At 43.9% G+C, this 71,361-nt stretch overlaps 2 protein-coding genes, 5 long non-coding RNA genes and 1 pseudogene across 20 annotated transcripts; 6 read left to right on the forward strand and 2 right to left on the reverse strand.

Moving 5' to 3' along the window:
• Positions 1-3,432: 3,432 nt before the first annotated feature.
• On the forward strand, positions 3,433-7,270 carry LOC123077924 (uncharacterized). 7 transcript variants are annotated; one of them, XR_006436915.1, is made up of 5 exons: positions 3,433-3,813; positions 3,979-5,229; positions 5,327-5,730; positions 5,841-6,005; positions 6,224-7,270. It is a non-coding gene; the product is annotated as an uncharacterized lncRNA (long non-coding RNA). The 7 variants fall into 7 exon arrangements; XR_006436916.1 differs by having other exon boundaries at positions 5,327-5,416; positions 5,518-5,734; positions 5,841-7,270; XR_006436912.1 differs by having other exon boundaries at positions 5,327-5,416; positions 5,518-5,730; positions 5,841-7,270.
• Positions 7,271-11,283: 4,013 nt separating this feature from the next.
• On the forward strand, positions 11,284-13,850 carry LOC123076206 (UDP-glucose 6-dehydrogenase 2-like; annotated as a pseudogene).
• Positions 13,851-18,155: 4,305 nt separating this feature from the next.
• Positions 18,156-23,467, forward strand: LOC123077925 (uncharacterized). 3 transcript variants are annotated; one of them, XR_006436918.1, is made up of 5 exons: positions 18,156-18,647; positions 18,737-18,836; positions 18,939-19,531; positions 19,623-20,772; positions 21,363-23,467. It is a non-coding gene; the product is annotated as an uncharacterized lncRNA (long non-coding RNA). The 3 variants fall into 3 exon arrangements; XR_006436919.1 differs by having other exon boundaries at positions 18,939-19,186; positions 19,322-19,531; positions 19,623-23,467; XR_006436917.1 differs by having other exon boundaries at positions 19,623-23,467.
• A 4,069-nt stretch (positions 23,468-27,536) lies between these two features.
• LOC123077926 (uncharacterized) lies at positions 27,537-30,119 on the forward strand. Its single transcript, XR_006436920.1, has 6 exons — positions 27,537-28,182; positions 28,261-28,360; positions 29,052-29,117; positions 29,528-29,622; positions 29,719-30,034; positions 30,103-30,119. It is a non-coding gene; the product is annotated as an uncharacterized lncRNA (long non-coding RNA).
• Positions 30,120-35,374: 5,255 nt separating this feature from the next.
• Positions 35,375-40,341, forward strand: LOC123077927 (uncharacterized). Of its 3 annotated transcripts, none has more exons than XR_006436923.1 (5): positions 35,375-36,294; positions 36,705-36,780; positions 36,863-37,003; positions 38,256-38,354; positions 38,729-39,207. It is a non-coding gene; the product is annotated as an uncharacterized lncRNA (long non-coding RNA). The 3 variants fall into 3 exon arrangements; XR_006436922.1 differs by lacking the exon at positions 38,729-39,207 and adding an exon at positions 39,555-40,341 and having other exon boundaries at positions 35,376-36,294; XR_006436921.1 differs by having other exon boundaries at positions 35,378-36,294; positions 38,932-39,207.
• A 2,626-nt stretch (positions 40,342-42,967) lies between these two features.
• Positions 42,968-45,378, forward strand: LOC123077928 (vegetative cell wall protein gp1). Of its 3 annotated transcripts, none has more exons than XR_006436924.1 (2): positions 42,968-44,724; positions 45,166-45,378. XR_006436924.1 is itself a non-coding variant. In XM_044500289.1 (2 exons), the coding sequence occupies exon 1, from the start codon at positions 42,981-42,983 to the stop codon at positions 43,668-43,670; it is 690 nt and encodes a 229-aa protein (XP_044356224.1). In that variant the 5' UTR covers positions 42,968-42,980; the 3' UTR covers positions 43,671-43,791; positions 45,166-45,363. The 3 variants fall into 3 exon arrangements, 2 of the variants coding, with proteins under 2 accessions (XP_044356224.1, XP_044356223.1); XM_044500289.1 differs by having other exon boundaries at positions 42,968-43,791; positions 45,166-45,363; XM_044500288.1 differs by lacking the exon at positions 45,166-45,378 and having other exon boundaries at positions 42,968-43,791; positions 44,186-45,127.
• Positions 45,379-53,953: 8,575 nt separating this feature from the next.
• Positions 53,954-55,452, reverse strand: LOC123074373 (dihydropyrimidinase-like). Of its 2 annotated transcripts, XM_044497240.1 has the most exons (7): positions 55,290-55,452; positions 55,029-55,149; positions 54,661-54,748; positions 54,510-54,588; positions 54,194-54,216; positions 54,061-54,101; positions 53,954-53,963 (listed from the first exon to the last, which is right to left on the reverse strand). In XM_044497240.1, the coding sequence occupies exons 1-6, from the start codon at positions 55,449-55,451 to the stop codon at positions 54,095-54,097; spliced, it is 480 nt and encodes a 159-aa protein (XP_044353175.1). In that variant the 5' UTR covers position 55,452; the 3' UTR covers positions 53,954-53,963; positions 54,061-54,094. The 2 variants fall into 2 exon arrangements, with proteins under 2 accessions (XP_044353175.1, XP_044353174.1); XM_044497239.1 differs by lacking the exons at positions 53,954-53,963; positions 54,061-54,101 and having other exon boundaries at positions 54,168-54,281.
• Positions 55,453-60,693: 5,241 nt separating this feature from the next.
• Positions 60,694-61,335, reverse strand: LOC123074374 (uncharacterized). The gene is made up of 3 exons (XR_006435944.1): positions 61,215-61,335; positions 60,848-60,935; positions 60,694-60,775 (listed from the first exon to the last, which is right to left on the reverse strand). It is a non-coding gene; the product is annotated as an uncharacterized lncRNA (long non-coding RNA).
• Positions 61,336-71,361: the final 10,026 nt, after the last annotated feature.

The raw sequence follows: 71,361 nt of genomic DNA on the forward strand, positions 1-71,361 counted from the left end.
GTCTACTCAGGAAGTATGTGACAGGGATGTTTCTCCACTGACCCCTGGATCATGAACGCTAATTACAGTTGCGGATCTGCATATGTGTGACTGGGATTTTATGGCTGCTGCATGGCATTGGGCAATATGGTGGAATTGTTGTGGGATTTTGGATGTCTTTGCGGGTTCACAGAGATAGATGTAGGTGAGTTTCTTCTGTGCTTATGATTGTGTTTGATAATGCCTCGTTCAATGAGCGTGCCATTCGACCAATTGCGATCATTTCATGGCTGATGCGTTGCCACTTGGGCCTCAGCCTGTCTGTGTGAGATGTTCCAGCCCCAGCGAGTGTTTCTGTAATAAAATTTAGAAGATTATGGTTAATAGATAGTCCCACATTGTTTACTTGTAGACAGTCCCACCAATTTAAATGTGTTTGTGAGTTGACGACAACAAGTAGCATCAAAGGAGTTGGTCAAAGATGGAATAAATGGAGCGGGAGATGCTACCTCAAGAATCAAAGGAATTAACAAAGAAAGAGAACAGAGGGAACTCAGGCGATGTCATGGCCCGAGCAGAGGCAGTGGTCGACTGTGGGAGGGCAAAAGAATAGAGGGAACTCAGGCGATGTCATGGCCAGAACAGAGGTGGCGATGGACTGTGGGAGGGTGGGCCGGCAGCGGGCAAACTTGGGCGGCGTTGGTTCACCATCGAGGTCAGGGGAGGGAAGAAAAGGAAGGAGAGGAGGCGCGGAGGAGGAGCTCGCCGGCGGCAACGCCTTGCCAGAGGCGCGGGCAGTGGGGGAAGCGAGGAGATCGGGGCATGGGGGCTAGCGTGCCTGTATGGCGGCGCAAGAGGGAAAGGGTCGAGAGAGAGAGGAGAGGAATTTTAGGATCGGTCTGCTCTAGGTTTTTTTTTGAGCAACTTCTGTTAGGGTAAGAGAAACAGGAGATGGGCCTTTGCTAGACCAGCTAGGCAAGTGGGCCTCTCTCTCTCTTTGCTGTTTTTATTTCTTTCTAATTTAGAATAAACAAAGAACTAAAAGAAGCGAGGAAAATTCCCCTCGAGTTTTGAAGTGAGGATATTTGCCCTGGATCAATTTAAATGTGCTTAATCCAGGAACATATAGGATTTGGTCATGATGGAGGAATTTAAATTTAATTGAAAACAAATGTACACGGATCACTATGCCTCAGAGCTAGCCGAAACGCGGTTCACTCGATAGAAGATGGGCAAGTTTGGTAAAATGATGAATATACACAAAGAAATACTCCCTTCATCCCAAAATTCTTGTCTTAGATTTCTCTAGATACGGATGTATGTAACACTAAAATGTAACTAGATACATCCGTATTTATAGACAAATCTAAGACAAGAATTTTGGGACGGAGGGAGTAGTAGATGGGCAAGTCGTGTACACAAGGAAAAACTCATGAATTTATTTCCATCACGGAAAAATACTCCCATGGTTCCCGCAAGCACATCGGTTGATTTCAATTAGAAAAACACACCGTGTATGTTGCTGCCAAAAAAATAAAGAGGAATAACCCAGTATGGACTCGACGGTGAGTGATGCAATGAGGAAGCACGCCATGCTCCTCAGGTTATTCCTCCAACGACACCTGATAAACGCTAGCTTCAAGACGATAGGAATAGGAATACTCTAGGACCAATCTGTCGAGAAGCATGGTCGGCGGTGAGTGGGAGCCAAGACCACCATGCCATGCACACATACCACCATCCGCGTCAGCAGTTGCCACCGTCTACAAGCGTTTGTAAGAACATGAACATATGTCCATGGGGATGGGAGCCGAGCCGAACACCCATATAAAATTGTATAAAACTCACGGGCACTCACAAAATTGATGTTTGGAGCAACGATTTGAGTGTATTTTCTCTTTTCTAAATTTAAAATTAGATGCAAACAATCAAAACATCTTTAAAGAATAGGTTAAAACAATCAAAACATGTATGCTCTACATGAAAAAAAATAACTGCACATTTGAGTTTTTGTTTTCTTTTTGCAAGAAACAGTCATATTTCGGGTACAAAGACCAAGGAAGACCATGTAAAAAAATACAACTACAAGTTAGAAAATCCACACTAGAAGTAGATACTCTGATGCACCCACCCATACATGTATAAGCTCCAAAAAAATAAAACAATATGCAAAGAATTTTTCAGCTTTCGGGCTATAAGCATTAGACATTTTCAAAAGAAATGCTGAATGTTAGTATCAATTGAATCAATTTGACCTTAACACAGTGCAGGTACTGTTAAATCTGTAGTTGTAATTTATTCATCTGTAACTTGATTTTCTTTTCACTTCTGTTTTTATAAATTCATGTAGTCGGCTATAATAATGATATTTTTTTCTTTTGAGAGAGAAATTGTGTGTCTGCTCTGGTTTCAGTTTTAACGTCAGCTCGTTACAATCCGTAACTACTTATAGACTACTTCATCCGGATTGGTTTGCAACTTTGTGTACAGACTGCTTCAACACTTCTATTTTCTATAGGACTTGGATTAATAATCTCCAACAATATGGTCATGCTTCTTATATTCACTTTCAGTTCTAAATACATTTGTGCTTTTCTCTATGTTGTACTACTAAACTATGTGTGCTAAACTGAACATAAAAATGTGATGGGGTGGTGGTTTCAGCCATAGAAAGAATTGATTTGGAGAACAAAGGAAATTTTCGACGGACGAAGAACTCGCTCGAGATGCTTCAGTGATGATTTTATATAGCATTTTATCTAAACCTGGGTTCCTTCTTTCAGACTGGGCGGTGCCATATGATGTGAAGCCGGTGTAATAACTTTTTCATTTGGCATCAGTGGACAGTGGTGATGTGGCAACCTTTTAGACAATTTGCCACCTGTAACACAATGTAAAACCTCATACGAGCTGGTTGCCTTCTTGGTAGTTGTTGCGGCTTCTGAATTAAGTGTACCACTATGTTTAAAACGCCATGATCAGAAGCTATGGTGGGTGTACCAATTGTGGGTGGCTATTCCTAAGATTGATTCTTATTGGGTCAGGGGCATGTGATTTCGTTCTCCCGGTGCAACGCACGGGCCCTTTTGCTATATATATATATAATAATAATAATAATAATAATAATAATAATAATAATAATCTATCCCTAATAATAAAGCATATTCCCTTATATATATATTAATATTAATATTAATATTAATTTTTAATAATAAAGCACGGATTGACTTTATCGGGTTCACCGTCACAATACGCTTTCTTTCTGTGAATTTACGTTTTCACTTTAAATTTAAAACACCACGTCGCAAAATTTTCGTACGTACTACATGATCTGTCCCGCACTACTACCTGGGCCTTGCCCTGAGATCGTCTCACATGGCTGAAGCATTGCCACTTGGGCCTCAGCCTCATAAGTCAGACCCGAACAGGTACCGAGGAGAGAAAAGAAGAAAAAAAGCCACCAGCGCCTCGCACGAGCACGACCCTGCCCCTCGATCCCATCTACACCTCCTTCCCGCCGCCACCTCCTGCCCCGCGCCGCCCGCCCCACACCGCCTCGATCGGGACCGCGTCCCTCCCCAAACGACGGCAATGATGGAGGGCGCCGCCCAGCTCCTGGCCGACGGATTCGCTGGCTCCCCGCACCTCGGGGCCAGCCCCTCCCCCGTGCCGAGTCGAGCATCGACTTGGAGGCCCCTTGGGGCTGCCGCCGGTGCGGGAGTCCCGCGCGGCCGTGCGGGCTGGGGACCGATTGGCGGGGCCCGTGGTGCGACGCTCGATGGATGGCCTGCACAGCGCGGACGACTGCTTCTCTCCCAGGAGGGCCATAGGCAGGTAAGGACGGACGGCGGCTGAGATTGGGTCTCGCCTTCTTCTCTGGTTATGAAAGATTGGTTCTTTGGTGCGTTTTTCTGGGTGGGCGGCCTCGCTGAATTGGTTGCCTTTGTTTTTCTGTGCCCGTCTGTGTCGTCGGATTGGATGGCGTCGGTGCCGCCGCAGCCACTACATGTCGGAGCTGTTGCAGGAGCACCAGAAGCTTGTCCTGTTCACACAGGTGCTACCAATCTGCATCAAACTGTTGGGCCACCGTGAGAGCCTCGATTCGCTCCCTCGCCGCCGCCCGGTCTACCATTATTGGCCTAGGTCTGATTGCTTATGTTTCTCTCTTGTTGATGCAAACTTGCTCTGCTTGACTCTGTTTTGGCCTCAAGGCATCTCACTTGTCACATATTGTTATCAACTCAGGTATGGTATCTGGAAAAAATTTATTCTACCAAGAGAACATTTCTTACTTTGGTTTCTAGGCAATATGAAAGTAATGAGTAAACATAACCCGCTGAAACAAAAACATGGTGAAGTAGCTGACTGTAGATTTTGCTTGGAGATGATACTGTTCACTGTCCATATTTTGTTTGTATGGTGGCTGTACTTTGTAACGCTAGCATGGATGTCTGTTATAAAATATACAGTATCTAGATTTTTGCTGGGTAAAGAAATTTGCAGCTCTGAATACTTTATATTTCCCAGTTGTTCTTAATTTCGGCAGTATGCATGGGAACGCTGGGATGACGTGTTTCAGAGAATTCAGTGGCTTGGTTCAACTATACAAGGATCATTTCAACGCAAAGGACTCTCGTGTTACATCCTATTGACCACTGCAGTGTGTACTCCTGGAATTGATAGCGAATGAAAGCGCCATAGACATTGCAGGAGAGATAAAATTTCTATATGTTATTAGGTCTCACCAATTTGTACTGCTGTTCACTCTGTAGTCTGGGATTAATTAGCTGTGCTGCAAGGATTCCAACTTTAAAAGTCATGCTGCAAGGACAAGTCCTCTGTATGATTCTTCAGTACAGTTCAAAATAAATCACGATGCAGAGCAGATTCAGTCTTTTGATTTTAGACAATGAAGAGTTTCATTGCTCTTAAGGTCTTTGTTTGCCTTTTTAGGGGAGGTCTTTGTTTGCTTGGATTGATGCGCACGGTTGACACAATTTACAAAAAATTTTGACTGACGGCATAGACCATAGTTTCAGTTTTACAATGTGTCCAAAGAGAGTATAATACTGATGCACCATTTATTTCAGAGAAGAAAAAGGTTCCATGAGGGTGTCTATTACAGAACTGGAGAAAGAGCTCGCCTACCATGCATGTTGCCTGGTCCGATGAGCAGTGCTACGCCAAGTGCCCTGTCAGAGTGCAGCCGCACAACGTTGCCTGCTGTTGAGGACCCCGGAGCCTAGACAGGTAGCCACCACTGATATGATTTTTGTGAACTTGTTTTCTTCAGTAAATCAACCATTTGATGATGTCTGCCAGTTAATACCATCCAAATTTTCTGCAGTTAGCTCGGCAACTTCCAGCCCCCCACCGTCTTTCTTGACAGCCACGGCACCCATCTTTTCGTCTATGCCTCATTGGATGCACTTCCATTGTATGTAATGTTAGATATACACAATCATAGATACATATATGATCTTCCACCTCGGCTCCTATACTGATAAGATTTGTGTTGATACATGATTCTCAACAAAGTGTGCTACCAAACTTTTTCACGAAAAGTGTAGTACCAGTTGGTGTGATATCATGTCCTCAGCAACGCCCCCGATGGATTGACCATGACCATGTTGTTGCCTGGAATCTTTTTTCATGATGATGTCGCTATTCGTCATCCCACAGTTTATGCGGTGGAGCGTCAACGACCTCAGCGTGTTGCAGGAGAAGACCATGAATATCGGCAAGAAAGATGTAGGTGCTGTGCTTGAATTCTTCTAGGATTTTTGAACTAGCGATTGATTTTCTTTTGCCGCTATCTCATGTCATATCAATTTGTGTTGCATTGCACATGTGTCATACAGGTTGATCAAGGAAGGTGCAACACTGTGGTGTGAGTTGAACACAAGCATGGCCTACAATCTCGACGCCCACCATCCATGTGCCTTGCAAGCAGCAATTGTTCACATCCTTGATATTTGTCACTGCCCTCTTCTCATCTATCCCGACAGTCTCGGTGTCCAGGCAAGGTATGTCTATGTCAGTTGAACTGTCACTCGAGTTACAACAATTCCAATCTTTTTTCTATATTTATCTACCATTATCCCAGAAGGGAAACATAATACTAAACTGCCATAAAAAATATTTGAGGGCTTACATCATCGTTGAGGTCAAATTTGTATCTTTATTATCACCCTAATAAAACATGGTTTTGCTAATTGACTTCATCTTATTTCAACTTTGTTAGTTCAGTTCACGTGCTCTGTTAGAGACCAACCCCAATGTGTATGCTACAACCACTGAAAGAAGTATGTTGCCTTGATGTTTTTAATTCAGTTAATTTGTATTAATTGTGTGGCATCATCATGCAAGGTAAATGCAGAGCTATACTTTCTATTCTCGTGCCTTCTATTAAAATCATGCAGATGCTCAGGTCATCGTTGTTCATATGTTTTGACTCTTGTCGAGCCTCTTCTGTGAGGCACACATAGTTTGGGAGTATGCCTATGGCAATTTATCTATTTCCATGATTGAAGAGACATTTTTAAATTGAACAAAACAAATTATATGAGAGGCATATGTTTTGTTTTTGCTGTCCCAAACTACAGAGAGCCTTGCAAATTTCCAGGACTCTGTTTCCTCTTGGAACTCTCCTAACTATGCATTCTTGATCACTGTCGAACATTGATCGACAGACTGCTCTGTTTACAAACTCTATTTTTTCTAGGTTTTCTTGTGAAAATTGATGATACCCCAATGCAGAGCCTTTTGTAGCCTTGTTGCTGGTGACAGATTTTAGACCATAACCTAAATGTAGGCATTAAACACAACAAGGTCAGGATATGATAATGGCCCAAGGTCGTGCCGACAAATCTGGAAATACTCTAGAACAAAATAATAATCTGGCAATGGCCCAAGAGAGCTGTTAGTTCTTGGATTTTTGTACCCTCATGCTAATACTTAACTGTTACAATTTTTATTGTTCTTCTCATTATATGTACCTAATAATGATTTAGTTCATTTCTGGATGCTTGGACTAAGTCACTGCCAACTTTCTGTAACTTACAGCCTTCGCTTCTTAAGGAATTGGAGCACTACACTCCCATTTGTTAATAGTTACACATGGTGTACGCCTGTATGAGTACTCAATGTTGTTGTCTGATGTCTGTACATTTGTTTGAGCACCACACGATCTCATGAAAGATTTGTATTGCTCATCTTAGTCCAAACTGATGATGATGTGTTTTTTTGTATGGCCTAGAGTGTATATGGTTATCAAAAGATAACGGAACGACACAAACAGTAGCGTCATGGCATAAAACCAGAAAAAAGATAGTCTAAAACAATGGTTCAACCAGTTCAGAATAATAATGATGTGTGCTCCACACTTGAGTACAGTTACACTTCTCAAGGTTTCTCTTTGCATGTCAATGGCAGTGACCATTCTGCTGCTGCAACAAGAGAATCTGTCTGTATAAAACTCAAAAGCTAAGTCTTGAAATTCCTGACAGGAATACAAATTTGTGCTCTGAAACCTAATATGGAACTACTTAGTATACACTTTCATGCTCTTTATTTTCTACTCCCTCCGCCTAAATATAAGTATTTTTAGATATTTCAATATAGACTACATACGGATGTATGTAGACATATTTTAGAATGTAGATTTGAGTAATATTCAAACAAAATGGTTTGCAGAGAACAGTGTTCAGTGACTTAGATAACTTTAGTGAGCTGATGGAGTGGTTTACTGGAATTTACAGTTGCACTATTACATGATCTGATGAGGAAGAGAAAAGAGAGGAGGGAATGGCAAATGGAGTGAGCCGATTGGAAGGGTGCCGAGTATGGTGCGTACATGTCAGCGATGGTAGTCAAAACTTGATGCTGAGTGCTGATGGCATGGTTACGTGTTTGGAATTCAAAGTGTGCACGTGGGAGGGTTACGAATGACCTGTTTCGTTGATGGTGATAATGTCCTTTTTTTGCATGTAGATTGTGATAATGTGTTTTGATTGGAGACACATGGACAGTGGGTAAAGGAAGAAGTAGAAGGGTGATTTGTGTCAAAGCACTAGAAGATAATGTCCCCGTGAAATTGGATTAAAAAATTATTGCATAATGGCACGGGGAGTAGGTTATATTTCATTTTTCGCCCGGTGCAACGCACGGGCATTTGTACTAGTCCCTCCCTAATATAATAATAAAGTACGGATTGACTTTGTCGGGTTCACCGTCACAATACGTTTCTTCCCGTAAATTTACGCTTTCAGTTTTTTTTCCGGCTTTGTCCCGCTTAGATGATCTATATTATTATTGTTTTTTATGACGGATTGACTTTGTCGGGTTCACCGTCACAATACGCTTCTTCTCGTAAATTTACGCTTTCAGTTTTTTTCCGGCTTTGTCCCGCTTAGATGATCTATATTATTATTGTTTTTTATGAGGTGGTACTAATTTTTGACGCACCACACCTGATTATATATTTTCGTCAACATTGCCTCGCCAGCAATAATGGGCCTCCGCCCCTGCTGTAATGGGCCTTGGCGCATCTGACCGACAGGGGCTAGCATGGGATTTTTGAAAAGCAGCAAAAAATAGACGCCATGCAGAATACTGGGGTCGAACTCAGGACCTTTCGTTCAGTCTAGGAGACACCAACCACTGAGCTAGCACATGCCATGTTTATTACTTCCACCTCGCTGTCAGAAAAGGATTTGCAGCTGTTCATATACGTTATGGTCAACAAGCAAACGTGGGGAACGAGGAAAGGAACATTGTTGTGACTAAAGGATGTGAGCTAAATAAACAAGATGGGGGGGGGGGGGGGGGGGGTGTTGTGCACGCTCCATGACAAAAAACAGAGGATTGTGTGGGCTGCCCCATCATTTAAAAGAAAGAGGATTTGTAGGCTACCTCAGTAATTAAAGGCAGAGGATTATGGGCTGCATAAAGAGTATTTAAACAAGATGAGGTCCGAAGGTTGCCGCTGCATGCTCTGTCTGTCCGCCCCCACCACACAACGCTCTGACGATCGAAGCTGCATTCCTACTCCGACTGCTAGGCCACGTGTTGCTGCTGTTGTGAGATGCGAGACTTCTGCCGTCAACCCACCCCGCACAGCAAGAGATGTCCCAGTGTATGCTACCACCGCACAACATGAGCCGTCCCAATTTATGCGACCACACGAAGCTAGACTGCAGCTCAACTTGGTTCAACTCTGTCTTTTATGAGAAGTTTTGTTGCTGTTGTCTATATGGGTTTGTGCTGACATGGGATAAATAGAAAATGCAGAGGCCCGTGGTTCGATGTGAAGGGATAAACTCATTGATTTTTATGTTGTGCTATTAGTCTGTAATTTTTTAATAGAAAAAAATAGTGCATCTATTACGTTACCCATCATTTCTTCATGCAAATAATCTGACTTTAGGAGAAACAAAAAATAACTACATTTATCTAGATTTTGGCCTACACCTCCGTGTCATGGCCGGACGCCACCGTTCGGATGTTGTTTTGATGTATAGACTAATTTCTCCCGTTGCAATGCACGGGCATATTTGCTATAATAATAAAGCACGGATTGACTTTGTCGGGTTCACCGTCACAATACGCTTCTTTCCGTGAATTTACGCTTTCAGTTTGAATTTAAAACATATAAGCGAGGTGGTACTAAAGATTGATTTATTATTAGGAAAAGATTGATTGCGTTAAAGATTGTTGGGCCGTCGGTCGCTTTCCAAATTGGGCTGGGCCTTCCTTCTCCTATAAAAAATTTGATGCGTTAACCACCAGACTGAGTCTCCTTCTTCTATTCAACTCAAAAAAAAAGAGTCTCCTTCTTCTATCATCGATCGATCTGCTACTTCCTCTCTACTTTGCTTCTTTCTTTCTGCACGAGACGTCCCCGATAGCACATCGATGTAGTTCAGCAGCAGATCAGGTTTCCTTCCTCGTCTTTGATCCAACCTGTTCTCCTTCCTCTTCTTTCATCCAATCTTTCCACTTTTTGATCTAATCCTCCCTGCACCCAAAACCATCTCTAACACAAACTACTTCGTGCACCCATGGGGTGTCCGGCAGGGACTCCGGCAGGGTCACCTTTCTCCTAATAATGAGTAATAAAAACTGGTATGCCCGTGGGTTCAATCTCCTCACGTAGAGAAGATTTTATTCGTTCATCGTTTTTGTATGGGGTTCGTCCTCCTTCGGTCCTGCAGCGCCGCGTCGTCGTGCAAGCCGGCTTGTCATCAGCCTTGCGGCAGCACAGCTCACGACAGCGCCGCCAGCTTCCTCCACGGTCCGCGGCTTGCAGCAGCTCGCAACACTGGGGGGCGACAACAACCCTCTCCTCTATTGGCCCGCTCGCAGGCGCCGCCGCCTCCTGTTTGTTTTCTCCAGTGTGGATCGAACGCAAGCAACGAGAGCCTCGGGACAGCGAGTAGCAGCCAGAGAGGGGGGTGTCGGTGAAGTCAGACGGCGAGTAAGCAGCCAGCGCCAAAAAGGGCCGCGCTATACCTGCGCGTCGATTGCTCGGATCAGATTCAGAGGGGAGACCTGCAGGTTGCCGGTGTGTGCTCAGATCGGGTATCCATAGTTCCATATGAATCAGGAAGAGGAGGCGGTTAGGAATTTGGACAGGTCTAACAATTCAGTTTTGATGGGATCAGATCGGCGGGTGGCGGCCAACAGGTGATGACAATTAATCCCTCCCTGATATGTCCAATTACACAGTCAACAAGGCGTACTGCTAATCCAATAAATCCAGTGTGATCCATGGTGATCGAAGACCAAAAGCTTCCCTTTGCAGTCTTTCAAGCAAAGAATTCCGTGGAAGTCTAGGACATATATATACCTGTGCAGTTTCTTCCATGTTGATCCGTCAGTTGCTCGGCAGCATATGCGTTGATGGATTCCAATTCTACATGCCAGATCGATTGTTCCAATTCTACATGCGTGCACATATTGACTGCTCTAGGCTTGATCGCTCAATTGGGATTTCCAGAAAAATAAATTAGGATTATGTACAGCAGATCACATATGCTTCACCTTGCATCATCAGGGCAGCGCTGCCGTTGCACTAACTACAGTCATCAGCAACGTCCCATGATGCTATCCAGTGCACAAGGAGAGACACTATGCATGTTAGAATTCTGGTTTCTATTAACCGTAGGCAAGAAACTGGATGGATATGCCTGCATCCATATACGAGCAAATGGGGGGTCGGCAAAAAACAAAAGGGGCATATTGATCACCTGATTAACAACATTGCCAATCCTGTGCTCGAGTTTTATGGATTTCTATGCGTACATGACCATGACCAACGGGATTCAGCAGAAATACAGAAGGTGCACGGTATTAACTAATTCCAGTGTAGATTATTGCGATTGCTCGGAATAAAAGACATAGCTTTTTTTTAATCCTTAGCTGGTTGAATTTCATAAAATATCATGCACATAAAACTACACGTCACTTAAGTGACCTTACAGTATAGTGTGTATTTTTCTTAAACTAGCTGCTTTTTGTAGGTCTAAATTAAATATAAAATGAGGTTGAGACAAGGATTGTTCATGGTTGGATATTGATCCAAATTAAGGCATAGAAAGATGACATATAAAGATGTAGGAAAATGACTGATGACCTTTTCTCTTTTTGTATGTATAGGAAGTAATTGACTGAATTCATGTTGGAAGTCAACTTCTGTTAGGTAACTACTACATCTCAATCTTTTTGGAGCAATGAGTGTGCACAAATTGATGTAATACAGTTTCATCTAGGTGGATATATTGTAGTTTTATCTACAGTTATAGGAATTTACTTACCTCTGTGGTTTTGATAAAAGATCAAGATGTGTGTATTATATGCATGGTCGACCTAGCTGGAAATTTTTCACAAATGGGTATTATATGGTTGACTTAGCTGGAATTTTTTTTAACAAAATTTCTATGAAATTCATACAGGTATTCTGATTGAGTTTTCCAGTAAAATAATGTCAATCTTTATTACCCCGTTGCAACGCGCGGGCATATGTGCTAGTCTCTCCCTAATAATAAAGCACGGATTGACTTTGTCGGGTTCACCGTCACAATACGCTTTCTTCTCATGTCGTAATACGCTTTTACAATTCGTGTAGACAAAATCAAAATCCAAGGTGGTACTATTCCCCGAGAGCTCTAACAGTCAAGCTTTGGATGAAACCTCGTGTAGGTAATCGGACTGGCCCAGTCGAGCTTTGGCTGAAACCTCGCGTACGTAATCGGGCCGGCCCATAACCAAGAAACAAGAACGTAAAAATAGCACGAAAAACAAAACCACACATGATGGGTTCGATCTCGGGACCTCACGCTAGGTAGCAGGGACGCCAACCACATGAGCTAGCTGTTGATTATGCTCAAATTGCAGCGCCCCTGTTAAAGTAGTTTAGCGACAGGTCTATTTATTTTTCTTAAATATTTTCAACAATTCTTGGAAACAAGTGTGGACGATTTTCCTTAAAATATTTGAATATGAATACGTTTTTAAAATCGTCAATAAATATCGAAAATTCGAACAAAATTTCGAAACCTGAACAAATAGAGTTCTGGTTCGATGGCCGGAGGGGGTGGGTGTAGGTGCCCTGGTGGTGCCTGTTATATACGGATTGACTTTGTCGGGTTCACCATCGCGTCCTTTTTGCAGAAAAGTCCCTGTAGTTTTTAGGAATCAACCCACACTCAAATAAATAACGTTTGTGTGTTGTGTCCAGTTTTTTTTGTTCCATCTGTTCATCTTGGTCTTTCTCGGTATGTTAAACTCCCCTCTCAACGTGGACTCTTAGTTGTAGTCCAACTCTTCATCCCACGTCTCCTCTAATTTCTCTCATAAATATCGGTTTAATACACATCTCCAAGGCACGGATCGCCGGCTGCAATAGCGACCGGCTCCCCATCTACGAGACCGGCCCTGACGACGTCGCCAAGCAGTGCCGCGGCCGCGGCCGCAACCTCTTCTTCAGCACCGACGTCGGCGAGGCGGACTTCGTCTCCGTCTCCGTCAACACCCCCCACCAAGAGCCGCGGCCTCGGCACCGGCAAGGCCGCGCGCCGATCCTGACCTACTAGGTGAGCGCACGCATGATCGTCGACATATCCCACTCCAACAAGATCATGGTCGAGAAGTTCACCGTGCCCGTCACCGTCAAGACCGCCAAAGCCATCAAGAAGATCCTCACCCACAACGGCCATGGCGTCCTGAACCAAATCCTGTCCAATCGGGAGGTTCCTCGCTGAGGGCACCGCCGTGAAGGTCCTCAAGGATGTCTACGTGAAGGTCCTCAAGGATGTCTACGTGAAGGTCCTCAAGGACGTCCATGGAGGCAGGCCGCAGGTCATCGGCATCAACGACTGCAAGAGCCGCTTCATCTACCGCGTCGTCTCCTCCATGTTCAACACCGTCGCCGTGAAGAAGGTGGCCATGCTAGGTTCGCCTTCAAGAAGGATACCGGTGACACCCGCGAGACACCGGTCATCGACATGTGCCTAGGTCTGCTTGGCGACAAGGCCGTCGTTAGCATCTACGACCCGCAGGTGAGGCGTGACCTCGCCATGAACAAGTTTGACTGGGACCACGCGCACCCTCGCCACCTGCAGTCGGTGGGCCGTGGGCGAGCCCGCCGGGCAGCCCGTCACCGTCACGTCGGACGCGTACGAGGCCGCGATGCGCACGCCGTCTGCATCCTGACCGAGTGGGATGAGTTCAGGAGCCTCGACTGCTGGCGCATGTACAACGTGATGCAGAAGCCGGCTTTCGTCTTCGCCGTCGCAGGATTCATCATCTATGCAATTGGCAAGCCGCTTGACCAAGCCCAGTGGCTCAAGGTCATGCCAGCCGTCGCCTGAGGCGATGCACACTGATAGCCGCGCGTCGACGAGCGTTCTTCTTACTAATTAATAACAACAAAAAGCATCGATGAATTTTAAGAGAAGTCTTATGTTATAAAAACCGAAAATCTCATAGATAGGAGGACTTATCTGTAGAACTTTTCTGTTTCCCCCGTCAAGCAGACAAGACAGAAGCATCCAAAGGAGTTATTAGTACGGAGGAGAGGGCCTAAGCAAAAGCAGGGGCAGATCAACGAGGTAGTACTTGCACTATATGTTTCATGCGAGCTTAGTGCATTCTTATTCTATTAGTTAAATTTTAGATTTGTACAGCTATGTTTCATGAGAGAGGACATACTTTTACTTCCTATTCTCTGCTGGATTAGTTCCAAATTACAAGGATACAAGTGTTCAAAAGTTAACTAAGTGAAACACTGAACATGTTAGTTGATGACCTCCGACTAGCAGTTATGTTCTTCTCTCTTCGGGTTGTGTGACATGGATTACTGAATTTTAAAGAATATATATGTTTTAGCATTTTTTATGATGTTTTGTTCAAGCAAAGAAGAAACGTAACTAGGCTAGAATTTTTGGAAGACAATATCCGTATAATATGTCTTGCTGTAAATTAATTATTGTATTTATGGCTTTTCATTGTGAGAGTTAGATGACCTGAAACTGTTAAATGAGATGTGTTTAATTTCACCCCACAAAAAAAAGATGCGTTTAATTTCAGTTATCAATCTCTAAAGTTGGATCCCTTGACCAGTCTGCGATTTTATATATGTTGTGCCACATATCTTATTAAAGATTTACCGTCTTCAGTTCATTAAATCAGTTTTTCTTCTCTCCCACGGATGCTTCATGTCATAAGTAGTTTGCGAGTCATTTTAGTATTCTTGCAGATTTCTGCAATAATGTAGCTGCAACTGGCCGAACATATACTCCTACTAATTTGTTAGCTGCTCTCAAGTAAGGCACTTCTTGAGTTAATCGTTGACGGTCGATATTAAGCATTCAACATTCTAATTATCATTTCGGCAGCTCTATGCACTTCCTAAATTAGTGGTCGGCGATCAATATTAAGAAATCTACATTCTAATTGAGCCATATAATGTACTATATTTCTTTATCCTGATGCCACCAAGTAATCTGCTATGCAGCTTCTCTATCATGGTTTCTTTGAAAATGACTAGCCATAAAAAATAATACAATGTTCATGTTTTCATTTTTCATATAGGACGTCAATCTCTTTGGAGATCACATGACCTATTTGGAGCACAATTTCATGTCCCTTCAACGCATTCTTGCATCTAAATTATTGGGTTGGCATGAAGTGCGTACATACTAAAAGAATAAGTTACTTTCTTTTAATGTCAGATTTTCTCGAGCTTTATTAATCCTGACTATGATAAATATAAATTCACTCAGTACAAAAATAATAGTCATGAAAAATTCTAGCTCATGCAGTTGCGTGGATTGATGACTAGCTCAACTGCTCTATTGCCACCGCTTGCAACCATGCCATTGGCCTCCCCCGGCTCCTCCTTATCAACTGTGATCTCTGATTTTCAGGTAAAGTCCTCCCATGATAGCCTCCCATAAAAGCACTTAACCCTATCACGTAGCCGGTTATGCATCCCATCGATTTCTTCCGTTGCAACGCACGGACAATTTTCCTAGTCTCTCCCTATTTTTTTTTAATAATAAAGCACGGATCGACTTTGTCGGGTTCACCGTCACAATACGCTTCTTCCCGTGATTTTACGTTTTCAAGTTGAATTTAAAACATATACGCGAGGTGGTACTAAAATATGATTCTGATTGTACGTGCGCACTAAAAGTTTCGCTAAAACTCCTTAAAACTATCTTTCCGACTCGCCCAAGCCTCAGCCCATCGATGGACCTCGCTGTGGCAGACGGCCCGGCTGAAACGGCGGCCCACAACCGATGCAGTCCGACAGGGATGCAAAAATAATGTGCTTTCGTTAGGGATCGAACTCCCAACGTGAGGTTAACTGCCGAAGGGAGCACACAACTGAGCTAGCATCCCCCCTTATGTATTTATAAGAGATTATTTGTTCAAAGATAGTACCACCTCGGTACTTCATATCCAGACCCACCAATTTAAATACGGTTATGACTTGAAATATGCAAGCCACCTGAAAGATCAATAGGCAGAGGGAACAAAAGGATGTTGCCATGAAGGAATTAATTGTAAATCCCCAGGATTGTGAGGCTGCCATGAAGGAATAAATCCCGGGGCCATGCATGCACACTCACGTGGAGGAGGGATTGTAGGCTGAAGGAAAATAAATTCCCAGAATTGTGAAGGAAAAGCTGCCATGCACATACATCACGGGAAGGAAGGTTGTATAGGGTGAAGGAAATTAAATCCCGGGAATTGTGGGCGCTGCATGCACACATCGTGATTAATACTAGAGAACGTTGCACAATTGACTGGGAATTAATTAAAGGGAGTAACGTTTCTTCCTTATGATTTTTCGAATGTTCCTCCGTCCGTCGCGTGTGTTTTTGTACTCCGTAGGGCCTAGACCTTCAAATATGTATATTATTAGGGAAAGATCGTATGTTAAGTGAATTATACAAGCGCAATTTGCATCTAGCATTGGTTTGGATATGTGGTCCATGTGCTTCTGCTGATGCGCGCATGGTGCAGCCTCCACCTGTCCTCTATTACTCTCCTCACCGCAACGAACACCATCATTGTCCATGAAACTATAAGTTAGTATAGCGAGGTGCTCGCGGGAACGACATGCTACAGTGCGATGACCAAACTCATCATCATGGAATTGACCACATTCATCTTGAATTGGTTGACAATGTGACAAAGGAAGGGGCTGGCAAAAACAGTGTGTTAAAGTGTGATGACCAAGCTCACCTTGAGATTGATCATGGTCGTCGTTAATTGGTGGATGACTGACAACCATCGGCGATGGTGATGAAGAGGAGAAGTGACAATATGGATGGGCTACTACGCACATATAATGATTTGTTTTCCCCGTTGCAATGCACGTGCTCGACCACTCTGGGAAGTCATCGTGAGAAGGAAAAACTAATTAACAGGAGGTGCGGGAATCAATGGCAGGTTGCCATGCCATCTTATGAGTAAAAATGATGTGGCATTTTTTAATCCTCACTAAATTCATGACATTTTTTTTCTTCCATTATGTTTTCCTTGCTCTTATAATCTTTACAAAATTTGCGCCAAATTTGTAGCACATTGAACATTATGTTTGCACATACAATCCTCACTAAATTTATGTCAATTGTTTCTACCGTTCTAACCCACGGGCATATATACTATTTTTAATATATAAATGGAGGTATAATATTATTGGTCCTCCCATTTCGTATGTCCATGGTGTTTTCTCATATTGAGCTAGGCTATTCTACCAATCGTCAGTCTTGGGCCACTTGGCCTTTGCCACATTTGCCCGCGTAACGTTCCACCAGTAAAAAAGAAACATGCCCTCCCAACATGTCCGTGCAATCTGGCCCAACAAATCAAACCCACCACCCTGTTTAGGAGATGAGGCAACCCACCATCCTGTTTAGGAGATGAGGCAAAAAATAGTTGACCGTTACTGGAATCAAACTCATAACCTCCAGTGTTTTTGGCGTTGATTGCGTTACCCGACAAAAAAATGTTAATTATTTTAAAATAAAATTGAATTTAGTTTTTGTTTGTGTCCTTCACGGATTGGTAAAATCCAGATAACATAAACACATGGCACAAGTATTTCATTGTGCAGATGTGGGTCATGTGGCCGGGATCTCAAACGCGACCGTTCGCTGGTCTGTCCATGTAGGTGATGCAATTCTTTATTGGTTCCAAGCTTAGGTGGAATGTTCGTCATGTAGTGGACATCGTTACCGACAATGATGACAAAGAAAAGAAGTGTTAACTGGAATGGGGGCGCTAGGGGTGATAATTATTTCTCCCGTTGCAACGCACGGACACTTTTGCTAGTCTTTCCCTCTTTCTCTAATAATAAAGCACGGATTGACTTTGTCAGGTTCACCGTCACAATACGCTTTCTTCTCATGTCATAATACGCTTTTACAATTTGCATGGAAAAAAATAATATACACGAGGTGGTACGAATGAAATCACGTCGCGTGCGTCGAACGATCGCACCGGCTCCCTTCCCTGCTGGGCCCGTTTTTCTACTTGCAACGAATCAGCGGCTGGACTATCAAAAAATAAAACAATCAGAGACTCAAATTCGGAAACGATTGATTTTTCCTTCATACTACGGTGTTTTGACCGTGACCCAGTCGAGCTCCACATCCCTCGCCGCTTCCTCAACTTATCTCAACTTCCAGCGCGCCGGAGGATGAGCAGAAGACGGAGTCGTTGCGGGCCGGCGAGCAGGTACTTATCTCAACTTCCAGCGCGCCGCCACCACCTGCCGCTCCGCTGCGTGCCGCCACCACCGCCTCGCGCGCCGCCCTGGTCGCCGCCGCCGGCCTTGCGTCGCCTCAACGCCCGACCCCCGAGTCTCGCAGGCCCGCCACACACCTGCTCTCTTCCAACAATTCCGTGCATCCCGGCTCGATTACTTCAGGGAGGAGGAGGATGACGACGAGGCAGAGCTCCTGGACACGGTCACACGGCCGCCTGTCCCGGGAAGGTCTGCAGCAACGGTGGCCTCTGGTGCACGCGGATGTCTGTGGAGGCGGAAATTTAATTCGACCTCACCTCGGGCTGCCGGCCTCCCCAAGTTCCTGCTGCCGGCGCCCTCCCGAAGCTCCTGCCGGCCTCCTCCCCGAGCCCCAAGCACGAACAAGGTACTGTGCTGCACACCTGAAAGTCACCCAGCTACTCCTTGTAAAGCCAAATCCCCTTTTGAAATTGAGCAGTTGACCAAATTAACTAGGAAACCTTGACACACGCTTGCGTCCAGTAGCTCGATCTGCTGGTGCTAGGAGGGGATTACCATTGGAGCTGCAGCAGGTGTTGAGCACTCATAGTTTCAGGTTATTATTTCTTACTTAATTTGTTCGAGATGGATGTGGCTGATTCGATTGGAAAGAATTCTTGCAGTCTGTAACCCAGTTTATGCCTCAAATAACACGTAGATCTTCCTGACATCAATATGCCGCCGCGACCTTGACGGGCTGGGGCTCAATGACGACACGCTCTGCCTTTTGGTGCACCTCTTTGCTGTGTTCGACAACCAAGGCGCGGCAAGTTACTCCGGGACTGATAGAATCACCACAAATTGAGATGAGGCATTCAATCGGGATGGACACACTGACACTCGAGCAGTAGGATCCCTTGAACTGAAGAAACGAATACGAACTTAGGAAGATACATGCAATTTAAGGTAGGCGCACACTAACGTCTCAGTATCAGCACCATAATTTGTGTGTGTGTGTATGAATTTTTTAGTTTGTCTCATGATTGATGCATTCACCTTAGTACAGTATATCTTCTGTTTCATGTGTTTTCTGTGTAAAAGTTTGGTCCCGATGACCAATAAGCGAAGAACAACCTTCTCCAACTGACAGTGTTATTCTCCTAAACAATTTGCCATTTTGGTATTTGGATGGGGAATAAAGAAGAACATTCATCATTAGTACTTGAAGAGACTTGCCTGGTTGGGGCAGAACAGGATCTGCTATAGTGCATGTTACTTGACTGCTCACTGTACGACTTAAATAAAATCAAGGTCTTTTCCTCATGCAAGAAAATGTTTTCTTGCTGCAATGGTAAGCTATTCTGAATCCATCTCATAATGTGGCTGCTCATGTTTGGTGCAGACGTAGCGCATGGCAGGGAGATGAAGTGTTGAGAAAAAGGACGACGATGTAAAGGGCAGATGATAGAGGATTACTCAATAAGTATGCGGAGCTGCTATAAAGTTTCCTCCTTTCTGTATAGTTATTTCACTATCCACCTAAATGTCATCCCATGTATATGTAGGAAACTAATTTTGTGTTGCTAAATTTTCTGTATATATTTAATATTATTCAGTGTTAAACTAATAATGATCGAAACAATGCTAGACTTACATGTTGATTCATCATTTGTAGACTTTTGGTTACAACAGATAGATATGAGCAGTTTAGCACTATTCTTACTTATATATCAAAATATATTATGATCAGCAGGCTAAATCTACCACACGGGTCGTTAGCTCTGTTACCGTAACATTGCACCATCCTAACACGTGAGGAAAATAATTTCACAAGATTCTCATATTAAGTATCTATTCAAAGAGGTATGTGACAATGTCTATGTGCGGGAAGGAGAAATTCACTCGGTAACAACTCCGATGCTACGGCTTGCATGCTGAGAGTTGAGACCTGCTGAGCTTACTCGTACTATTGTGTGATGTGTTAACTTACTTTTGTAGTTTCTATATGCCAACATATATCATGCTATTTTATGGTTAGTAGTATTTCAACATAATTTTTCTATTCATGCATTGAAGCAAAACTGCAGTTAGTTGCTACAGAGCTAGGAGATCTTGGTGTATAATAAAATATATTAATATGGAGGGGTTCCTTTGTCACCTGATTTGATAAGGTATATAGTACGGAAGTTTTTTTATTTCATAATCATATTCTTGATGTACTGTTTAATGTATTTTCTTTTCAGAGATTTGCCCTTCAAATTTTCTTGTGATAGCTAATTGCCTTTCTGTAAAACTCTTTGTGCGGATTAGTTGATATGATCAATGGTCAAACTGTTTGAGTTTCAAAATCATTTTAACATTTCAAATTTGGGGGTTGTATATATACAACCGGATATCATGTGTATCATGCATAGCGATCTACTTTGTTCTGTCTGTTAGCATTAATTAATGTCTACTTCTTGATTATATTTGATATACTTCAGATGGTGAGCATGATTGTGGGGATGGTGCGTATGAGGATTTTTTTTCCCTTCTCCCATTGGAACACACAGGTATATTTGGGTTTATAATATGGGTTGTTGCCCCAGTTGCTTTTGCTTGGCGATAATGGCAATGCAGTTATCACCATGTTTGCACCGTTCTTCACATGGACATCCCTACGCTCCTTATGTTACTGGTCACCATCACTGTTGATTATTTCTCCTTCTATTCTTTTATCCAATAGGTATTCTCTTACTACATATAAATTTGGAGGACAAAGCATTTATTCTGTTGATATATTAAACCCCAAATTGCTGAGATGTAACGTCTTCTATCTGAATTTGTTTCATAAAATTAATCATTGGTTTAGTTTGATAGATTAAACCCAAATTAGTTTATGGACTGAACTAGAAATAACACAATCACATATTAGTTTTCTTTTTAAATTTCATAGTAGAGATTTAGCCGTCGATGACCCACTACACGTGGATGCCACATCCTTTCTTCCTCACCTATCGCGCGAATTTTCAATGCCGGTCCACTGCGATCAGGGTACTTGAGGCAGATAGCTATATTCAGCGCAAGTTATTGATATATTTCTTCAACTACCTCTCATTTACTGCATGTTGATTTTCTCATGAACTGCTTGCTGCAAATATAGGGAGGAGTGGGAGTGCTGTCTTCATGAAATTGAGTATCTCAGAAGAATTTGGTTTGGCACTTATTTTCCTCAACCTGTTATTCTTCAAATGTGCTTCCCATGGATTTGATAAATTTGGTGAGATAATGTTATGTGTCAGGTATGGCCATAAGATACTCATGAAACTTATTTTATTTTGCCTCACACAAGATGTATGTTGTTTAGACTCATGTACTGCCAGTACTGGTAGATCGATGATCTAAGGATCATATGAATGATTAATGGAGGATAATTCATATTCAGTTCTCCTCTCAATTTTTGTGGTGCCAAGCTTGATCTTTATCCATCTAACTGACTGAAAGTGCCTTCTAATCACTATTGAACGCATATGTTAGTTAGTTTGACTGTATACACCACACAAAAAGTAAAAAATGAATTCTAGAAAAAATTAGACACAAATACTACAGAACCAGTGGACCCTCGAGAAACAAAAGGCACACCTAAAGGATTTTTTTCTTAACAAAATGTATTAATTTGACTATTTGAGTATAAAAAATGTGCAATCGCAATCTTGCTTTTTCAAGGAAAACAGGGGACTGCTACATACTCGATATGGATCGAGGCTAATTATTGATCTTCCAAGTTAAAAAATCTGAAAATAACTTTCATTTAGTAATGGATACATAGTCAAGAAAGGATGCCTTTCCCGAAAGATACAAAACAAAATCGTGTTCGTGTATGTCCGGCTGACAGATGAATCGATCTCCTTTCAAGTATCAACCCAGCAACCTTCGTGTACGTACATGTGTGCATCAAGGATGCACGGGTCCATTGGCCTGCGTACCACACATCCCTTCACTAATTCCATCAGTATCATTCTTAACAAGGTAAGTATGATTCCCTAATCCCTGATTTTATTAATTGATCTTTGATGCTTCATCCCTAATGTCGTTATACCTTATTGATTCTATAAAAGATCTCAAACAGGAACATACCATTTTTGAGGCTACGATTCCTATAACTTGCCTTGTCAATTTGATAAAATTACATGTGTAATGGAGGTTGTAACTTATTACGGTTTACATTGTCAGAATGATATCTGTGTCATCTCTGAACATATGTATATATTTGGTGTGCCGGATTTTCTGATGTAGATGCTATATAAGAGGAAGCTATTCGACAATCCTGCTCAAGTTGGTACGGATCAGATCGATTTTATTCAGTAAATATTTATGCTTGATAGATACAAGCCTCCCTCTTCTGTCCTTCTTTTCTCCATCCTCTACAGGTCGCCAGCACATGTGAATCGTTCTCGTCAAGAGCATGCTTGTGACATCATTACTATATGTGATGCAGGGCAAAAGGATGCTGTCAGAATGTAAAAGCACATTTAACCATTTCCTGTTTTTTTCCTTGCCTGTTTTCGCCGTCGTATACACTGCATCTCCCACTGTAACGGACAGCCAAATTTGTATTCTTGAAAGTTTTAATCATTTCTATTGCAACTAAGTGTTCAAGTGCAATCTCTAGCCAAGTTCTCTTTGTTGTTGTGTTGAATTTTGAGGAAAGGCGGCCAAGCAGCTCGTGGCATCTGTGTCACGCCTGCTCTGCCGCTGCCTTGACCCGCCGACGACGTCGCCGGTTGAGCCGCAAGGGTGCAAGATCATCGTGGGGCCCATTGCATGGGCTCCGAGTATGCTTGATTGCCATGTCGGAGGCGAAGGTGCTAGAGCTTGGTGGCGTGTTTGCATTTCTGGATGCATGAATAATTGTCAAGGAGGCCGAAGCCAGCGCTATTACAGTTGGACTGAAGGAATTGTATAACGTATTCTGAGGCTCCTTGGTGGTGGAGATCGACTACGCAGTGGGGAAATGAGCTAGGGGCTGATTTTGTAAGCAGATCATTGTCCTACCCAATTACTGTTGATATTAAATCTGCGCTGAGTAATTTTTAGGCATTATCACATCAGAACTGTCAAGAGGGACAAACAATGGGCTGGCTCATGAACTAGCCAATGATGCTAAAGCTCATGGAGACCTTGTGGTTGCGTATGGTGTCCCGGACCAACTCCATGATCAGCTCTGGAAGGAAAACAATGCAGCCTTGACGTCGGCCTAAGTCTTGATGTAATCCTCAAAAAAGATACTGCTTGCAGACATGTTATACATAAACATGCATGTTGTAGGTCTGTTAATTTTAATTTTGAATACTGAGATCTATTCAGATGCTTTCCTTACTCTTATGGCTAAAAAAATCCAGCAGACAGTGACTGAAATTTGTTAGTTTCACTCAACGTGCTGCTGCTTGATCCTGGTGTTGAGTAGGTATATGCATTGAATTTTCCGTTGTGCCAAAACTAACAAATTAGAATCTTCCAATTTGGTGCTACCATATTTCAAAGTAAGAACACTATGATGCAAAGGAATCTTATTATGTAGCCATATGTAATCTCAGTTTGTTGCTATGTATAAACTATGATAGGAGTAGGCCCATATAGATGTGTATCCATTTTTGCCTTCTACTGATCTATGACAATGGGGATGTGCTGGACTAAGTGGCCGTTGCTATTGAAGCAAAGGAGTGGAACTCACAATTTTTCAATCAGTGGAGGTTATCTTTCATATGGATTTTATTATTAGATACTTGCAGATGTGTGTCACTTCCTTGGATCATGTTTGATTCTTAAAATTTTAGATGTTTCATGTAACCATCAATTATGCTACGGGCAGTCCCTGTACATTATTTTTTAGCTGCTCTAAAAAATTATCTCGGTTTATAAGCATCATACATTTTAATGTATAAGTAAGATTATGAGTTGATCCAGTGCCGAAAACAATTCAGTTGAACATGTTTGTTCTAGCAGTTTTAGGCACCAATTCATCTGCCGATCGATTGGAGAAGCGTGGTTGGGTCAATTGTGGTCTTTGTCCACTATGCAAGAGAGAGCAAGAAACGGGGCCACACCTCTTCTTCAAGTGTCGTGTCACACTTAGGCTTTGGAGATCTATCATCGAGAAGCTTGGGCTACCTCACGTCAACATTACCGAATGGCATCTTGATGACTCCGTCAAGAAGTGGTGGGTCAAGCGAACCGATGACCGAAACCCGAATTGGCATGCCATGACCTCTCTCATCATGCTCACCTCTTGGACCATTTGGAACGAGCGAAATGCTAGGGTATTTCGGCAAAAATTTGCGCCACCACCTATTCTCCTCCAAACCATCATTGGAGAGGCAAAGTTATGGATTACTGCCGGCGCAAAGAAACTAGGGACTATCATTTTGTGTGAGTAATTGTCATGTCGCTTGTATGGGGTGTCCTGTAAAACTCTAACTCTATTCTCTCCTTATTTAATAGATGAGGGAAATCTTATGCCTCCGTTTCGAAAAAAAAGTTTGATTCCATGTGAAGTCTATGATTGATTTTTTCTGGGATTCTTCAGGTTTGATTGGTGAAGTTACATTCAGCAAAGAAGATATGTTTATTTGTAGGGAATTTTTGTAGGTACAATCCATCCAACCATATATAAGTCTGATATTCTCATTCTTTAACAATGTGTACATGGCCTCTACTCTGTCATGTGTTGGAAAAAGGCTGGGACATATATTGTTGTTTGTATAATCTTACATTGTAAAATAATTTGTGGTAACAAACATGTCAACAAGGGCGCAATTTTTTCTATACATAATTTCAGAAGTACTCCCTCCATTGTTAAATATATGACGTTTTGGTAGTTTAATTTGAACCACCAAAACGTAAGGAAACAGAGGGAGTACTATTAACTTATTTGGCTGATTTCCCAAACTAAATCGCTAATTTGAACCATCTATTTCTGAGCTACGGAGGAGAGCAAATATTATTCATGGTATATTGTAATTAAGAAAGAATAGTGATTTAATGGTAAAAAAATACATGATAAGTATTTGCACCAATACAATATTTATGCCACTAGCTTGATTCTCGCACCTTGCATTCTCCCGTTGCAACGCACGGGCATTTTTGCTATCTCTCCCTAATAATAAAGCACGGATTGACTTTGTCGGGTTCACCGTCACAATACGCTTCTTCCCATGAATTTACGCTTTCAGTTTTTTTCAACCTATATTATTTTCTATATCCGAGGTGGTACTAATCTATCTATATATCCCCGCTGCGTTGTTGTTTTCCTCTCCTTCTCACGAGCGGATCCGGGGCCGCCGCTACAGCCCGCGCTGCCGCTGTCTCCGCTACAGCCCGACGCCGCCCCTGCTCGCCGCTGCGGATCCACTACCGCCCCCGCTACAGCTCGCCGTCACCCCTCCACCCATCCGCTCGCCGCTGCCTCCGTCTTCGCGACGGTCCGCCCAAGCTAACGAGGATGACAGCCCGAGCGGCGGCTGCAATGGCTCGAGCGTTTGCGAGATCGGATGGTAGCCACGGCTGTGCACGGCCGCATCAGTAGTTGCGTTAGCGGATGGAGCGGCAGTTGCATGGGCGTCCTTGATTGATCCCCTCAGCGGTACTTTCTCGTCGTACTTCTCGCTCAGCCCCCACGGTGCCGCTCGCCGTGCCCAACTAGACCGCCCGCGCTCCACCGAGCCCACCACGAAGTTGGCTACCACGGCACCTAGGACAGTGCCTCAGTCCCTCCGGCCGACGGCTGCGCGGCGGCCGTGTGGAGCAAAGCTAGACAACGCTGGCCAGGGGTGAGGGTGGCGGGGTTGTGTGTACGGAGGCCCTGGAACAGGGTGGCGAGGTGAAGAGGATAAGCTCGAGCAGCCTCAGCGCGTGCGTGTGTGGTGCTGCTGCTTTACCAAAGTCCACGGCTCCACGCCGAGAGATTTGGGCAGAGAGCCAGAGAGATAAGAACACAGAGTTGCTTGGTCTGAAGATACAGAACCAAATTGTCTTCACCCACGTCCAGCCGCATTCGTCGGATCGCATTCGTCGGATCTGGGTTTTCTATGTACCTGTGTTGTTCTTCGGCAAGTATCGTTGTCTTTTTTTCATGTACATCCAGCCATAGGAATCAATCAAGGAGCAACCTTCGTGTACGTGCATGTGTTTTTCAGCAATACTAACACCAGATTTTGTGGTTTTTAAAAAATTGTCCTCAAGTTCAAGTCGGATCTGTTTATACAGGCATGTGAGATTGCAGTGAATTTGTTCATGCTGGCTCTTGCTGATTGATGTTGCTCCTTCTCAACCCATACTTGCAGATTCTCACATGCGCGGCCAAGGCGAATTAGGCGAATCGTTGCTGCTCTTGCTGGATGATAACAAGGCCGTGAGTTGACTGTTCGTCTGATTATCCAGATGTATTTACAAGCTGGCCACCTCCGCAATCAATGTATATTTTTATCGTGCAACGGTGCAATGTCGTGTTTGATTCCTTCAGCCTCATGCTATCTTATACTTCTTAATCTTTGAGTCAGAAGGAGAAAAATGGATTTAGTATTACGAGTGTATTGGACATGCTTGAAGTTGCATTAGATTCTTGCAAATAAGGAGATATTCCAGATTTTATTGTCAATGCTTTAATCAGGAGAGATAAACCTTACATGTTATTTGTATAATTCAGCAGTTAATGAGATTGAACACTGTAATAAGGGGTCCTTTCAACTGTAGAAAAGGATTTTTGCGAGGACATCGGAGATATGATGAACTACTTGGAAGAGTGAAGGTATTTATCCATGTTGCGTCTTTGCAATTGAATGCTTGCCTCTTTGAGCACAAATCTTGGTACTAAAGTGGCATGTTTTGTCTTTGAAAGAGTTCTTTCTTGAGCAGTACAAGTACTAAGGAGAAATAAGTATGTTAAATGTTGTTACTTGCCTTGGAGTGTGTTATTGCAGTGGTACATTCTTTTTTCTATTAATTCCAATAGAGTCAAAGATAATTCATTTTTCTTTGATTTCGTGTATGATGTTTTTCCATATAATTATTCTAAATCATGAAAGTACTTTTAGTTGCTTGCCATTGGTTTCATGTGTTTTCTCTTTTGCATATTGGCTCCCCTCTTTGTTGTGTTGCGTGGTCTGTTCGGTTCGCTTTGTCATGATTTGTCGAGATGCCAATTGATGTTGTATGTTGGCGTGTGCTAGGGGAACATATTGTGATCCAGTGGACACAATGTGCTATTTTTTTATCTCCCGTTGCAACGCACGGGCATATTTGCTATCTCTCCCTAATAATAAAGCACGGATCGACTTTGTCGGGTTCACCGTCACAATACGCTTTCTTCTCATGTCATAATACGCTTTTACAATTTGTATGGACAAAATCGTAATCGTAATATAAACAAGGTGGTACTAATAATTACGTAAAAACCCAATTTCATCTCCTGCCTCCCAATCCCATCTCGCGGCTTTCTTCGCCGTTCAAAACTCCTCCCTTTCCAGCGACGGCAGCGACGGCGGAGCACGAGCACGTGAGGGGCGGCGCCTTCCTCCCTTTCCAGCGACGGCAGCGACGGCGGAGCACGAGCAGGTGAGGGGCGGCACCTTCGTCGGACGGCTAGCCGCGGCGGAGGAGAAGGCGGACGCCATGGGTGCGGCTACAGACGAGGCGGAGGAGAAGGCGGACGCCGTGGGCTTGCTGCACGGCTACAGCCGAGGCGGAGGAGAAGGCGGACGCCGTGGGCGTTCATGGAGGATGGTACACCGGCCGCCGGCTCCGGCCGCCAGTCCTCTCTGGCCTCCTCCGTGGTATCCTTCTCAACCTCCGCTGCTCCTATCGTGATTTGGATGGAAAATTGGAGGCCGGCCGTGTCCTTCTCCAACACAAATTGATGTAGTGCCCGACCCGGATTTGATTGGCTGCTATAAGAAGCAAGGGTCCTCGGCCGGAATCTCCATCAGGTTTTGCCCTTCGACCATAATCTCCATAATCCTGTCCAAATTGCAATTTTTGAACAAACATCCAATGTGGCCGCCAAGTTCGCCGGAGGAAGAAGCGCCGAGTTCGCCGGAGGAACAAGCGCCGAGTTCGCCGGAGGAACAAGAACGCCCGCCGAGTCCTGTGGTGGCTACACGAGAGGTATGTATCCCCACGAAGCTACGCCACGGCGCGGTAGAGCCTGAAGTTCGTCAAAACTTGACCTGACCGTGACCGTCACTGACGCCACCTTGCTGCCGCTGTTGCTGGAGATGAGCTGAATATCAAGCTTTGGTTGCCTCTTTGCTTCCACTTCACTGCTCTTCGACTATCTGTAATTGTAAAACACCTAATACGATTCTTCAGCACTTGATACTGGTGGTCATGGTCTTCTTCTCTTACCGTTGCGAGACTTGGTTTTAGTTAGTAATCTTGAGATCAAGTGTACTCGTGGATTGCTTAGATGGAGGACCACTGTTGGTTTTGTACTTAGATGCAGTTGTGAATCATGTACGGTTCAATTCAGATTCATGTGGTATTTTTCCTAAATTTGTGCCTGCCTGAACATTATTACTATTAAACTATGAATAATGATCTTTGCAACTGTAGGAGAATTTCTTTGCCGCATCACAAGAAAAACAATTTGAAACAGAGAACTATACTGAACCTTCTAATTATTGTATGAACTTGCTTCACTTAATTTGAACGGCATATTTTTCAGTAGAATTAAGTGCCGGGTGCCACTTGAGAGAATAAAAGAATGATCAGCTATTTTTTTCACAGTTATGATTTAGTCAACATTGATGTCCGTCTGCAAAAAGCTTATTCTGATTTGGAGTTGATTTTTTTCCAGGCCCTTAAGATGAGTGATGAACATCCGTTGAGCCGTCCAATGTTGCCTTTGGCAACTACACCAGAGGTATGAATCCCCTTCATATTAGTTTGCATATGTGAGCCCTGGTACATGTACAATGCGTCTATTATTGCGACACTTTTCTCCATATATACCTTGTAATACTTTGTTTTACCTAATAGAAGCTGGGTGTTTTCCCTTCTGTCAGGGAAAAAAAGTTAGAAGAACATAGCTCACCAATGCAACATAGCTCAGTTCTTATCAGAACAATTGAGAGAATGATGAATACAGCCTTTTTAGTTGATGGCACTGTTTGTATTATTTCTGTTAACACTGAAGTGTGGCATCTCTATGATGGTTTAGTAGAATTAAGTGTCTGCTGTCACTTGATGTTCAGAATTGCCCTGCCATTCATGCAATAAATAAAAAAGTGATTTGGCCTGGTTTTCATGTCTCTGATGTGTATGCACATGCAGGTGCCAAAGGCATCCAATCCAACTCAGGTGGAGGCCAAGGAGGTTCAGCTCTCGGACATTGCACCAATAATGCTGGATGTACCGACGTGAAGACTGTACGTTTCATATATTCTGACTGGGAGCTATGGTGTACTACCTCTGTTTCAACTGATCTAACGGTTGGAGGTTTACATTTTTTTTTCTAACTGCAGAAAATAGATGACATCGCTGAACTGGACATTGCAGAGGATTTTGATAACCGGCCTTCCAAAAAGGCAAAAATTTCTGAATCACGTGTACTGGAACCATCACCTATGTCACCAACTATGAAAACATCTTCTCCAGGTTCAGAGTGTTTTGAATCGTTTGTGCCGGAATCAGATAATCAGATGAATCATGATACACTACCATCACCTCCATCCCCATCTAGCTCGACAATATCTCCTGTTTTCCCATTGCATGATATTAAGGAACCAAATTCACATAAAGAGATCAAAGTTGATGAGACATATGATTATCTCCCACAAGGTATTTGCTTGATTTATCACGTGTGCTTTCGTATACAATATATTCTTAAATTATTTGATTTTCTGCAGACTATACATTGACTGACCATGATCTATGTGCTCATATAGCAGTAGAATCATCTTTGAGAAAACAATTGCTGGTTCAGATAGATGGAAGTTCTGTCTTGCAACATCAATTGATGTGCCTGCTAGATGAGAAAGAGTGGGTAAATGATGATGTAAGTACCCTTACTCAAACAGTAAAGAGTTTCTAATCACTAATATCAATTAGTAATGTATTTTTTTAATTCTTAATTATAGGTGATCAATGCATATATATGTTGTATAAAGGACCAAATACATCTCCAGAATGATAATAAAGTATATTTTGAGAGTCCATTTGTTACCTCACTATTTAAACGAGATGGCACCATTGGAATACAAGAAGGTAGTGCCTTCATGACGAAGCTTGTATTACAACTCGGAAACTGATCGAAACGCTATAAATAAGTTAACCGCCCTGATTTCCTCCCTCACGTCGCACCATAATAATAAGATCGAATCAAAAGAAATCTGGGCGAAACCTCCACGGCGCCGGTCCATCCTCGACGCACCTGACCCAAGTCTCGCCGCCTGCGAGCTTCAGGAGGCCCACGCGGACTGACTGCTACTGTTGGGCGTAGTCTGCCACGGCGCTGACGAGGGATGCATCCTCGAGGCGATCAACCCGAGGCTTGCCGCCGCCGAGTTCCAAAATGGCAACACTCCTGCTGCCAAGCCTAGCGATCGTGTTCCACGACGCCGAGGGGGGATGCATCAGCAAGGCCGTCAACCCGAGGCTCGCCGCCGCCAAGTTCCAGAAGGGCAACCCTTCTGCAGCAGCGTGCAGCCATCTGAACCCAGGTTAGTGGCCGAGGGCGAAGACCATCGTGCATATCCGGATGTGCCTGCATTCATGTGGACGGCGCAGCCAGGGAACGGCAGTAAGGACACACTGGCCAAGTATTGCATCCTGATGTACTTACTTACAATGTTGCATTATCTGCCCATCTGAAGTAGGGTGACTAGAAGAATGCAAAGTATGATACTAAGCTATGCACCGGCGAGCAATTCAAAGAAGCTAATGTTAGTTTGGATGAGATGATGCAAAAGGGATTGTTCAACGTATATAACTTTGACGGAGGGGCTCATGAAGACACAGAAAAGGCATACACACTCCATGCTGGACTGCAGGAGGAAAGGGAGGGGAGCTACAGGCATATAGCTTCTATGTTAAACTTAAAACAGTGGAGGCAAGGCATAGAGATGTGCTTTGTATTGTAGAGGCACACGTTCATGTGGCCGGCCCTGCTAGGGAATAACGGACACACCATGCTCGATGAATTCGACGCGGATGAGATTGACCTGCTAGAGCTGTGCTGCTCTGTCTGGCCAATAGCAAAGGTACCGTTTACCTTCTCTTCTTAGGTTCAATCATTCCAGGCTTCTATCCCTTCTCAATATTTTTTGCTGTAGGACAATATGTTCGTGGAATTATTATTGCCACGGGTTCAGTCCTAAGGCATGGATTATCTATCTGAACATATGGCTTCAATCAGGAATCAATTGCTAATAAAGTAAACAGGGAAATATTGTCAGTTCAAATAACTAATGACTATGCGCATTGCACCGACAATCGGTGTCTTTTTCGCGAGGGGATTATTATTGCCATGGCTTCCATTCCAAGACAAAGTAGAACCAACAATACATGTTGATCAGTTGATCAATTGGTGCTGTTACCTGACCTTTCTTTATAATTGCATCAGTTTACCATTGATTTCCGTCCATCCTATTAAAACTGCTATATATTTGTTGTTCAGTTGAGATTTTACGCAGATTTCTTTATAAGGTAGGCTTTGTAAGAGTTTCTTATTTTGTATAGGTTGTGGATCAGAAATTAATTAATCTATTAATTTCCACCTTCGTTTAGTGAAATACATTAATTAATAATTTACTCGTACAAGAAAAATAATTTTTAATGTGGTCTTCATGCCTTGATGTTCCCATGTGTCTATTTTTTAACATGACGAAGGGACACGAAAAAGGAGAAATGGCAACACATATGTGTCATTAGGAGTGTGCGAGAATTTGTTTCCCCCGTTGGATGTAGATCAATAGGGTGTAAAAGACTTTGAGTTTCTAGCTTTCATAAAATTTACACATGTACTCCCTCCGTCCCATAATGTTAGACCATTTTGCAAGCTTAACAGTATGTTGTGGTTGGTCCTTAAACTTGAACAATAAGTGTGTCGATTGAGGTTCAGACCATATTTAATTAGCAACTAATTATCCTGTGGCGCTTCGGCCCTAATGTATCCACAGTCTGACCATTGGATTAAATATCCATCAGAAGATTGTAGCCTTTCCTGACTCCATGCCCTTTTCAAGTTGAGTTGCAGAAATGCAGAGTATGAATGGGGAAACGATCATAGATGTCAACACCTACAGTATGATTTATCTTGATAGAGATGCACTGGATTCTCAAGTAGTTTTAATGTTTTTTTCTAGATAGCTCAAGTAATTAAGCTTCTGCAATTCATGAAAAACAAAAAGAAGGTGTCATGTCAGCTGCTCAAGCTAATCAAGTAACAAAAATAAAAGGGACCAGTAGTCAGGTTCCATTAACCAAATGTTTCACATCTATTAACCTGTATCTTGATTGAGATGCACTGGGTTCACAAGTAGTTTTAGTGTTTTTTCTAGATAGCTAACAAAAGGAAGGTGTTCTATCAGCTGACCAAGCTAATTAAGTAAAAATAATTAAAGGGAACAGTAGTCAGGTTCCATTAACCAAATGCGTCACATCTATTAACCTGTACTCATAGTAGCCCACGTTGTTCAATATTGCTTGGAAATTTGCCCTTTTTTTACAAATCAAAATCAGTCTTTGTAACCTGGGCGTTTACTAAAGTTGTATGCACTTTTTCTGTTTAATCTGGGTGTCCAATCTCTGTAAGTTGGGCGTTGCTTGTATTTTATATTAGGCGTTACCTATACTTTATATTAGTCCAACGTTTGTCAGTCTGTGTTTAATTCTCTGTTTGCTCCCTATGGACAAATAAGTTATTTTTCTCCCAGTTTGATTCAAGTCTGAAATATGCATGGATGCTACACTTAAGTCAGTAAACGAACAAAAAACTAGGAATGATCTTTTAGTCAGTTTTGTGTCACTGAGTAAATCTGTGCTCGAGATTACAATTACTTTGAACAGAGAAATTAAGAAAAATATCTGGAATCATCATCACCCCTTAACCGATCCGGCGGCAGGATGTAGAAATCCAATCTACTTGGTGGAGACATACTGGCATGTGATGTCGTCCAACTAATAGTTGTTATATGCCTTCCATTGTGTTTGAATTTTTTCTCTTGCATTGCCTGGACTACCTTATAGAAGCTCCTGTCAGCTAATATTATTACGACTGGAGCGGCAGGCATGTCCATATTTGGTGCTGCCAGCGGCAAGCAATACAGGGTAGGTTTTGTAAGTGCTAACATGGTAAATTAATAGGGATTATCTAATCTTTTTGTATTAAGGAGTTCTATACATTTGCATCATGCAAAGATTATTGTACTATTAATTAGTCTATACTGGAGAAGTCAAAGAGTATCATACTCAGGGTCAGTTACGTAGTTGGAATATTTGTAACCACACACTAACCTGAAAGTTAGGCACACTAATTAAGTTTGATTTTTTTAACAGAAGGATTTTATTAATATGGCATTAAGCACACTTTGCAAATAGCAGCTTGAGTGGCTGAGCACTCATTGCTGATAGCTCATTGCAGGCAGGACATCGTTCCATATTAGTATCTAAACCTTGATCTGAATGTAGGCAAGTAGAGCTGAAAGGTTTATCTTGCACTTTGACAGCAAGTCTAGCCTGATGGTGTGCCTTGAAATTCAGACTCCTGTGCACTTTGAGTATTCTGCATGGACGAAATGAAGGTGTGGTCTGGATAGCAGCTAAGATTGGCCGGATAGCCCACGGACCCGCTTTAGTAACATCAGGTTCTACAACAGCTGAGGCAAGCACGGCAGAGTCTGTCAAAAACTTCGGATCCTGCACATGTAGTTGAGCTGCAATCTTCACCGCCAACAGCAGTCCATAAGCTTCTACCTGCAGAGCTGATGCTACTGGTGGCGACACAGCAGAGATGTATACATGTTCGGTATGTTGCCCGTTAATTTGTAAGAAAACACCTATGTCCGCCTTTGCTACAGCTTGTCCTGGCTCCAACGACCAAGCTGCATCTGAGTATATTTGTGTACCTAAAAAATCTATTGCAGACTGAGAAGTAACAACGCTAGAGAGCTTTAGCTGTTCTGGCTGACTGTGATCTCCCTTCCGAGTTGAATCGTGAACCTGTAATTCCTTAATCAGTGAAATATACAATGCACAATATCAAACTGTTCTTATCTTTCTCATCTCCTCCCAATTCCATAATCATTTTTTGTTATTAATTTCACCACAACAGAATTATTGTAATAGTGTGCATCTTCGTGATTTTATATATTTTCCTGTGTGGTTACTCTGTTTAACAAAGTAATTTGCTTGATGCGCTTAGAAATATTATTGTTATATATGGTGTGTGACTTGCATGGTTTAATTTGGTACATTTCCGTTACTACTAAACTTAGACATACATGTTCACTGAGGACGAACGGTCATTATCGACTTTGAAATTATCAAATATGTGGAAGCTATGTTTCAACTCCTGAGGTGTATCCATCTTCCTAGGTAGTCAAATGTACAATGTATAAAAATTTGAAGGGCGAAATTAAAGGACAGTGGCATAAATCATAAACCTCGGTAACATCGGAAGTGAAGATTCTGATGGAGAAACGAAAGAGAGGGGACGAAATTAAAGGACAGTGGCATATTAAACCACAAACCACAATAAGATCAGAAGGAGAAGATGGAAGATAGAAGTGGCAACACGAATGAGTCGCTTGGTGCATACGAGGATTTTGTTCTCCCGTTGCAACGCACGGGCTCTTTTGCTAGTCTATCCCTAATCCCTATCCCTAATAATAATAATAATAATCATAATCATAATTATATTATATATATATATATATATCATAATAAAGCACGGATTGACTTTGTCGGGTTCACCGTCACAATACGCTTCTTTTCTTGAATTTACGCTTTCAGTTTGTATTTAAAACATATACGTGAGGTGGTACTAAATTTCGTCCGTAATTAATAATAAAGCAGGGATTGGGCCTGGGGGTTCACCGTTGCGTTCTTTTTGCAAATAGACCCTTCTATTTTCTAGAAATTGCACCCGCAGTCCCCTCATAAGTCAGACCCGAACCGGTACAGAGGAGAGTAAAGAAGAAAAGAAAGCCCGGCGCCCCGCACGACCCTGCCTCCTCGATCCCTTCTCCACCTCCATCCTGCCGCCACCTCCTGCCCCGCGCCGCCCGCCCCACACCACCTCGACCGGGACCGCGCCCCTCCCAAAGGACGGCGATGATGGAGGGCGCCGCCCAGCACCTGGCCGTCAGATTCGCCGGCTCCCCGCTCCTCGGGGCCAGCCCCTCCCCCGTGCCGGGTCGAGCATCGGCTTGGTGGCCCACACACGAGCACGGGTTCGCTCGATCCATCCGGGTAGGGCGCCGCCGGCGGTCTTCTTCTCCGGCCATCCGTCTTCGGCGGCCGTTCTTCCTTCTCCCGTGCCTCTGATTTGGATCGAGGTCGCGGTGGTAGTGGTTCGACGGTGGCTGGGGAGGAGGCGGTGGCAGCGGTGGGAGCAGCAGCGGCGGGTGGTGGGAGCAACGGTGGCGGGTGGTGGGGTCCGGCAGCGGGTGGAGGGGCCGTGGCGCGGTGATGGGGAGCAGCAGGTCTGTGTCCATGGCCAGACCACCGCGGACAGGGGTTTCTTCCCGGATTGTTGATGAATATACTTGGTGATTCATGATTCTTGCATCCCTTGATGTGACGCGAGATTCGTTGGGATTTTGGGCGAGGGAGATGGGGTGCGATTTGGGGCGATCACGCCTCGGATTCTTGGGGTCGCCGGGGATGCGGTGATTGAAGGAGAAGACGGTGGAGGGAGAGAGGGAGGAAGGGAGGAGGAGGGGGAGCCTGCAGCTGCAAGGCTGCGATGGGAGACTTTGGTAATGCCCACTGGACGTTGGTGTCCTTCTCAACACAAATCCATGGAGTGCCCAACCCGGATTTCAAAGGGACTTGGCTGGTTCGATACTGCCAATTCCTTGGGTGCTGATTTTGAGTTGGTAAGAACCCTTGATTGATGCAGATCTTAATTTTGTTTTATGTGGCTGCAGGTTTATAATCTGGGTACAGCAAATTGTTTTTGGTTGGCGATGACTGCACTCAAGATGGACATCCCTATGCTCCTTATATCTTGCTTGTTACCATTATTGTTGATTATTTCTCTTTTTGTTCTTTTCTGTTATCTAATAGGGAGTAATAGATATTCTCTTACTACATGTACATCTAAAGGACAAAGGAGCATGCCATCCCTGATTAAACATGGGTTTTGTTTGAGATATAACGTTTTTAGCTGAATGTTGTTTCCTAAAATTAATCATTATTTCAGTTTGAGAGATTAAACCCAAATTAGTTTATGCATTGAATTGGAAATATCACAACTGCATATTAATTGTCTGCTTAAATTCCACAGTAGAGACTTTGCCACCGATGACACGCTATATGCGAACGCCACATCCTTTCTTCTGCACGCAGCGCACGACATTCCGGTAAGCCTTGTACCTTTGAGATGCTTGACGAGGTGTGCAGCTGTAGTTTAGTAACTTTGTGTGTTCAATTTGAGCGTTGCAGGTTCGTTTCTGTGTGCTTCCAGTATTGTAAATGAGGTACCATGGGGGGTGGTGACCCAGAACTTGCTGGCGCGGCGAAAGAGCCGGTTCCTGTGACAGGATGCTAGAGGCTCTTGGGTCACAGCCCACATGTCTGCTGGAGGTAAGTTTTATAGCCTCATTCTGTTAGTAGATGCTCTTGGTGTACAGATACCATTCAGACGGTGTCTTTGGTGAAACTTGTAGCTATGCTACTTGGCCCTACTATAGTACTACTCCTGTACCGTTCATGCATTAGGTTTTGTGAAGTTTCAGCTCAACCCTATGCCATGTTCTTTGTTAGTATTTCCTTACATATTATCTGCATCATTCTCTAAGAAAAACATATTATGTGTGGGCTCTCCTTTCGGTGTCTAAAAAATTCATTATACTGTCCTTTTCGGCCAAATCTTAAGGATCTCCGGCAAATCATTATGTTGTCCTTTTCCCAAGGATTGGTGGCAAAATCTGTGAGAGATGTTCTCTCATCGGTCGATGGAGCTCAGGGGGGCTTCTAGATTGAGATCGAGTGAGAGGGGGTTGACGAGGAGAGAGCAGTCAGGCGGAGGCGGCGGCGGTGACTTGGAGCACAGTCCAGCGATGACGGACGTTCGGGAGCAGGAGCGCGACGGCGGCTGTTCGGGAGCAGGAGTGAGATAGCGGCTGGGCATCGCGGGGTTCAGTGGTTGGAGAGGATAATGGGGACGGCAGCTGCACTCGGCACCATGGGACACCCAACGTGGTTGGAGAGGATAAGGTTGATGGTTGATTTCTTTGTTCGCCTTTGTTGTGGTCAATGGTGTCGCATCCTTCTCGATCCCTTGCCATGAGGCAATAAATCGCAAAAGACCAGACACCACCCTGTGGTCCACCTTCCATGTACATGTATTCTTCTTTGGACCCTGAACCGAAGGCTTCTTCCGATCCTTATCAAGGTACGGCTGATAGGTGGTTTCACCGCAGAGCTCCCTCGCCGTCAGTACAACGACGTCTGATCGATCGTGCCGCAGCTCATCACGTTGCATCACCCTCCTACCACTGCTCCTCTCTCATCTTGGTCAGATGTTCTGGTTGATGTGCAAGGAGATGAGAGGGCAAGCTAGGGGAATGGAATTAGAGAGACGATTGTAGAGCGGCATCGTTATTGTCCCTGTTGCTTTATTCTTTACTTACTCAAGTGGTTACTTTACCTTCATCAGTCCATCTTCACACTTTTCATTGTCTCAGCTTAGCTTGCAGTTCCAGCTTAGATTTGTCAGTTTTATGGGTTAGCCAGATTGTTCAAATATTTGGCGTCCAATTTATTTATAAGCTAACTGTGCAAATGTTTGGTTGATTCACAATTTTCTCATCCTTTCACCGCTTGTGTTTATCAGGTTTGGAGATATGAACCAATCACCCAGATGCCTTTACTAGGCTGATGCATATGGAGCTTGCAATCAGATCCAAAATATGGAGCTGTCTAACAAAAGCAGGTACTACCACATCTTAGGCTTCAAAAATTTAAGATACATATGGACGTGGGAGTCCACTAATATGTATGTCTTTCAAATACACTTTGGATGGTCCAGGAACAAGATTTTTGTCTGAAGAGTGTGTTTTGTGTCCATATACATTAATTAGTACTATGTTATTAGAGGATATCTTATTGCGGATTTATTTGGTTAATACTGGGGGGTAGCTACTCTCGCCCCCTTTCTCTCTGAATGCACTGAAAGAAGTGCCATATAATTGTAATTACTGATTTTACCTTTCACAGTCATGAGTTATGAGTCATGAAAGTAGAAAATTATTTACAAGGTCAGGGCAGTGCCACAATATGAACCAATGTATCTGGACTTGCTACAAGGTTTAGACGACTTGAAGTGAGGGTGAATAATGCACATTTTAAACATATGGTGATCCGAACTATCAGTATGTTCCCTGCTGCTACTGAATAGATGTTTTTATAGCTTATAACAATTTGAATTATCGATCAACATGTAGTTGCCTGCCCAGTCGTTGTTTGTATAATTACATATCCTAATTGTAAAACTTCCTGCCATACTACAGACTTTATGGTTTGAAGATGACATGTATGCAATGTGTGGTCTGCACTGATGAGACGTTGGAGGGGAAAGTACTGCACTTGGTTCAGTGCATATACAAGATGGTAGAAAAAAGGGTGTGATAATGTAGTTATAGCTTTGCACGACGAATAGGATGAGGTTTGGCCTATAACTTTGTTCGGTAGGGTTGAGAAATTCTGAATGATTTTCTTGACTGGACAATATGTATCCGTACAATAATTGCTCCTTTGTTTGTATATATATTTGTTTGATTTGCTTCCCTTCCTTTATGCTCTGTATAGAACAACGTGGCACAAAGTACTGCAAGCCTCCCTGTATGGTAAAAAAACTCGGTAATTGTCCTTTTAGTTTATTTTTCAATCAGTTCATACGATGATCTTAGATTAATAGTATGTAGAATTTTGATGTCAAACCTCACATATCTCATCAACTGGTATGATGCATATTGTGATGTGTAGTATATACTAGATTCAAAGCGAGCGTACTATCCATGACAAGCATATGTTGAATTCACGGTTGTTTCCCAGTGTAGTTCTGAATCTCATGCTAATGATCTGTGATTTTGAGTTGCACTTTTATTGCTTAAATAGTTGATTGCGCATCCAGGGCCTCATTATTGATGGCAAGTCAATTGCAGAGGACATAAAGTTACAGATTGCTGAAGAATTTCGTCGAATGAAAAAGGCAGTTGCACATGTTCCTGGATTAGCTATTGTATTGGTAGGCGATAGAAGGGACTCTCAATCCCATGTGGGATTTAAAGCGAAGGGTTGTGAGGAAGTTGGGATAAAATCTTTGTTGTCAGAGTTGCCTTAGAACTGCACAAAAGACGAGGTGGTGGATTCAGCAGCAAGATTAAGTGGATATCTATCTGTTCATGGCATCCTTGTGCCGCTACCACTACCACAAGTAATGTATTGTACTACCTCATGCACTAAAGCATCTTCCATGCAAAAAAAAAACTTAGTTCTTTTTAATTCTTTAGTATTTTTCTAAATTTACTTTTCTCAGGGGGCCGATGAGCCCGGGCTCAGAAATGGATATTTGGATGTAATGGACTTTGTTTTAGTTTTTCTTTTCCAGCCAAAAACTGGTGCCAAAAGTGGGAGACGGCTCATCATAGGAGAGGGGACAATTGTTGCTTGTGCCCAACGTATAGCATGTTAAGTTTAGATAGTTTTTGTGACATATATCAGGTGCTCTGATGACACTAAATTTTTATCTCCCGTTGCAACGCACGGGCATATGTGCTATCTATCCCTAATAATAAAGCACGGATTGACTTTGTCGGGTTCACCGTTACAACACGCTTTTTCTCGTGAATTTACGCTTTCAATTCGTATTTAAAACATATACGTGAGGTGGAACTACATTTCGTCCGTCCAGTTCCTTTTTCACAGTTTCAGTTTTCTTAGGTACAGCCTAGCGAACGAACCAGCCCATGAGCTGGCACAGCGAATCAAGCCCGGCTATATCGATACCTCCCGTCCAATACATGCAACTAGCTAGGTCACGCTCCTTTGCAAAGTAATAATAGTCCCACCTCGCTCCTTTGTAACCAATCCCATCAACTTTTATACGTGAGAGGCCTTGCCGCATCAGAAGTCAATGAGCAGAGGACAGAAACAGAAATTAATCCCACAATTGGGAAGAGGTAGCAAAGGGGAATAAGGAGGTTACAAATCCGTCGACCAAGATGGAAAACCACGGTAGACTCGACCACGAGCGAGCGCTGGCGTTCCTTTCGCAGACAGCAACAGCTTGGCGAGGACGCAGGCGGAGGGGTTGATGGCGACGACTGGCGAGGTGGTGAAGATGCTGCAGTAGTGGAGGACCTGTGGGGAGGGAGAAGGCGGAGGACGGAGCGGGGGAACGGCAGCGGTGGCGCGGGACTTGGCTCGGAGACGAGGTCGCTGGAGGGTGGCGAGGACCTTGGGCGTCGCGGGAAGCAGAGGAGGCCGAGGGGAGCGCAGGGGCGGCGCTCGCCAGGGCTACGACGGCGAGGCGCTGAGGAGGCTGGGGCGCGAGGGGAACGGGACGAGGGCGCGGCGCTGCTCTCTCTCTCTCACGGCGCATCGAGGTAGGAGGGGATCGAGCAGGGCTCTCCCTGGCTTGATGCGTGCGTGTGTGAGAGTGGCGGCGGTGTGGGGGTCCAGATGAGGGGTCGGGCCTAAGGGTTTAGGAGGGTTAGGTGGGCCTGGGAGGCCAGCCCAGTAGAGAGGGAGGCTGCTGGGCTCCACTCCCTCTCTCATATTTTCCCAAAACAGAAAAAAGGAAGGAAGAAAAGAGAGAAAGGAAAAAGGTTAGAGAAGGAACTTTGCCATGCGGATAATTTTCCTGGACTCGAAAAAATGAGCGTGATTGAAGAAAATAGGAGTGGGCATGGATGCAAGGTTTAGATTCAAACTCATTTGAATTTAATTCAAATGGATGAATAGGGAGTGGTGGTTTGGAAGGTCCAAAATGTTGAGAATTTTGGTGAAGCTCGGGAAAGTGATGAAAGATTTTAGGGCAAAGTTTGGAGACCAAACTTGAAGCAGAAAAGGCACATAATTATTTTGCAAGTGTGTTTATGGGTGATTCCGATATAGTGGAATATTTATTAGCTCCCTAATAATATTGGAAGGATAAGGTATATGTTATAAAGAGAAGGAAGAGAGAATCGAGAGTGTGGGGAGAAAAGGCATGGGGGGAGAGACGAGGATGAGGGCGACTAAGAAGAAAGATAATACCGGAGGTCAGACACGATGCGTGTGGGGGTCACACGACACTCGTCGCCCGCGCGAGAGGGCTCGTGGAATCGTTGTCTACAGCCAGATGCAAATGCAATGGGCACCCGAGCGAGCTGGACACGGTAGAGCACTCACCGAATAGGATTTTTTTTACATCAATCACCGATCAAATAAAATTATTCTCCAATCGATAGAGACACGCTTCTTTACCCATCAAATCGCTTCATTGTACAGGAGCAACAAGGAGAAGGAACAACAGGGAGGAGAGAGAGATGAGGAAGGAGAGAGGCGGGAGAAGAAGAGGACCATCGAGAGGGAGGAAGGGAAGGGAGAAGGCATAGAGAAGGGCGGCGACACGAGGTTATAGCGGACAGTTGGCCTCGCCGGCTGGAGCCGAGAGGAAGCCGGCGGAGATGGCATCCCGGGGAAGAGCTCGGCCTCTCCTTGCTTGGGCGCATTACATGCGCGCGTGCGCTAGGAGCGGCGACTGCTGGCTGCAGCGGGCACAAGCTCTCTTTTTTTAGAAGGAACGTTTTTTATTTCATTTTTTTAGGGAAAAGCGACCTTTTATTTCACTGTCACGGGCTGCCTATAATTCAGCCACATCCCTTTTTTTAGAAGATGATTCAGCCCTCAGTACCATAAAAAATTCTTTATTAATTAAAAGTATCATCTACTCAAAAAAATACTACCACCTCACAAATTTACATATGATCCCATCAATTTATATATGTCCCCAAATAGACAATCAACAAGCCTCTTCAAAAATAAAAACACTAAGGGTGAGGTGTAGCAATAATCTGGCATATGTGCCGATATGGATACTCTCTCGACTTCACAGTTAAGCGAGGATGAGCTTAGAGGTCATGGCAGAAGAGCCAGTGCTTGAATGAACTAGACATATGCAAGTCGGTGATTGAAATGCTAAAATCTTGAACCATGTGTGATATTTTTTTCCCATTGCAACGCATGGGCACTTTTGCTATTATATATATATATATATATATATATATATATATATATATATATATATATATATATATATATATAATAATAATAAAGCACGGATCGACTTTGTCGGGTTCACCGTCACAATACGCTTTTTCCCGTGATTTTACGCTTTCAGTTTGAATTTTAAAACATATTCGAGGTGGTACTAAATTTTGTCTCTGTTGGGTTCGCCGTCGTTTTCTTACATCTGGTTCACGTGGCTGTGTGTGGGTACGAGCTTCGTGGATGGGCTTGGGCCTTACTAGCGAGAAAAAATACACACGAGCGAGCAGAATTGTAAAAGAAAAACATGCACACACGAACACGAGGGCTCGCCTTCTATCCGTACGAGTACGACGCCGCCGCTGCCGCGGCCGCACGCGACCTCTCCGGCCATCCGCTGATCTCCACCTCCATCGCACCGCCCCACCTCCTGCCACGCCCCGCCCCGCCTCACCGCGCGCTGCCGGCCCCCTGCCCCCCATCGTCGCACGTCGCCGGCCCTCCGCCCCTCTTTGCCGCGCGTCGCCGGACCGTCTACCGTCGCCGCGCGCTGCCACCGCCTACCCCATCAGCGCGTCTACTCCTACCCCAAGTGCCCTCACACCCGCGGCCTACCACCGCCGGCGACCCGCGGCGGCCTTCCACCGCCGGCGCCGCTCGACGCAGCGGCGACGGATCCCCCCGCCTCTGCCACCATGGCGCCATCGGGACTCCTCCTCGCTGCTTCCACCTCCACATTGATTTCCCCAACCCCGCAGGCTTCGCCTCCAGCCACTTCTTCCCGGCGCACTCTGCCCGCCGTCGGACCCATCCGCTGATCTCCACTACCCCAACACCCAATGACGATGCAATCCATGTTGGCAGAGGAGGAGGTCGTTCAATCGCCTCAACTCATGCCAAGAGCAAACTGCAATTCACCTTGGAATATGCAGTGCAAGAGAAGACACATCGAATACAGTTTGAATCAGTTCAGACAGCCAGCCGCCATTGTTGGTGAAGCTTCAGATTGAGCTGCAGTGAAGCTGCCAAGTGAAAGAACTGCAGCAGACTAGCGGCGAAGCTATTCATTTTCTCGGCACCGTGAAGTTTCATTGCCGGTCACCCCTATAGGGGCATAAGTATGTGATCCAGTGTCCAATCTTTATAGATAAGTCACTAGATGATTATACTAGGAATCACTTAGGATATTAGTATATTTTTAGTTATGCTATCATATGGGCTATCCACAGCTTATTGTCAGATCTAATTAAACCAGAAGAAAATCTACTTAATATATGTTTGGCTATGCGATTTCAAATTACTTTGTTTCCGGTAAAAATACCACATTACTAACATATTTTGTGATGTTTCCCATAGTTCTTTGCCTTCATGAAACAACATATGGGTGAGGCAATATATTTTCCTGTCTATATATCGGCGTCTCTGTTTTTAAAAATTGGCATTGAGGATCCCTTTTACATGTTTTTTCTACACCCTGCTGGGAGCTGAATTGCCTTTCCTATATATGAACAGATGGCAAGACATTCAAAGCATGGTTCCTCGCATCTGAGCGACAGTTTTTATGCCCTATGCCCTTGTCCGTCTCACATATCTACCTTGTATCTACAGGAAAATATATATTTTCTTTCTACTGCTAAGGCAATCTATCTACACGTAATCTATGGATTCTTTGTAGTTCAAATGGACTAATCTATATATTATTTATGCAGTACTGTTTATTAAGTTAAAGGTACCCTTTCTAGAGAGTGAAAACTGGTGTAGGGCAGGTTATATGGGTAGCAATGGCTTATATCCCTAATTATATTCGATTTTCTGGTTGTACGCAATTCGCTTTCCTCATAGGCAGAAGTAATGGCTGAGCTAAGTTAACGGCTACATGTTCCAGAACAAATTGGATCTGCAGTGTGTAGATCGATTGATGATATTTATTCTACTTTTAGAGAAAGGACTAAGCCCAACTTTTAATACAAAGCTTTGAAAGATTCTGATATTGCTGGGCCAGAAGCGAACAAGTGCCATGCATGGTGAACTGTCGCTAACTTCAGAAGATGGTAAGGTTGCATATGGCTGGAGCAACCTTCTCTTCAAATTTTCGGAATTATTTACCCTTTTTCTCTGTAGGTTCTATATTCAAATTCTCTTAATTATTCTTCACCCATTTTTTTCCTCTGCAGTTTCCATCCTTTTGAAAGCTCCTTTTGTTCTGTATGAGCCTAACCTGAAAATATATACGGTTATATATTGTCAGTATTTTCCTTTTTCCATACCTCATGGTTATTCGCTTCTGTTAGCTAGATGCATGTGCTTCAGTTATAGGAATTGCATGCCTTCTACGATTATGTCGTTGTTATTGGCTTGCGAAACATGCATAAGACTGTACCTATGGATAAAAATTACCCTACAAACTCCAACATTGAAAATACAGACTGGCTGGCATGAAAGTTTGAGAAATGCAGCAAGTGAATGACCTTGATTTGCATATTCGAGTGCAGGATTTAGTAGAGCTGGAGGTGTACCAGCTGTTTGAGGGATATCAGGTGTCATCTACTGCATGTGAGGCTGTTTATTTCCTTCATGTCATTCAATTTTGTCACCGGGGCCTCTTACGCCTACTCACTAGGTAAATAACTCTGTATCCTCAAACTCTCTCCACTGATAGAAAAAAGCCCTTTAGTCCCGGTTCGCAAAGGCCTTTAGTCCCGGCTGTGCAACCGGGACTAAATATGCGCGACTAAAAACCCCCCCCTTTAGTCGCGCCTCTTACAAACCGCGACCGTGGCTAACCGGGACTAAAGGCCCGTCCACGTGGGCGCCAGGGGTCCGTCGGGGCGGAGGACCTTTAGTCCCGGTTCTCGTGGCTAACTGGGAGGTTTAGGGTTTTAGCCCCCCTAAACCTGGTTTCTTTTTAATTTGTAGTGTTTTATTTTTTTTTATTTTATTTTGTGTTTTATTTTAATTTTGATGAAGTTTCAGTACACATATTCTACGCTACTATATACATGCATATGAAATTTCAAACAAGAAGAATTCAAGAGGAATATATAATATATATTCAATCTCGGGTGACCATATACAACTTCGAACAAGTTTCCATACACAATTAGGATGGATGACCATATACAACTTCGAACAAGTTTCAATCTCGGGTATGCATATAAATTTCTTCGTCCTCGGTATAGTGTTCTCCTTTAGGATTGATGACTTCCCTCATGAAAAATCCTGCTAATTCTTCTTGAATTGGTCGGAAGCGAGCTTCTGGACTAAGCCTCCTCCGCAAGTTATCTGTCGCGTTCCGCACGCTATCCGATGCCTTCCGCTCAGAGGTGTGTCTCCGGATGTTCTCACAAACATAGTATCCACATAGATTGGTCCCCGGTGGCTGCTTATCCACATTAACTAACCTTCTAAAATCTAGCTCATGTTTGAATTCACCGACAATTTCTTCTGAGAACCGACTCCAAACCCTACAGGGCAAAGAAAATTAAATGAACAAGGGAGTTATTAGTTACTTGATATTAGGAAATGAATGAAAGAGACCGATTGATATAGAGCTCAAATGATTGAAAATAATTACTTTTGCAGCATTTTTCTCATGTCGGCCCAACGCTTTGGATCCGAATCCATAGAGTCCATGATTAGAACTCTGGAGGTGTGAAGTTCAATATTTAGCAGAATCCAGTGGAACCTGCGGACACGTTACATGCACAGTCATGCATAACTCATCGATTAGACATACCATGCATGGAGTAAACAAAAGAGAATGGGCACAAGAGAGAAACACTCACCCAAAATGGTAAGGAAATAGAATATGACTTTTGAGTTGATGCTTTCTAAGAAACTTGTACAAGTCTTTCTCCACGTCTTCGGGGTGATTTTGTAACACATGTCCATTAACGATATGTGGGTTAATGAGCCCAACATCATGGATGTTTCTTATTTTGCATTCCCAAATCTTCAATCTGCATAATAGCGTACGCAACAATATAGTTAGGACAATATATATATATATAGTGCAGGCAATGAAGAACGAGATGAGGTAGAAATAAATCACTCACAGAACGTAGCAACTCAGCATAGATTTGTCGAGGTCGCGCAGATTGAATAGCTGGAACAATTCACTCATATGAACTTGTACAGAGTACCGTTTGGTGTGATGCTCCTCTGTAACATCCGCATAAACATATTCTTTGTCGGCCCATGTTATGAATTGCTTGTACCAACGTAGCAGATTTCGCATTTGTGGTGGTAGACTCTTTTCCTGCGCAGGCTCGACGAGAGGCCCATTCCGCACATGTTGTAATGCTATCTCACATACTGGCGCATCCTCAAGGCCTAAGAAGGCACGAAGAGTCAAACCCATCTCGGACGCTTGTTTCATGGCACTCGCTACAGTCAATCCAAGTGCTGCCGCAGCTGCTATGATCTCGGGGTCCTCTTCCGGACTGGCTTTCACTATGAGCGGGGGGATCGATTGTTTTTTCTGCATCCCGAGCTGGTCAACTTGTTTCCCGCTTTTTTTACTTTCTTCTTTCTCCTCCTTCAATATTTTTGCTTGCCTACGAAGTTCATGTCCATAGTCGTCAGGCATATTCAGCTCGGCTTGGGACGGTGTCGTCAAAAAATCCTTAGCCCACTTCTTTTGCTTCTCAGTGAATACTTGCTTGGGCTCAGGCTATTTTATCGCCTTCATATCCGCCTTCCATTTCTCATAATCAGCAGACGCGGCCAATTTGGTTTCAGCTTCACTAAGTTCCCAAGGCCTTGGGAGGAGAGGCTTCAGTGATGGCTCCGGTACCCTTGTGGTCTTAGGTACATAAGGGTCCGGGTTAATAGTCCAGGAGCGGGTTTCCTTGCTGTCCGCCTGCTTCTGCTTCTTCGCCGGAGGTGGATTGGGGGGCGTCGTACCCGCCGGAGGAGGATTGGGGGGCGTCGTACCCGCCGGAGGTTGTGGATCGGGGGACGGCGTCGAATGGCGTGAAGGAGGTGTAGGTGAACCACCACGACCACCACCACCGCCACCACCGCCACCACCACCACCACCACCACCATCGGAGAGGGGTGGACTTGCTAGCCTTGGCGCCTCGCCTGGAAACACTATGTACTTCTTTTTCCATAGAATGATCTGGCGCTTGACATCTCCAAGTCTTCTCTCCCCTTCGGGTGTAGGTTTGTCAATCTCCAGGTCTTCAAACTCTTGGACTATGTCTTCCACCGTGACACGAGCATAGCCATATGCAATGGGGTTGTTGTGGTGGAGTGCTCCAGGTGTACAGGGTAAAGCACTGCCGCTAGCTACCTTCGTGGAAACGTTCCCCACGGGATAATGCAGATCACATTCTTTCATCTCCTTTACATCATCCACGGGGTAGTGAGGCTCCGGTGCACGAATCTCGATTATCGGTGCACTAGCACCAGGCGGGGCATCCGTGGAAGCCACGCTGCTTCTCCGCTGCTGGCTTCCGCGATCCGCTTCATGATCTTCATGCGGCCCTGCAGCCGATTTTTCTTTTAGTTTGAATTTAAAACATATACGCGAGGTGGTACTAATTCGGGGAACCACGTACCACGTCGTGTGCATCGAACGATGCCCGCCCGTGCGCTTCGGCCCAGTAATTCAGGCCCACATATCCCGTTTGAGCGCAGCCAGCAGCAAAGAATCGCGAGGCGACGGCGACGGCGACGACGACGGTGCAGGCGCAGCCAGGACTCGACGCACGCGAGTGGGACGAGGCGGCGTACCGGCAGGGCATCCTGCGGGAGCGCGACCTCTCCTGCCGCACCCTCTTCCGCGCCGTCTTCTACGACCACCGCGACGAACCCGACCCGCACGTCCTCCTCGCCGCTGCCTCCAGCGACGGTCCTTCTCGCTGTCTTCCTGCATCTCCTCCTCCGCCTCCGCCCACGGCGCCCCCCAGTTTTCGCCTCACCCCTCCCCTTCTCCCCCACTCCCTACTCTATTCTGTGCAGAGGCCCTCTCTCTCCCGTACGAGGACACGAGACGCCCCGACGGTAGGGTTCCCTTCGCCGCCGCGCCGCCGCGCCGCCGCTTCCGGCAGCCCTCGTCACCATCTTCCGTCCCCAATCGCCGTTGTAGTCCTCCCCCGCTGGTAAATAGCCTTGACGGAGCCCTAGCCACCGGCTCCCTGGAGCACGGCGCCCGCCGATATACACGATGGAGCGCCCGTGGACGTCCTGATCGTGGGCGAGGACCCCGCCGAGGCGACTAACCTCGCCACCGCGCGACTCCCCCAGCATCTCTGCCATCGCCTCACGCGGCTCCCCCAGCATCTCTGCCATCGCCTCGCGCTGCCGTGCGCAAGGACCAAGGATGCCACCGGCTCTCCTTGATATCTCTGTCTCCACTCCCCCGAGGTGCGAGGCCTTCGCCGGCGTCAAAGCCACTGCCGGGCGGGACGCGCAGGCGCCCGAGGGGCGCGGCGCTCCTCTCCTGGTGCGGCGCCCAAGGGAAGGAGGAGGGGATCGAGCTGCCAGCACACCACCCGCCGTTCGCCCCTGGTCCAGACTCCAGACTTTGTCGGAACTGTCGATTCTGCACTAGGTATTCACTGAAGCAAACCTTGCAATTTCCTGATATATCTTCATGGTTGTTGAAGCCAAGCTCGCATCTCATGATTCTCATCTGCTTTTTAATTACGCCCTATCCCAACCTGAAAATTCCTATTTATATGACTAATGAAACCCGTGTCAAGACTCAAGACTAAGTATGTACGAACAATTTTGCAAAATTTACTTTCTGTAACTGATGGTCTGAAGTAGTGTCTTGTACGTGGTTAGATAATGCAGTGGGGAATTTTTCTCATGTACAACCTATATATCAGAAAATGTTGCGCTTGGAATGATCTGTGCCAGTTATTAGTGTTTGTGGTCATGTGTTTCCTGTAGATCAAATATCTATTTATAATTTTGGATCAGTATACGAGCTTTGAAATTCAGAATTGCATTTACTGTTTTTCTTTTTGGCGCAGAAAGAAGTAGTTAGTGTTAAACATATGGTAGACCGAGCTACTTACCAATGGGAATTTGTGTGGAGATCTCTGATGTTTTCTGTGCACTTCTGTGGTTGAAAACCTGAAACGATTTGTGTAACTGATAGGTCTGTTGCTTTACTCCTACACTGCTTATTTAACCTGCGATTAATTTTGATATTTGATTTTTGTCAAGCAGATCATCGGACTATAGATTATTGATCAAGCATGAAACGTTGTAAAGGAAAAGAATCTACATTTGCATGCTTGATTTGAAGACTTGCTAGCTGGGTGAAGAAGCTTTCTGACAAACATCCAAATAACTCTAATAGGCCCAAGTTGAGCATATGTTAGATGGTCTAGATGACATGGATGGTTCCGAGGATGTTCCTTTTGATGAGCTCATAGGCATGCAAGGCGTAGTATTTCACTTGGTTGGGAATGCAATTACAGTAAGCATCTCTTCTTTGTCTTATTTTAGTTAGACAAATGTGTTTCCTTCAGGTTTACATGTATCTGTACAGATATTCTGACTAATATTTTCATGCTATGCAAAATACTAGACCTTGTTTCCTCGTAAGCTATGGTTGAACAGCATTTGTATTGATTATCTTTAATCTTTACTATGTCCCCTCCAAATAGTTAGCCTGTTAGATACCTTATCTTGGCTTATCTGTCACATATGACATATCTATCTTTATTTCTTTTTCCCTTTATTGGTGTCTCATTTCACTCCCAGAAATGTCATGTTAATAAGTGGCATGAGGGAAATATGTTTTTTCCTAAAATTTAGAAGCACTTAGGAGTCTTCATATGTCCAGAAAAATTGTTCTATCTATGTGTGTTTTGTGTGTTATCGTATGCTTGCGCTGCTTGCACATCTGGCCGAAGATCAAGTCAAGATGCTTAGCTCATGTACTTGCTTCTCTGTACATTCAGATTCACATTCAGGTTCTTTCAGGAAATTCGCCGTACAACCACCCTTTTATTTAGAGAAAAAATAGACTGCAAAATTTCATATTTGCTCCTGTCTATTTTGAACTCGCAGCTCTCCGAGGGCCTAAGTTGACAACGTCGCGCAGCGGCTGGGCGGTGGTTCACCGACGACGACAGCGGCGCTCCAGCCGCCCATCTTCTCCTCCCCATTCTTCATTTTATAGCCCCCACCTCCACCCAAATGGTTTTCCACCATTGCCCCTCACAACATGCCTCTGCCGCCTATGCCCCTATCCCGCCTACTTCTCCAAGGTTGCCCACCCTCCGGGTGCCTGCCCCTTAGTCACCACCCCATGCGGCGCCCCCCACTTATCAGCCACTGTCCCCAGATGACCATTGCACACCACAACTCGCCTCTCTCAGTTAATATACCCCACAGCTCGCCACCTCCCGGGCGTGAAATTAGAGTGTTACGGAAAAATCAAGAGATATGGAGGAACAGAGATTGCTCATTGTAATTCAGTTGCTAAACTGAACCATGTAACTGGATCAGGTTTCGGCATACACATAGCCAAACGTTTGAGTGATAGTTATACTACACTAGCATCTATATTCAAATTTGACAGAAATAGCAATAAAACCTATTAAATTTTGAAAGGATGCAGAAAATACTGTTGTTTGGATCTATTGCACAACGCAAAAAAGGTAAAATCAGTGTAAGCTTTTGATTTTAAAGGTCCCATTTTTTCCTTAAAAAAAAGATTGACTGTTGTTTCACATGACAAATCTATCCTCAAATGCATCAACATTCCTACGTGGAACAAATGCATTGGCATATCATGTGGATGGGAAGACGTGCGGTACTATGGCAGTTTGTTTTATTTGTTTCTTTCTATGTTGGTACAGGTAACTTCAGCACATATATCACAATGGAGGGCAAGTATATGTATAAATTTAGATTTTGTCCAATCTGTTGTACATTGCATTGCTATTTCTTCAATCGCTGTAATTTTCTAACCATGGTAACAATGCTCAATTTGCCTAGCTCAAATGATGTTGAAGCCGAGAAGCAACAGTAGGTAGAATACATTGGTCTGAATTTTTGCACCAAGATTCAAATAATATCACAGCTCGTATGATGCACAATATTTCTGAAAATCTAGGAGCCTATGGTCAGATTTAGGTTAGGACTCGGGACAACGAGAATAAATATCACATATACCGTACCGGCGCCCCAAAGAACCCTATTCTCAATTGGTCCATCGTTTTTGTCAACAGCCCGTCATTTTTCTCCCGTTGCAACGCATGGGCATTTGTGCTAGTCTTTTTCTCTAATAATAAAGCACGGATTGACTCCGTGGGTTCACCGTCACAATACGCTTCTTCCCATGAATTTACGTTTTTATTTTGAATTTAAAACATATACACGAGGTGGTACTAAATTTCGTCGGCAGCGTTTCTGCCCATGCGTACAAAGTTCTCCTCAGTCATCTCGCTGGGCCTCAATGCATGCTAACATGGGCCAACAATGTCAACTTGGGCCTGATGGAAAAGAGACGGCTCACATCTCTTGCTCGCTCGTTCCCTCAACTCCGCACGCACCCCAGCCGCCGGGCTCGCTCAAAAGAAAAAGCGATCTCTTGCCTCTCCATCTTCTCCCCTACTTCCTCCCTATTGTCGTCCGTCAAGTACTCTGACATGAACTCTGCTAGAGCACGCGACCATGGGGCCTCTGACACGGACTCCTTTACTCGTTCTGCAAGCTGAAGCTACATACAAAAAGGCATTGAGTCCCAAGTTCCGTCCGTCCAATCTCGTCGACATTGCCGCACCAAAGCATTCAATCTCACCGACTTCGCCGGAACACCGCTACACCCAAGCAATGGTTTCTTCCTTCGTCACCTACACAAGCTAGCAACAGGCCTCCTCTATCCCGCTCGCTCAATGCCGTGGAAATTCGTGATCGGCATGAACCCATAGCCGCAGCCGAGCATTAGTCACCGCCGCAAACTCCTGAATCTCTAACCTATATATTGACGGGGCTGAGATAGCGGAGCCTGAACTGGCGGCCATGGGTGACGAGCAGGAGCCATAGCTAGCTGCCGGGTGATTGTTTGCTCCAGCCCATGCACGTATGCATGCTCATGTAGATGTATTTATAGACAAAAACTGTGATCAATACAACAGTGTGTTGAATCTCTCTTTCACACACACGCACGTGCGCGTGCACGCACAGTTCACAGTTTACACAAAAAAGAGAATATCGTTGGTTTTATATAGTGAACAATGCCTGCACTGTTCATAGTTTTCAATTTCAGTGATTTGTTTTTTAGTGTGTAGCCCGCATTTCAATGTATTTCGTCATGAATATTTTCAAGCATGATATATACACCCGCATGATACTGTGTTTTTTCTTCAAGTTATTTTAAGCATTCAAACATTAATTTTGAATTTATAAAATAAAAAACCCTCCGTATCCTCGAGCTCCAAGACGAATTTTTGTTAGACTATGATACTGCAATAAATATTTTTCCTGTAGCAACGCACAGGCCTTTTTGCTAGTCTCTACTTTTAATGGACGACTTGGTGAATAGTCCGCGCGGTTAATTTTCGCTGGTTTATTTTCGTCATACTCCTACCGTCGTTTTTTTTCGTCATCGCACCACCTCTGCCTTACTCGATTAAAAAAACCGGTGCAAACAAAACCCCTGGGATCGATCCCACGTTCACACAGCTGATCGATCTCCGCCGCCGCCCGACACAGCAGATCGATCTCCGCCGCCGCCCGATCGCACGCCCGAACCACCCCTACGCCCAGACCGCGGCGGATCCATCCCTGTGCCGCGCCGCGGCGGATCCATCCCTTCGCCGTCGCACTTGCAGGAGGCGGCGGTCTGCTGTTGGATCGGGCGAGGACACGGGGCCGCGATCCCGCGTGTCGTGTTCGCCGGAGATCACGACCCCGATCCGAAGGCGGCCACCTTCTGACCACCCACAGGGTGTCAACCGGCGCTGCTCCCCTTTCAGTGCTACGTAATGCAAGTTCATACACATTATTTCATACTGAATATTTCATGCTGAAGGTCATACAAAAAAACATCTCAGGAGGCGGCGATCTGCTGTGGGATCGCTTTAGGAGACGCGAAGCGATCTGGTGTGGGATCGCTTTAGGAGACGGGGCCGCGATCCCGTCTACGTGACGCCGTGATCCCCTTCTGGACGCGCCCAGCATCCAACTTCTGCTGTACGTACCGCACATTACCTATGTACAGAAAATAGATACAGAATCTCAAGTTTATACTCGTTTATGACTATCTTTGCTGGAGCATGGTAGGCTTGAGTTGGTTGCTTGTGCTTGTGCCGGTCTCCTGTACATATATTGAATGAAGTCAGAAAACAGAAATACCGGCAATGGAACCAACTTAGTACCCATCACGAAAAACAACATTTGAAATCAAAACTTACCACCATGCTATCCCAAATTATATGCATCCTTTCTTCAATACCTGGGATCAAGTAATGAAAAGAGAGATGCCTTAGCCAGCTTCCATTTGCAATGACACAACACAGTTTCCTTTGTTCAAGCCCTATGGCTTACCATTTACGCCATTGGGAATCTTCCTGAAATCATCATAACCGAAAGCTTTCTGAGTGGAATTGAAGGTGCAACGATCAGTTCCCACAAGCTGCATAGGAACAAAGAACAGTTCGGTGCTTATTCAAGGGATGTTTCCGTCTCCATAGTAGACAATGTACAAACAATATTTTCAGAAAATAATATTCCTTTTATAATTTACCGCCTCGAACAATCTTCAAGCAGAGGCTAAACACCAGCTTGAAGCGCTTTATTTTAAGGACTCCACAACTTCACACTTCAGGAAATTAAGGTGGGATTCTGGATTCAAGCGTGTCACCTGTAATATTCCTGATGAAAGAGCAGCTTGAAGTGCTTTATTATGCCCTGCTTCCCGGATTGGAGGACTCATCACATACCTAGAAGCAAGATATGAAATAAGAGGAACCACAGCTACATAAACATATACTGATTGTGTGTGTTCTATTTACTTTGAAGCAGTTGCAAAGTCAGGATCCCAAAGCCAAGAATCATCAAGGACTAGCCCAGATACCACAGGTTCCCCGATGACTCTCTGACCTGCAAAGTTTGAGCTTACATCAACTTACATTTTGTTTCACAATTTGACACGCGTTGAAAATTTAAATCAACTTAGTACTTAGATTTGGGGTATTATCAATCCCGTGGGACCACTTAGTTCTGAAGCCCCAACAAGTTATTCTGGGACCGACCCAGTCCTGATTTTTTTTGTACAAAGCCGAAACTAGCCAATGTTCTGAAAGTAAATGTTCATAAAATAACTCTGTCTTAATTTGCATTGATGAGGAACTTGTTTGAACCAAATGGCCAGGCACCATACCTTCTCTTTTAGCCTTGGCAATCTCTTCCATTGCATCAGTACTCATCACATGAACAACATACAACGGTGTATTGACGAATTTTGCTAATCGAATTGCCCGTGAAGTTGCCTCGCCTTCCAACTGCAGAAAAGAAGAGAAACTTAATTGACTCATCACTACCTTCCTGTGAGAGGAAAGCACAAATTTCATGTTAAAGCTATCTCATCAAGGACTTGAATTTTGTCAAAAAAAACATGAACCCGTCAAGACAAAGGAATTACAACTGGAGGTCTTGAGAGAGCATGCCCTTCTGGACCAGTTATCCCAAGGTCAATCATCCGCTGCTGTCCCTCAGCAACAGCATCCCCGTTCTCTGCATGAACCATAGCCAGTGCACCAAGAGACTTGCATTTCTGTAAGCCTTCAAGGAGGAGGTCGTCCATCAAGGAACCTTTATATGCCATGAAGAACTTGAAAGAATTGATCCCTGAAAATTTGGCACAGAGGATCTTCGTCATGAACAGAATAGTCCAAGAATGCAGAAGAGAGTATGCACCCACCATGTTCCTTGACCATCACTTCCATTTGCATAACTTAGGAGCTGAAATTTGCAACAGAATAGCTTAGGAGCTGTTTACGCATGTTGCTGAACATGTTTAGTTGCTGTATATGTTTGCATAACTGATTGTGCTGCTTTTACTTACTTTGATTGCTTGGTTGTGTGGCTTGTTTTGCTTACTTTGCACTGCCAAGAAGCAGCCTGTCCAATAAGCATAGTCTCCAAGTTGTCTCCAAGTTCACGAACGAAAGTGCATGAAACATAACAATTAAGAATCAGTCTGTTTACATAAAACCTCCCAATACGGAGGCCAGGAGTTGGATCCTGGGCGCGTCCAGAAGGGGATAACAAAATAAATGATTGACGGTAGACAACTTCAGTATGAAACATAACAAAATAAGATCATTAAGATGGTAGACAACTTCAGTTCACAAGCCATTGTTAATAGTATGAAATCTTTGCTTGTAGGTAAGTATGGGGAATCCACAAAGCAAATCTGCGGAACATACAACAGCGTCAGGTGTACCTAGAGGTAAATCTTTGACTAAAAAACTTGCCGCACATGTCAAGCTATATCCCGATTGTGATTTCCTTAAATGACGTTGTTTCAGATAATTTGGATTGGACAAATGATGGTGAGAACAACCTGAGTACCCCATTTATGACAGTTGGATTGTCAATTTACCATGATTTAATACTATTTATTTATCGAATTGATCTCGCTTACTTGTATGAATGACACTCAGATGGGCTGACACTTGAACCGTCTGGACAACCGGTTCTTCCGGATAATGAACTTGTGGGTACTGAAGGTGTAGGATATCAGATGGCTGGGACAAACGTTGTTGATAATCACCCTATTAGTCCAGGTATGAGGCTGTGCGGATAGAGTACTCATCATTTTATTCTCTTAAGTTCGTGACTTCAATCTCAGTTACTTGTATGAACCATGCTCCAGGCCACTCGATACCTGAACAGACCGCAGACCCGGTTGTTCCCCAACCCACTGATGGTGATATCACATGTGTTCAGCGGCCTCCCGATCTGAACTCAGGTGAGCAAAAAACATATTGAAAAGGAGACCCGGCAATCTCGGTTATTTATCATGCTTATAGAGGTTGTGTTGCAGACATTCAAGAACAGTCTAAGAACAATAACATTTAGCTTTTGTTTTGTTCCAGATGTTCTTGATGTGTCTCCTATTGATGGAGGAATACACCTGTACACTATGTCAACTGCTCAAGATTTATCCCAAACCGTTTCAACATCCGAGCACATGACTACAGGATCTTTCGAGAATGTCACCAAACAAACTAAAAAAGGTATCTTATCTGATGAAAAAAGGGAGCAGATAAACGCCAAGAGGCGAGCTAATTATCGGCGGAAGAAAGAGGAGGAAGCAAAGAAACTTGAGCATGAAAGTCAAGCTTACCTTTCAACATCTGGTATAATTGTTTGATTTTTAATGAAAACAATGTGCATTCCTGCTTTGACTACTCTCACAGCTTGCTGCATCTATTATTAGACCGTCTATTTACTTGTATGAACCAATTTCAGATCAGTCCATCACTGAACAGACCGCAGTTGTTGTTGTTCCTCAACCCACTGATGGTGATGTCACATGTGTACCGCGGCCTTCCGAACTGAACTCAGGTTAGTATAAAACATAATCAGTACTCTCTACTCTTCGGATAGCACTAAACTGACCCGTTATGACCACTATCGGTTATTTTTACATCAAGCGGGCAACCCGGCAACCTCATCAACGTTTGTGTCTCTCAGTTGTCTCACTGACGAGTTAGCCGCAGCCGTAGCACAAAGTGTAAACGGTATTACAAGATTCGTCTTTCGTTGTGAACCGTATCTATCTTATAGAGGTTGTGTTGCAGATGTTCATTAACATACTAAGTACATTATCATTTTGGTTTGGTTTTGTTCCAGAGGCTCTAGATTTGACTCATATGTATGGAGGAAATCACGTAAACATCAATGCAACTCCTCAAGTTTTACCACAATCCGGTTCAACATCCAAGCACATGACTACAGGATCTGTCGTGCGTGTCTCCAAACCATCTAAGAAAGTTATCTTGTCTGATGAAAAAAGGGAGCAGATAAACGCCAAGAGGCGAGCTGCTTATCGGAGGAAAAAAGAGGAGGAAGCAGAAAAAGTACAGCATGGAAGTCAACCTGACCTTTCAATATCTGGTATGATTGTTTGATTTTAAATCAAAACAATGTACATTCCTGCATTCACTACTCTCACACCTTCATGCATCTATTACTAGATGACAAGAAAGAGCTAATAAATGCGCGGAGGCGGGCAACGTATCTTAAGAACAAGGAAAATGCTGACATTAACAAGGAACAGATGAAAGCTCCGTTGGTAGATGGTTATCGAAGAAAATATGATGACGCCGCCGGCAAGCATCTCCATCAAAATATGCCTGCCGTTGACATGTCGGGTACGACTATTTCTATATTACAGGCCAAACGTCTATTGAATATACTCCCTTTGTTCATAACAGTATGATTATTATCTGAGAATCCGTGAGTATGACACCTGCAACCATATTGCAGGTATGCAAAATGTTCCACGGAGCGCTCTCGGTGATATCACTAATGGGGTACAAGCTCACCCTATGCTCCTTGCCGACAAAAATAGCCAGATCAAGGCTCAAGGGCGAGCTACCGTGAAGCACAAAGATGATAACCTTCCTGCCCTTACAATATCAGGTTAGAATGCTTTTTGATTCAGCTGCCTCTTGATAGTATATATATTCCTAATGTTTCTGGATACAAGTGTTTAATAAGTTATCTTGGAAAACAAGCTTATCAAACTCATTTTTTTATCGTCCTCTCGTTTGACTTTTGATTAGACATTAATACCTTGTGAAAATGGATGGAAGGAGTCAGCTGATATGACCTGCATAATATGCTGGTACCTTTTGTATCAATGATCAATTAATGCAGTACTGATTAGCATTTTACACTGTTGTATAACCAGCCGACCCAAATAGGTCCAGCTATACGTCATTGTCACAAGATGAGGCGGTATTGCCTCATACCAATACAATCAGTACAGCTGTCATTCATGATAACCAACTACCTAGGAAGCAGCGTGGTAAGAAACACAGAACTTGCTTAACTCCTGATCAAATGGAGCAAACAAACGCGCGGAGGCGAGCAACATATCGGAAACATCTACAGCACGGAACTATCGATCTTGAAGAAAAAAATACCACGCTGCGAGAATGGAGGGCATGCAGCAAAGAGAAGGGGGAGTTAAGTGCAAAAAGAAAGGCAACTTATGCGGCAAAGAAGCACACCCCGTGCAAAGAATCCCTCGCACTCCCACGTCCAGACCTAGCAAACTTATCCTGCGCAACACCCCTCTCTCGGGCCGCCGAAGGTGATTCATCTGATGGCGACCCGACGACAATCATGCCGAATTTCATTGTTGGTACCAATGGTATGATAATTCTATTGTCACCTTGTTGTGCTCATTCTCACCAACCCTCATCTGACATGACGTTGTCTATTGTCACATTCGCCATGGAGATAATGCAGACGAAATCGATGGGTTCCGAGACTGCATCACTGGCGATGAGATGACACCATCCGACTTTATGGATGAGGAGTACTACATGTTTCGCGACGAAGGTATGGTCAACTATAATCTATGAATTTGTGGGGCTTTATCATAATTATAGTTAGTAGTTAATAATGTTTTGAACATCATGTTTCAACAAATGCACGTAGGATACGATAATGACACCTTGGAGGATGAAGAGGAAGCGATCATGTCGTCTGCTATACCTAGCGAGGTTGATCCATTAGACTTTGTCTACACAAACATCCCAGACACGACTCACATCCTGAAGCTCGACGCAAACTGCAAACACTGCAAGGAAAAAAAATTGTGTCCGAGACTGACGGCTTCTGCTGTCGCAATGGCCAGATCAAACTTAAACAACCTGAGCCAATCCCAGAGCTGATGAGGCTATGGTCAAGCATGGATGCAGATTCTAGACATTTTCGGGAAAACATACGCTTCTTCAACGGGCATTTCGCCTTCACAACCCTTGGCGTCAGCCTTGATGAGAACTACACAAACATGAAGTCTGGGGTGTACACATTCCGGGCACACGGCACCATCTACCACAATGTGCATTCATTCGGGCCTAGCTCCCGTCCTGAGCATCTGCAGTTATACTTCTATGATGATGACCCAACCATCACTCATCGTAAGGCGGCCACCAAGCAATTAGACCAAGATGTCATGAAGAAGTTAGTAGACATACTCAAAGAAAACCCGTACTCCCAGCAATTTAGGAGTTTGGGTGCACACAAGGACAACCTCGATGATCTGGTGTGGGATCGCTTTAGGAGACGGGGCCGCGATCCCGTCTACGTGACGCCGTGATCCCCTTCTGGACGCGCCCAGCATCCAACTTCTGCTGTACGTACCGCACATTACCTATGTACAGAAAATAGATACAGAATCTCAAGTTTATACTCGTTTATGACTATCTTTGCTGGAGCATGGTAGGCTTGAGTTGGTTGCTTGTGCTTGTGCCGGTCTCCTGTACATATATTGAATGAAGTCAGAAAACAGAAATACCGGCAATGGAACCAACTTAGTACCCATCACGAAAAACAACATTTGAAATCAAAACTTACCACCATGCTATCCCAAATTATATGCATCCTTTCTTCAATACCTGGGATCAAGTAATGAAAAGAGAGATGCCTTAGCCAGCTTCCATTTGCAATGACACAACACAGTTTCCTTTGTTCAAGCCCTATGGCTTACCATTTACGCCATTGGGAATCTTCCTGAAATCATCATAACCGAAAGCTTTCTGAGTGGAATTGAAGGTGCAACGATCAGTTCCCACAAGCTGCATAGGAACAAAGAACAGTTCGGTGCTTATTCAAGGGATGTTTCCGTCTCCATAGTAGACAATGTACAAACAATATTTTCAGAAAATAATATTCCTTTTATAATTTACCGCCTCGAACAATCTTCAAGCAGAGGCTAAACACCAGCTTGAAGCGCTTTAATTTAAGGACTCCACAACTTCACACTTCAGGAAATTAAGGTGGGATTCTGGATTCAAGCGTGTCAGCTGTAATATTCCTGATGAAAGAGCAGCTTGAAGTGCTTTATTATGCCCTGCTTCCCGGATTGGAGGACTCATCACATACCTAGAAGCAAGATATGAAATAAGAGGAACCACAGCTACATAAACATATACTGATTGTGTGTGTTCTATTTACTTTGAAGCAGTTGCAAAGTCAGGATCCCAAAGCCAAGAATCATCAAGGACTAGCCCAGATACCACAGGTTCCCCGATGACTCTCTGACCTGCAAAGTTTGAGCTTACATCAACTTACAGTTTGTTTCACAATTTGACACGCGTTGAAAATTTAAATCAACTTAGTACTTAGATTTGGGGTATTATCAATCCCGTGGGTCCACTTAGTTCTGAAGCCCCAACAAGTTATTCTGGGACCGACCCAGTCCTGATTTTTTTGTACAAAGCCGAAACTAGCCAATGTTTTGAAAGTAAATGTTCATAAAATAACTCTGTCTTAATTTGCATTGATGAGGAACTTGTTTGAAACAAATGGCCAGGCACCATACCTTCTCTTTTAGCCTTGGCAATCTCTTACATTGCATCAGTACTCATCACATGAACAACATACAACGGTGTATTGACGAATTTTGCTAATCGAATTGCCCGTGAAGTTGCCTCGGCTTCCAACTGCAGAAAAGAAGAGAAACTTAATTGACTCATCACTACCTTCCTGTGAGAGGAAAGCACAAATTTCATGTTAAAGCTATCTCATCAAGGACTTGAATTTTGTCAAAAAAAACATGAACCCGTCAAGACAAAGGAATTACAACTGGAGGTCTTGAGAGAGCATGCCCTTCTGGACCAGTTATCCCAAGGTCAATCATCCGCTGCTGTCCCTCAGCAACAGCATCCCCGTTCTCTGCATGAACCATAGCCAGTGCACCAAGAGACTTGCATTTCTGTAAGCCTTCAAGGAGGAGGTCGTCCATCAAGGAACCTTTATATGCCATGAAGAACTTGAAAGAATTGATCCCTGAAAATTTGGTACAGAGGATCTTCGTCAGGAAAAGAATAGTCCAAGAATGCAGAAGAGAGTATGCACTCACCATGTTCCTTGACCATCACTTCCATTTGCATAACTTAGGAGCTGAAATTTGCAACAGAATAGCTTAGGAGCTGTTTACGCATGTTGCTGAACATGTTTAGTTGTTGTACATGTTTGCATAACTGATTGTGCTGCTTTTACTTACTTTGGTTGCTTGGTTGTGTGGCTTGTTCTGCTTACTTTGCACTGCCAAGAAGCAGCCTGTCCAATAAGCATAGTCTCCAAGTTGTCTCCAAGTTCACGAACGAAAGTGCATGAAACATAACAATTAAGAATCAGTCTGTTTACATAAAACCTCCCAATACGGAGGCCAGGAGTTGGATCCTGGGCGCGTCCAGAAGGGGATAACAAAATAAATGATTGACGGTAGACAACTTCAGTATGAAACATAACAAAATAAGATCATTAAGATGGTAGACAACTTCAGTTCACAAGCCATTGTTAATAGTATGAAATCTTTGCTTGTAGGTAAGTATGGGGAATCCACAAAGCAAATCCGCGGAACATACAACAGCGTCAGGTACCTAGAGGTAAATCTTTGACTAAAAAACTTGCCGCACATGTCAAGCTATATCCCGATTGTGATTTCCTTAAATGACGTTGTTTCAGATAATTTGGATTGGACAAATGATGGTGAGAACAACCTGAGTACCCCATTTATGACAGTTGGATTGTCAATTTACCATGATTTAATACTATTTATTTATCGAATTGATCTCGCTTACTTGTATGAATGACACTCAGATGGGCTGACACTTGAACCGTCTGGACAACCGGTTCTTCCGGATAATGAAATTGTGGGTACTGAAGGTGTAGGTTATCAGATGGCTGGGACAAACGTTGTTGATAATCACCCTATTAGTCCAGGTATGAGGCTGTGCGGATAGAGTACTCATCATTTTATTCTCTTAAGTTCGTGACTTCAATCTCAGTTACTTGTATGAACCATGCTCCAGGCCACTCGATACCTGAACAGACCGTAGACCCGATTGTTCCCCAACCCACTGATGGTGATATCACATGTGTTCAGCGGCCTCCCGATCTGAACTCAGGTGAGCAAAAAACATATTGAAAAGGAGACCCGGCAATCTCGGTTATTTATCATGCTTATAGAGGTTGTGTTGCAGACATTCAAGAACAGTCTAAGAACAATAACATTTAGCTTTTGTTTTGTTCCAGATGTTCTTGATGTGTCTCCTATTGATGGAGGAATACACCTGTACACTATGTCAACTGCTCAAGATTTATCCCAAACCGTTTCAACATCCGAGCACATGACTACAGGATCTTTCGAGAATGTCACCAAACAAACTAAAAAAGGTATCTTATCTGATGAAAAAAGGGAGCAGATAAACGCCAAGAGGCGAGCTAATTATCGGCGGAAGAAAGAGGAGGAAGCAAAGAAACTTGAGCATGAAAGTCAAGCTTACCTTTCAACATCTGGTATAATTGTTTGATTTTTAATGAAAACAATGTGCATTCCTGCTTTGACTACTCTCACAGCTTGCTGCATCTATTATTAGACCGTCTATTTACTTGTATGAACCAATTTCAGATCAGTCCATCACTGAACAGACCGCAGTTGTTGTTGTTCCTCAACCCACTGATGGTGATGTCACATGTGTACCGCGGCCTTCCGAACTGAACTCAGGTTAGTATAAAACATAATCAGTACTCTCTACTCTTCGGATAGTACTAAACTGACCCGTTATGACCACTATCGGTTATTTTTACATCAAGCGGGCAACCCGGCAACCTCATCAACGTTTGTGTCTCTCAGTTGTCTCACTGACGAGTTAGCCGCAGCCGTAGCACAAAGTGTAAACGGTATTACAAGATTCGTCTTTCGTTGTGAACCGTATCTATCTTATAGAGGTTGTGTTGCAGATGTTCATTAACATACTAAGTACATTATCATTTTGGTTTGGTTTTGTTCCAGAGGCTCTAGATTTGACTCATATGTATGGAGGAAATCACGTAAACATCAATGCAACTCCTCAAGTTTTACCACAATCCGGTTCAACATCCAAGCACATGACTACAGGATCTGTCGTGCGTGTCTCCAAACCATCTAAGAAAGTTATCTTGTCCGATGAAAAAAAGGGAGCAGATAAACGCCAAGAGGCGAGCTGCTTATCGGATGAAAAAAGAGGAGGAAGCAGAAAAAGTACAGCATGGAAGTCAACCTGAACTTTCAATATCTGGTATGATTGTTTGATTTTAAATCAAAACAATGTACATTCCTGCATTCACTACTCTCACACCTTCATGCATCTATTACTAGATGACAAGAAAGAGCTAATAAATGCGCGGAGGCGGGCAACGTATCTTAAGAACAAGGAAAATGCTGACATTAACAAGGAACAGATGAAAGCTCCGTTGGTAGATGGTTATCGAAGAAAATATGATGACGCTGCCGGCAAGCATCTCCATCAAAATATGCCTGCCGTTGACATGTCGGGTACGACTATTTCTATATTACAGGCCAAACGTCTATTGAATATACTCCCTTTGTTCATAACAGTATGATTATTATCTGAGAATCCGTGAGTATGACACCTGCAACCATATTGCAGGTATGCAAAATGTTCCACGGAGCGCTCTCGGTGATATCACTAATGGGGTACAAGCTCACCCTATGCTCCTTGCCGACAAAAATAGCCAGATCAAGGCTCAAGGGCGAGCTACCGTGAAGCACAAAGATGATAACCTTCCTGCCCTTACAATATCATGATAGAATGCTTTTTGATTCAGCTGCCTCTTGATAGTATATATATTCCTAATGTTTCTGGATACAAGTGTTTAATAAGTTATCTTGGAAAACAAGCTTATCAAACTCATTTTTTTATCGTCCTCTCATTTGACTTTTGATTAGACATTAATACCTTGTGAAAATGGACGGAAGGAGTCAGCTGATATGACCTGCATAATATGCTGGTACCTTTTGTATCAATGATCAATTAATGCAGTACTGATTAGCATTTTACACTGTTGTATAACCAGCCGACCCAAATAGGTCCAGCTATACGTCATTGTCACAAGATGAGGCGGTATTGCCTCATACCAATACAATCAGTACAGCTGTCATTCATGATAACCAACTACCTAGGAAGCAGCGTGGTAAGCAACGCAGAACTTGCTTAACTCCTGATCAAATGGAGCAAACAAACGCGCGGAGGCGAGCAACATATCGGAAACATCTAGAGCATGGAACTATCGATCTTGAAGAAAAAAATACCACGCTGCGAGAATGGAGGGCATGTAACAAAGAGAAGGGGGAGTTAAGTGCAAAAATAAAGGCAACTTATGCGGCAAAGAAGCACACCCCATGCAAAGAATCCCTCGCACTCCCACGTCCGGACCTAGCAAACTTATCCCGCGCAACACCCCTCTCTCGGGCCGCCGAAGGTGATTCATCTGATGGCGACCCGACGACAATCATGCCGAATTTCATTGTTGGTACCAATGGTATGATAATTCTATTGTCACCTTGTTGTGCTCATTCTCACCAACCCTCATCTGACATGACGTTGTCTATTGTCACATTCGCCATGGAGATAATGCAGACGAAATCGATGGGTTCCAAGACTGCATCACTGTAGCGACCAGACCTCAAATGGCATGTGCTGCTATGCACCAGTGTCATCCCTGGATCAGTAATGCTGACACGCACAGTACAAATGGAGGATTTATAACAGAGTAGCAATCACACACTTATTACATCGAATATCTCCGAAGAGATTAAGTATGATAAACATGGCTTAAGGCCATCTAAAACGATAACGGCGGAAGACTTGGAAGATAAGTGAGTCCATCACTCCAGTGGCATCACTGAGTATAAGACCACGACCTAAGGCACCTTACTCGTCGTCTGAAAAGTCTGCAACATGAAACGTTGCAGCCCGAAAACGGGTCAGCACATAGGATATGCTGGCAAAGTAACACATAGAGAGAAGTGAACAATAATAATGCTATACTATATGCATATATGGCTGGTGGAAAGCTCTATGGTTACAGTTTTGCGAAAGCCAATTTTATCCTACTTCAAAGGAATAAATTTTATTTAACTATCATGGTGGTTGTGAAACATTGAGAAGGTACCTCCAACTCAATCCCAATTAAGTGTCATCATTAGCCCAACAAAATTAATTATAAGTAACATGGTGATGAGATTCAAATGATAATCCAGGTACTAGATACTCAAATTGTCCATAACCGGGGACACGGCTAATCATGATCAGTTTGTACACTCTGCAGAGGTTTGTGCACTTTTCCCCACAAGACTCGATCGCCTCCGCTTGATTCTCGCACTACATGATGTTTGAGAAACGGATGACCGAGACACAGTCTTTCAGAACAATCACTCTTTACTCTGGGTGGACCGGTACACCTACTTTCCCCTACATCTGCTAGTCCACCTCTTCAAGAGATCCTGTAACCTACTCAGCTATGCTAGAGCCCATAATAGCTTGTGGCTGCACACGGAAGTTTCTAGCATGAATAATCTTATGATCCCTTTGAGCCTGGGTGGCGGACCTTATACATACAGGCAACACTGGGTTCTCCAGGTGCCTCAATCCACCCAGATGTGAGTTTTAGTTGCCACCTTAAGTTGAACCATTAATAAACATCTCACATCTGTCATGAATATCACTCAAACCCAAATCCACGTCTACGAGCATAGCATGGCAATAATAAAAGCAACGTAGAAGTAACTCCCAAGGGTTTGATAAGAAAACAGGTAATAGGTACTACCTCAACTACTTCCCAGTACCCACAGTTTAATTAGATCCTAATCATGCAAGTGTTTGAGGAAAACAGATCTAATGCAATAAAACTGGGTATGAACGGGGTATGATCAAAGTGTTACTTGCCTTGCTGATGATCCGCAAAACCTAACGAGTCGAAGTAACAAGCGGCACACTCCGGGTACTCTATCGCAACAAACAAGCATACAATCAGTACTCATCTAATGCACAGGTAAAACTCGAATGAAAGATCCAACCAGAAAGTTCAACTTAAGAACTCCGGTTTGCAAAAAGAATCAACTCGAAAGAAGCAACGAAAGTCAAACGGCGAAAGAAAGAAACTTCGTTTGCTAATCTGGATCTAGGTCAAATTTTACTGTAGCAAAAACTTGTTTGAGTAGGTTAAACGGAAAGAGAATTTCGAGACGAAACTCTAGGCGCTTGAATCGCCTGATTCCGATAAACGAGCGAAAAGTTAAACAGAATCGAAGATTTGATCAGAAATCGAATCTGAGAAAATAACGAGAAAACTCCGACGAAAAAGAAAAACGGACGAACGGTTAAATAACGGACGTTCGTTAACAGAGAAAAACCGACGAACGCGTTCGTTAAAACGAACGGTTCGGTGAACGCTCGCAAAATAATAAAACCGAAAAAAAACCGATCTAGGGTTTTTTTTAAACAAAGGGTTTTTTTTAAAACGAAAACCGGCAAAGTCAACGGGTGGCGGGCAGTACCTCGTCGGGCTCCAGCGGGGCTCCGGGCTCGGGCGGCGAGGGGCGCGAGGTGCGGGCTCGGGGGGGGGGGTGCGGGCGAGGCGGGGCGGCGGCGGCGAGGCGAGTTGCGGCGGCGGCGGCTCGAGTTGAGAGGAAAGAGAGGGGGGTATATATAGGAGGGGGGGTGCGAGGTGGCTTGGGGGAGAGGTCGGGCGAGGGGAGGCGTGCGGCGGCCGGACTCGGCCATGGCGGCGGCGGCGTCCCGTGCGGAGGAAGGAGAGGGCGCGGGCGGGCCGGCGCTCGGCTGGGCTTCGGCCCAGCGGGCGTCGCGCGGTTTTTTTTATAAGTTCCACGGAAAATAATTCACATAAAAATAAATAAAAATCAGAAAAATATGAAATAAATTTTCCCCGTCTATTTAGAAAATCTAGAATAGGGTGAACATTTTTTTAAATCAAAATAAATATTTTGAAAACATGCAATATTTTTAATGCAATAAAAATTGCAAATAAAAACCAAATAAATTCCAAATAATGATTTTAACATTTTTCCTCCAGTATTTCAATTGTTTTGGAGAAGTCATATTTTCTCCTCTCGTTTATTTTAACATGAAATATTTTTCCGGAGGGAAAATAATTAAAACCATAATCCTCGTCTTAATATTTGACGAAAATCAAATATGAAAATTTAAGAAAAATCCCCAACTCTCTCCGAAGGTCCTTGAGTTGCTTAGGATTTATCGAGGATTTGTCAAAATGCAATAAAACATGATATGCAATGATGATCTATGTATAACATACCAAATTGAAAATTTGGGATGTTACAAACCTACCCCCCTTAAGATGAATCTCGCCCTCGAGATTCGGGTTGGCTAGAAAACAGGTGGGAGTGGTCTTTCCGTAGATCTTCCTCTCGCTCCCAGGTGGCTTCATCTTCTGTGTGGTGACTCCACTGAACTTTGCAAAACTTGATAACCTTGCTGCGGGTAACTTGGCTGGCATACTCGAGAATCTTAACTGGCTTCTCCTTATACGTCAAATCATTTTCCAACTGAATCGCTTCCAGTGGCACGGTATCTCTCAGTGGTATCTCAGCCATCTCTGCGTGGCACTTCTTCAATTGCGAAACGTGAAATACATCATGTACTCCAGACAATCCTTCGGGCAATTCCAACTTGTAGGCAACTTCTCCCATACGTTCCAACACTCTGTATGGTCCGATAAAACGGGGCGCTAACTTTCCCTTAACTCCGAAGCGCTTCACTCCTCGAAGGGGTGATACTCGAAGATACACTCTGTCTCCGACCTCGTGAACTGTCTCCTTTCGTTTAGAATCGGCATAACTCTTCTGCCTGGACTGGGCTACCTTGAGCCTATCGCGAATCAACCTTACTTTCTGTTCAGACTCCTTAATCAAATCTGGTCCAAACAACTGACGATCTCCAACTTCGTCCCATAACAACGGTGTTCTACACCTCCTTCCGTACAAAGCTTCGAAAGGGGCCATCTTCAAACTGGTTTGATAACTGTTGTTATACGAAAACTCCGCATATGGCAAATTGTCGTCCCAACTAGATCCATAATCTAGTGCACATGCTCTCAACATGTCCTCCAAAATCTGGTTGACTCTCTCGGTCTGTCCATCTGTCTGCGGGTGAAAAGCTGTACTGAATTCCAGCCTGGTTCCCAATGTTTCATGTAACTGCTTCCAAAACTTCGAGGTAAATTGGGTTCCTCTGTCTGATACAATGGTCCTCGGAACTCCATGCAAACATACGATCCTGGTCATGTATATCTTTGCCAACTTAGCACTGGTGTAAGTGGTCTTCACTGGAATGAAATGAGCCACTTTCGTCAAATGGTCGACTACAACCCATATCAAGTCATAGCCTGAACGAGTCCTGGGTAATCCCGTGATAAAATCCATGCCTATTTTATCCCACTTCCATTCGGGTATCGGCAATGGCTGTAGCAATCCTGCTGGCTTCTGATGCTCTGCCTTCACTCTCTGACATACATCACAAACTGCTACATACTCCGCAATATCCTTCTTCATTCCGGTCCACCAGAAAGTATTTTTCAAATCCAAATACATCTTGGTATTCCCTGGGTGTATCGAGTATGGTGAATCATGGGCTTCTTGCAAAATCAACTTCCTGATCTCCGGATCATTTGGCACATATACACGGTCCTCGAACCATAAGGTATCGTGCTCATCCTCACGAAATCCCTTGGCTTTTCCTTTGCTCATCTTCTCTTTATCTCTTCAATCTCCTTGTCTGTCTTCTGAGCTTCTCTGATCTTTTCCATCAAGGTAGACTGAATCTCCAATGTCGCTAAATAGCCTCTTGGGACTATCTCCAAACATAGCTCGCGAAGGTCCTCGGCTAACTCCTGAGGTAATTCTCCTGTCATGAGGGTGTTGACATGACTCTTGCGGCTCAACGCGTCTGCTACTACGTTAGCCTTTCCAGGGTGATAATGCAATCTCATATCATAATCTTTAATGAGCTCCAACCATCTCCTCTGTCTGAGATTTAACTCCTTCTGCGTGAAAATGTACTTCAAACTCTTGTGATCCGTGTACACTTCACAATGGTTTCCGATGAGAAAATGTCTCCATGTCTTCAATGCATGCACCACAGCTGCTAATTCCAAGTCATGCATAGCATAATTCTTCTCATGGGGTTTAAGTTGTCGTGAAGCATACGACACAACTCTTCCTTCCTGCATAAGCACTGCTCCAAGTCCTCGACGAGAAGCGTCGCAATAGACTTCATAGTCCTTGCGTTGATCTGGCAGAATCAACACTGGTGATGTAACCAATCGTTTCTTCAACTCTTGGAAACTAGCTTCACATTCCTCAGTCCAATTGAATTTGGTGTCCTTCTTCAATAGCTCAGTCATGGGCTTAGCAATCTTTGAGAAATTCTCGATAAATCTCCGGTAGTATCCTGCAAGTCCAAGAAAACTCCGGATTTCTCCAACTGTCGCGGGTGATTCCCAACTTGTCACTGTGTCAACCTTGGCAGGGTCTACTGCTATTCCTTCTCCAGAAATAACATGTCCAAGGAATCCAACTTCCTTCAGCCAAAACTCACATTTGCTGAACTTGGCATATAACTGATGTTCTCTGAGCTTCTCAAGTACCAATCGTAAATGCTCCTCATGCTCTTCCTCATCCTTGGAAAAGATTAAAATATCATCTATGAACACCACGACGAACTTATCCAAAAACTCCATAAACACTTTGTTCATCAGGTTCATGAAATAGGCAGGTGCGTTAGTCAGTCCAAATGACATAACGGTATACTCATACAATCCATATCTGGTGGTAAATGCCGTCTTGGGTATATCCTGCTCTCGAATCTTTAACTGGTGGTACCCTGATCGTAGATCGATCTTGGAAAATACTTTAGCTCCTTGTAAACGGTCAAACAAATCATTGATCATCGGCAGCGAGTACTTGTTTTTGATGGTCACTTCATTCAACCCTCGGTAATCAACAACCATCCTCAGTGATCCATCTTTCTTCTCCACTAGAAGTACTGGTGATCCCCAAGGTGACGAACTTGGGCGAATATAGCCTTTATCCAGTAACTCCTTGATTTGCTTCTTAATTTCCTCCAAATCCTTTGCGGGCATCCTGTACGGTCTCTTAGATATTGGCCCTGTGCCTGGCAAAAGTTCAATCATAAACTCAATGTCTCTATCTGGTGGCATGCCTGGCAACTCTTCTGGAAATACATCCGGATAATCCTTCACCACTGGTACTTCCTCCTGTACAACTCCTGATAAGGAATTTACTTGAGTCCTCTTCGGCATATGCCGGGATACATACTTGATCCTTTTTCCTTCCGGGGTGGTAAGCAAAATCGTCTTGCTGGCACAATCGATGTTTCCTCCATACAACGATAGCCAATCCATTCCCAAAATCACATCCAAACCTTGCGATTCCAAAACAATGAGGTCTGAGGGGAAAACATGCCTACCAATGGCCAACGGTATCTGAAAACATCCTTGGGTGGCCATATACTCTGCTCCTGGCGAGGTTACTAACATAGGGGTTTTGAGAACTTGAGTGGACATCTTAAACTTATTTACGAATCCCCTTGATATGTATGAATGCGATGCACCAGTATCGA

Source organism: Triticum aestivum, chromosome 3D (genome assembly GCF_018294505.1).
Source record: "Triticum aestivum cultivar Chinese Spring chromosome 3D, IWGSC CS RefSeq v2.1, whole genome shotgun sequence".
NCBI lineage: Eukaryota > Viridiplantae > Streptophyta > Magnoliopsida > Poales > Poaceae > Triticum > Triticum aestivum.

Excerpts from the sequence above, each read along its gene's own strand:
- LOC123077928 (XM_044500289.1), top strand. The coding sequence starts at position 42,981 with ATGCACACACGAACACGAGGGCTCGCCTTCTATCCGTACGAGTACGAC.
- LOC123074373 (XM_044497239.1), bottom strand. The coding sequence starts at position 55,451 with ATGGACGACCTCCTCCTTGAAGGCTTACAGAAATGCAAGTCTCTTGGT. Across the intron at positions 54,589-54,660 it reads GACTTTGCAACTGCTTCAAA|GTATGTGATGAGTCCTCCAA; the intron begins GTAAATAGAACA and ends TCTTGCTTCTAG. Across the intron at positions 54,282-54,509 it reads TTTCATCAGGAATATTACAG|CTTGTGGGAACTGATCGTTG; the intron begins GTGACACGCTTG and ends GTTCCTATGCAG.